The sequence below is a fragment of the Oncorhynchus clarkii genome, chromosome 15, assembly GCF_045791955.1.
Source record: "Oncorhynchus clarkii lewisi isolate Uvic-CL-2024 chromosome 15, UVic_Ocla_1.0, whole genome shotgun sequence".
Taxonomy (NCBI): Eukaryota; Metazoa; Chordata; class Actinopteri; order Salmoniformes; family Salmonidae; genus Oncorhynchus; species Oncorhynchus clarkii.
The window spans coordinates 26,821,835-26,893,923 of record NC_092161.1 but is presented as its reverse complement, the minus strand read 5'-3'; positions in this window follow the sequence as shown (position 1 = coordinate 26,893,923).

Genomic DNA, 72,089 nt, shown 5'->3' with positions numbered 1-72,089 from the left:
CTGTAAAGTTTGGTGGAGGAGGAATAAAGGTCTGGGGCTGTTTTTCATGGTTTGGGCTAGGCCCCTTAGTTCTAGTGAAGGGAAATCTTAACGCTACAGCATACAATTACATCTTAAATGATTCTGTGCTTCCAACTTTGTGGAAACAGTTTGGGGAAGGCCCTTTCCTGATTCAGCATGACAATTCCCTCATGCACAAAGCGAGATCCATAGAGAAATGGTTTGTTGAGATCGGTGTGGAATAACTTGACTGGCCTGCACATAGCCCTGACCTCAACCCCATCAAACACCTTTGGGATGAATTGGAACGCCAACTGCGAGCCAGGCCTAATCGTCCAACGTCAGCGCCCGTCCTCACTAATGTTCTTGTGGCTGAATGGAAGCAAGTCCCAGCAGCAATGTTCGAACGTCTAGTGGAAAGCCTTCCCAGAAGAGTGGAGGCTGTTATAGCAGCAAAGGGGGGGACCAACACCATATTAATGCCCATGATTTTGGAATGAGATCTTCGATGAGCAGGTGTCCACACACTTTTGGTTATGCAGTGTGTGTTGTAGTCCAGAGGGAAACACCAGCCAAATTCACCTAGTCAGCAACCGGAGCAATATCATGCAAAATTTAACAGACTCACACAGTTCTCATTTCACATTCGCCTGACAATGTGTTTATTACGATGCATTTTGCATTGGACCAGCATAGGGAATACAGTACACACACCCATTTGGAGGTCTGAGCTAATCCAACAGTGGCTGTGGCTCAGAAAACAACACTAGGTAAACAAACCCAGATAATAAGCTGAGAATCCTACTGGTCGATTCATGGATGTATTTATGGAGAAAGAAAATCACAAGACCAAAAATAAAATAAAATTATGCAAACTCCATAGATATACAAAATGAGGGCTTTGATCAAGGTTTGATGAATAATTCATGTGTACGCTTCCTCAATTTTTTTTCGTTATGTTAGAATGAGAATGAGTCCTTAGTATGTCAATGCATAAGAATTTCTAGATTGGGGTTGGATGACTTGGATAGGTGAAACATAGTGTGCTGTGCTCCTCCCCAGGAGACTCCTGGAGTTCCTCTCGTTGTGCATTGAACACTGCGCTGGGCCAACACACGGAGATGTGCAGTGTATGCTGGGACAGCTCAGGGATGGGAGTCCGGGTGTGTTCGAGCAGTAAGCCTAAAGAAGCCGATTGTAAACCAAAGTCAGCGTGTGAAGTCGGGGAGGTGCATCTGCAACAGCCGAAAGTCAAACACTGTAGCAAGGCTCAGATCAACATGGCAGTGTCAACACATCTTCTATTGTTTATAAACGTTTTTCAATATAAATGTTGAAATAAACTATTCTATACCCCCATATCACACACTGAAAATGGAATGTGTACAATAATTGGTTAGAAAGAGGTCTCAAATATAATTTTCATTTGTATCCCCTGTAGCTTTAGAAATGCAGCAACGTTGTTTCCTGTTTCAGTCATGTCTTTGGCCACATTCACGTTGGTAAAAAAAAAAACAACACCCTAATGATTGGTTGACAAATTGTGCCTCCCACGATGCAGGTGATGCCAGCATGGTGCAGTTGGTAAGAAGCATCAAAACTGCATGACCTTTGGTCACGTGATTTGTGTAAAGTTCATGCAGTTGACATGTAGTCGCAAGTGGGACAATAACCCTAATGCAACACACTTTGAAATGCTGACAAAAGTGATCTGCTCAAACATCTCTGCCGTCGTCCTTATGTAACTATGGCAGCCCAATGAAGTGTGAGGTAAGGGAACTGTCTGCTCAGATGACCTCTGTTGCTGTGGCAGAGTGCACGGGTGCCAGCTGTCGTTATGGCACCAGCAGGGAAGCTTCCACAGTCATTTGTGAGCCTAAGGGAAGGAATCGTTCAACAGCATAGCATAAGGGGGAGGGGAATTAAGCTCTGGAACTATGTGTCAAACAGTCTACATAATGCTGCTTGAACAAGACATGACATGTCTTATGGCAGTCTATGACAGTTGAGAGACCAGATTTGGGTTAGAGTTCATGCAAGAGAGACAATTGGTATATGTTGATTTTCTGACTTTGTCATACAAACATATTTGTGTGAGAGATGGTTATGACTAAATCGTCAACTTACTCTAAAAAAACTTTATCAGAAAACGGTAACAGCCTGGACTTATGACAGACAAATGGTATTCTCAATTGTATTCTTGCAGCTTTGATGAAATTGTAACCCATGGTTACGAACAATTGCTCTAACCCTTCAGATTGTGTTTTGCATGTCTGTTTATCAGGTATAGTCAATGTGACAGCCAATGTAATATTGCCCACTGAGCAAGATTGCAAACAGGAGATATTTTCTGAGAAACTAGCTAGTGCACCATGACAACCCAGTGTGAGATATTATACCAGACAGTATTGAGCCATGAAAGCTCTTTAAAACACAAAACACATAGCGACAGTCATTTGAAATCTGAATTGAACCAACATGACCTTTGTATATAATATTTTTTTAGTTCAACACTAGCCCTGTCAATCAAGACAAGTTCTATATCCTTATTATTTTCACTCAGACATAGAGGTCAACGTTAAGTCTATTTCTCCAAACCTGCTCCCTCTGTCAAATGCATTCTCTTGGAATGATTGAAATTGGTGATGACAGACACTCCTTGCTCAAAAGGACAAATACGAATTTCACCAGGCGAGATGCCCATTCCAAATCAAAAGATTGCAATCTACTTTTTCAATGACACGGCAACCCTTGTTAAATATTTTTGTGAAAAATGACACATTTTAAGGTTTAGCTGTCTAGTGCCTTGTGATGCAATATAATATGATGTGCATGACATGTTGCTTCAGAAAATGGTGTGCCACACACCTGGTGATGGTGGCAGGGGGGTACCACTGCTCCCTAACAGATTGACACAATGTGCCCAGAGTATACTGAGTGCTGGAACCAGGAATTCAGGCCAGCCAGCTCATCTTCTCATTTGATTCAGTGCAGCATCTTCTCTATATACTGAAAAATATGAAAGTTCTAAACGGTTATTCCACAGCTCTTAAGCTTCCTTAGAGAATTCTTGTCCGATAAAGGACCTTTGAGTTAAGTGTGGGGTTCTTGACGTGGCATCTACGGTTCTTCAGAATTCTTAAAGGTTCTTGAAATGTATGGAAGTCTGCAGATGTGTCCCTTTCATAGGATCTTATTTGGATCCCCATTAGCTGTTGCAAAAGGAGAAGTTACTCTTGCTGGGGTCAAAATAATACAGAACAATAATAGACAAGAACAGCTCAAGGACAGCTACATACATTTAAAATACGTATCGAAGTACAAAAGTCCCTGTGCTGACAAAACACTTAGGAGAAACATATTACTTTACATAGACATATACAGTTATTTAGGTCAGCTATGGGAGAGGCGATGTGCTGTGAAGTAGTGTTTTGTTTTTTTAAAAGCTGGTTTTACAGTTTGCTTGGGTAATTTGAGATGGAAGAGTGTTCAATGTGACTATGTCTCTATGCAATACAGTGTGTTGCCTTAAATTTGCTTTGGACTTGGGGACTGTGAAGTGTTCCCTGGTGACAAGTCTGGTGGGGTATGTACAGTGCTTTCGGAAAGATTTTGTTACGTTACAGCCTTATTCTAAAATGTATTAAATAGCTTTTTTTTACCTCAAAGATCTAGACACAATAACCCATAATGACAAAGCAAAAACATGTTTTTAGACATTTTTGAAAATGTATTAAATATAAAAAACTGAAATATCACATTTACATAAATATTCATACCCTTTACTCAGTACTTTGTTGAAGCACCTTTGGCATCGATTACAGCCTCAAGTCTTCTTGGGTGTGACGCTACAAACTTGACACACCTGTATTTGGGGTGTTTCTCACATTTTTCTCTGCAGATCCTCTCAAGCTCTTTCAGGTTGGATGGGGAACATTGCGGCACAGCTATTTTCAGGTCTCTCCAAAGATGTCAGATCGGGTTCATGTCTGGGCTCTTGTCTGGGCCACTCAAGGACATTCAGAGACATGTCCCAAAGCCACTCCTGCATTGTCTTGGCTGTGTGCTTAAGGTCTATGTCCTGTTGGAAGGTGAACCTTCTCCCCAGTCTGAGGTCCTGAGCGCTCTGTACCAGGTTTTCATCAAGAACCACTCTGTACTTTGCTCCGTTCATCTTTCCCTCAGTCATCATTCCCACAGCATGATGCTGCCACCACCATACTTCACTGTAGGGATGGTGCCAGGTTTCTTCCAGACATGACACTTGTCATTTAGACCAGAGAATCTTGTTTCTCATTGTCAGAGAGTCCTTTAGGTGCCTTTTGGCCATCTCCAAGTGGGCTGTCATGTGCCTTTTACTGAGGATTGACTTCCGTCTGGCCACTCTACCATAAAGGCCTGATTGGTGGAGTGCTGCAGAGATGGTTTTCCTTCGGGATGGTTCTCCCATCTCCACAGAGGAACTCTGGAGCTCAGTCAGACCCATCTGGGTCTTGGTCACCTCTCCGACCAATGCCCTTCTCCCCCGATTGCTCAGTTTGGCCGGGTGGCCGTTTTGTGGTACCCTTCCCCAGATCTGTCCCTCGACACAATCATGTCTCAAAGCTCTACGGACAATTCCTTCGTCATCATTGCTTGGTTTTTTCTCTGGCATGTACTGTCAACTGTTGGACCTTATAGAGACAGGTCTTTCCAAATAATGTCCAATCAATTGAATTTACCACAGGTGGACTCTAATCACGCTGTAGAAACATCTCAAGGAGGATCAATGGATAAAGGATGCGCCTAGGCTAAATTTGAAGTCTCATAGCAAGTCTTATGTTTTTGTACATTTGCACAAAAAAAACAACCTGTTTTCCATTTGTCATTATGGGGTATTATGTATAGATTGATGAGAATTTGTATTTATTTAATCAATTTTAGAATAAGGCTGTAACGTAACAACATTTTGAAAAGTGAAGGGGTTTGAATACTTTCCAAATGCACTGTGTACTAAATAATATATAGTGCCTTGCGAAAGTATTCGGCCCCCTTGAACTTTGCGACCTTTTGCCACATTTCAGGCTTCAAACATAAAGATATAAAACTGTATTTTTTTGTGAAGAATCAACAACAAGTGGGACACAATCATGAAGTCGAACGACATTTATTGGATATTTCAAACTTTTTTAACAAATCAAAAACTGAAAAATTGGGCGTGCAAAATTATTCAGCCCCCTTAAGTTAATACTTTGTAGCGCCACCTTTTGCTGCGATTACAGCTGTAAGTCGCTTGGGGTATGTCTCTATCAGTTTTGCACATCGAGAGACTGAATTTTTTTCCCATTCCTCCTTGCAAAACAGCTCGAGCTCAGTGAGGTTGGATGGAGAGCATTTGTGAACAGCAGTTTTCAGTTCTTTCCACAGATTCTCGATTGGATTCAGGTCTGGACTTTGACTTGGCCATTCTAACACCTGGATATGTTTATTTTTGAACCATTCCATTGTAGATTTTGCTTTATGTTTTGGATCATTGTCTTGTTGGAAGACAAATCTCCGTCCCAGTCTCAGGTCTTTTGCAGACTCCATCAGGTTTTCTTCCAGAATGGTCCTGTATTTGGCTCCATCCATCTTCCCATCAATTTTAACCATCTTCCCTGTCCCTGCTGAAGAAAAGCAGGCCCAAACCATGATGCTGCCACCACCATGTTTGACAGTGGGGATGGTGTGTTCAGCTGTGTTGCTTTTACGCCAAACATAACGTTTTGCATTGTTGCCAAAAAGTTCTGACCAGAGCACCCAGGTGGGCACCCAGGTGGCTTGTGGCAAACTTTAAACGACACTTTTTATGGATATCTTTAAGAAATGGCTTTCTTCTTGCCACTCTTCCATAAAGGCCAGATTTGTGCAATATACGACTGATTGTTGTCCTATGGACAGAGTCTCCCACCTCAGCTGTAGATCTCTGCAGTTCATCCAGAGTGATCATGGGCCTCTTGGCTGCATCTCTGATCAGTCTTCTCCTTGTATGAGCTGAAAGTTTAGAGGGACGGCCAGGTCTTGTTAGATTTGCAGTGGTCTGATACTCCTTCCATTTCAATATTATCGCTTGCACAGTGCTCCTTGGGATGTTTAAAGCTTGGGAAATCTTTTTGTATCCAAATCCGGCTTTAAACTTCTTCACAACAGTATCTCGGACCTGCCTGGTGTGTTCCTTGTTCTTCATGATGCTCTCTGCGCTTTTAACGGACCTCTGAGACTATCACAGTGCAGGTGCATTTATACGGAGACTTGATTACACACAGGTGGATTGTATTTATCATCATTAGTCATTTAGGTCAACATTGGATCATTCAGAGATCCTCACTGAACTTCTGGAGAGAGTTTGCTGCACTGAAAGTAAAGGGGCTGAATAATTTTGCACGCCCAATTTTTCAGTTTTTGATTTGTTAAAAAAGTTTGAAATATCCAATAAATGTCGTTCCACTTCATGATTGTGTCCCACTTGTTGTTGATTCTTCACAAAAAAATACAGTTTTATATCTTTATGTTTGAAGCCTGAAATGTGGCAAAAGGTCGCAAAGTTCAAGGGGGCCGAATACTTTCGCAAGGCACTGTATGTATGAAATTAGTTTTCATTTAGAATTGACTATTATCATGCAACTGTCTTAGAACAGGGACGCGTGGATTTTTTTTGTAATCTATGCACTTAAATAGCGAATGCAGGATACTTTCCCGTGGGTTAATTTTCATGCAAGCCAGATAGGCTGTACTCCTGTTGTAAAGCAAAGCAATGTGCTTATTAGGAAAGTTGATAAATAAATATACTAGGCCTATAGAAAGCTGATGGAATCCTCATATTTTTAATAGAGGCCATCAAAACTCTGTTTTCTCACGCAATTGCATAGCCTATAAAAATGTTGTACAACATGAGCTCATGGGCTCTCATGAAGTGTTTGATTAGATTTTTGAAAATATTTGCAGTGATGTCAAAATGATTAAAGGGACAGTTGAGTGCTGAGTACCAGGCAGTTAGAAAGTTTGGGAGACTACTAATGACCATCAGCAGTATCAGAGCTTAGATAGGCCTTGAATATTTTGAATTTGACTGCAGTCATGACTTGTGACCACCGGTGTGGCGGTAATATGGTCACCATAACAGCCCTAAGCAGGAAATGTCAGGTTGTTTTAAGTTCTAAACCTAGCTAAGGCTCAGTCCCAAGTGTGGTCACAGTATATTTTATTTTTTACTCATTGTAATCAGAATACAGCAGCATACTGTCCTTTTATAGAACTAAGACCTTCAATGTGTTGTTTATACACTCCTAAAAGTACAGCTGCAAGTTGGAACCAAATAAGGTTCTTGAGACTGATGCCATAGCGGAACCATTTTAGGGTCTCTAAAGAACCTTAAATGGGATGGTTCTTTGAAGAACCATACAAAAATCCAAAACCAGACATGTTTTGGCCCTCCAGGACGGGAATTGAATAGCCCTGCTGTGGGGATTTTACCCTTATTTGCATATTTCTCAGGGTGCCTTAGCGAGTGAATTGTACAGTTATCAATACCACCAATGACTGTTTGCACGTGACATAGAAATGGTTGTTTCACTCATTAATTTTCTTCATCAAGTGAGCTCCTAAGTGAATATGTTGCCATACATTTTTTATTTTGCAAGGCAATATAATACATATTTCATAAAGCCTTCTATTGAGGGTCTAGTTTTACCTGAATACCGTGGCCTGAAACTTATAATTTACAGGCCACATCAGGCCTTTAAGTCACATGTTTGCTGGTTTGCAAAGTGATGCATAATCCCTGTTGGAGTGTGAATATGCAACATATGGAATTTTTATACATCTACAACCTGCATTGAAAAGGACACCAGAGTTAGGCATACAAAAGATATGAGACTACCTTAAACATCTAAACTAGAACAACCATTTAAGTAATGGGTGAAATAAATCCAAGTAACAGATTGGAATAGTTTAGAAACATGTATTTTATTTATATTTGAGTAGCATGAGATTAATGAATCAATCAATGTACATTCAAAAACATTGATATTGATACTTCTGCCGAAGTCGTTGCCTCTCCTTGTTCGGGCGGTGCTCGGCGTTCGACGTCACCGGTCTTCTAGCCTTCATTGATCTATTTTTCATTTTCCATTGTTTTTCTCTTGTCTTCCCACACACCTGTTTTCAATCCCATTCATTAACTGTTGTGTATTTAACCCTCTGCTTCCCCTAATGTCTTTGTCAGAGATTGTTTTATTGTCAGTGTTGTTTATTTGTTGTATTGGTGTGCGACGGGTCCTCGTACCCATGTTTTTTCATGTCTGTACTATTTAGTGTTATGGAGCATGTTCTGTGGACAGTTATTAAAAGACTCCATTTACACTCTATTTCGACTCTCCTGCGCCTGACTTCCTTGCCACCTATACACACGGCGCTGACAACCTGCTAAAGAGCATGCTGGTAAATATGATAAGGATGTGTGTTATTTTGGTTCAACTCTGGTGTTGACCAACACGGTGGTTCTTTTACACCAGAGTGTTAATTTAACTCTTTACAGTGTTAATTTAACTATTGAATCAACACTAAAATGTTGCACTGAAAGATCTACACTAGGGACACATCTGCAGGCTTCCATACATTTCAAGAAATTTTTAGAATTCTGTAGAACCGTAGATGCCATGTCAAGAACCCCACACTTAACTCAAAGATTCTTTATTGGGCAAGAGTTAAGGAACCTTAAGAGTTTAGGTATAACCATTTGAGAAACTTTATTTTTTTGGTGTAGGCAAAGTGCAATAATGTATTATTGGTATTATACAGCCAATCTCTTATGTCCACAGACCTGGTGGTGCAGCAATACATTCAGGTACCTAGCAACCAAGAGGTTGTGAGTTCAATGAGGTTGAGTTTTAAGTAATCCAGGGGACCATGACACAATGTTCTAACATTTTTGTTGGGGACGTCCCTGAAATTAACTTGGAACTAGACAATACCTGCAGGGGCCATGACTCTTTAAATTTGCAACATATTTTTATGTGAATATTCTAAGATCTGCATAAAACTATATGCACATTTTCCCACTAGCAATGTTTTTATCAAACTACCTTTTTGCGCATAAAAGGCTGTGCATGATGACGTAGTGCACATAAAATGTACTTTTGCCGTTTAATTCCCATGTACCGAGTTAAACGGGCCTCCATCGCATTTTCATTAGCACATTTAGGGGCATGGTCTAAAATATGTTGTATTTGTGCCAACTGGCAGTCAAAATGTTGTACCAGATAAAGTGGTTTATAATTATATTGATGAAGGTCTAAGGAACTTTTGCCAAGAGTATTATCAGATGGTAAGATGGTGGACAGGACGAAAGTGGAAGATATTATGTGAAAATATGGAGTGCGGGATTGCACAAGCCTTCTGGAATATCTGATGGCAGACAACAACAAACAAGGTGGAATATATTTTGAGTGAATATGGAATGAAGGACAACACAGAACTTTCGGAAGAGCTACAGAAGGAAGTTGAACGTAAAGAGTGTGAGGGTGAATTAACTGCGGTGGCAGGTGCAGTGATGACTACTGAGAAGGAGCTGAGTGTAGGGGGAAGTGGTGTGGTAGGGAAGGTTGGCGTCAAGTGCAAAAAGAGGGATACATGCTCCAGTAGCTCAGAGCTGGTTAAAAGGAAGTTCATGTTAAATTTTCAATAACTTGCTATCAACTACCGTAATTTCCGAACTATAAGCCGCTACTTTTTTCCCACGCGTTGAACCTTGCGGTTTATACAATGACACGGCTAATTTATGGATTTTTCCCGCTTTCACAAGATTCATGCCGCCAAAAAACTGAGCACCGTCACATAATATGACGTAAATCGAGCGCGCTCAAACTTCCCATCATTCTGATTACGGTAGTCATTTTGTCACCCTCATCATGGCAAAGACACAGAGAAATGCATATGATGCAGCTTTCAAGTTGAAGGCAATCGATCTGGCTGTTGGAAAATGAAATAGAGCTGCTGACAGTGTGGAGCATTGTCAAAAAATCCACTATCATCAACAGGTTTCGAAAGGCTGGACTGCTGCGTGTTGAAGAGGGCAGCGATCCAACATCGGATGAAGCAATTCTGAGGCTATTCAACTCCGACACCGAAGGAGATGACTTCAGTGGTTTCAGTGCACAGGAGGAGGAAGATAGTGATGAATGATTTTCTTGGTAGGCTACTGTTTAATTTTTGTTACAAGCCGTGTTTCGTTAAAGCCTATTTATTTTTGTTACAAGCCGTGTTTCGTTTCAAGGCTGTGTAAAGTTCATTTGTTTCAATGTACCGGTAGGCACCTGCGGCTTATAGACATGTGCGGCTTATTTATGTACAAAATACATATTTTTTTATAATTCAGTGGGTGCGGTTTATATTCAGGTGCGCTTAATAGTCCAGCAATTACGGTAGTTGCAAGTGGATTTTTGTCAAATTTCACAGTAACTTACTGCAGCCAGTGATGTTACGTTTGATACTGGAGCTCTGAGGCATGTGTCAAAATCACTAAGCAGCTAACTTTAAAAAAATGTATCACTTTATCAGAAGTAAGTCATCAATGAAGTCCGAAGCTTAGTTTGATTATGTGCTTTTTCAAACCGTTTTTTTTTGTTGTTGCAAAATGCGAGATCTCACTGATTTTGCTGTGTTTCGGGTGCTTTTGGATGCCAAACTGCTTTCAAACGCTGACCTCTACTGGACACTGTACTTACAAATATAGTTAGGATTTATACTCGTAAATTCACCTGACAGCTAGCTTAGCAGATGGAGTAGGGAGCTATGAAACATTCATGGGCGTGAGGTCAAATTCTGTTGAAGGCAAACTATTTAGAAAATAGTTTGATGTGAAACTACATTTTCTGCACTGTATTTCAAATACCGAAGCTGAAGACCGAAGCTTATAATATACTAAATATACTAAATACTAAATACAACAAATTATCGTAACAACATTGCAAAAATGTGGTTTTACGTAAAACTATTTTCAAGACTGCGTGCCTTCAACCTCATGTCTCTGAATGTTCCAAAGTTCCCTTCTCTACCTTCTAAGCTAGTTTTCAGGTGTAATCACATGTACAAAATCCTAACTAGATGTATAAGTACGATATCCAGTAGAGGTCAGTTTCTGAAAGCAGCTTAACTTATTTGGGACTGGGGGGCAGTATTGAGTAGCTTGGATGAATAAGGTGCCCAGAATAAACTACCTGCTAACAAATTTGGTGATACACAAAGCAACTCAAACACTAAAATTGCATCAGTGATATGCATTTCTATTTTTTTTTATACATCACCCGTTTGGCATATCTCTTTTGATACAGTGCACAGCAGCAGTGACAGATGTGTAGACTTGACAACTGTGTCTGGATTTTAAACAACCCTCCCCCTTTTGTTCCATGCTGGCTGAAGACCTAGCACGCCAGTAACCAGACACAGATGAAATGGGAAACATACTGTATAATAATCTTTGACATATATGGATTGGCTTAACCTTTTATTATATTTGCTGACACCAATTTTGGCATCAGTAGAGTAGTTAAATAAACCACGCCCCTCTGAAAACACGCCTTCTTGGATGTTGGTTACAAGGCGGTACTTATTTAAATGAGGTAAGAGAATATCATGTTACAATTGGTGTATTAAAATGAGAGTTGTCACCTTGTCCCCTTAAAACTTATTATTGTTATGGCTGGAGGCAGTATTGAGTAGCTTGGATGAATATGGGATTTCTGTTGTTTTGAATTTGGCGCCCTGCAATTTCACTGGCTGTTGGTGAGGTGGGACGCTACAATCCCACATATCCCAGAGAGGTTAATTGAAGAAAGCGCTGGAACCACAGCAAAATCAGTGGGATCTCGCATTTTGCAACACACGGTTTGAAAAAGCATGTGACCAAACAAAGCTTTGGACGTCATTGATGGCGTACTTCTGATAAAGTGATACACGCATCGGCACACTGCTTCGAAGTTAGCTGTTCCTTGATTTCAATTTATGCCTCAGAGATCCAGTATCAACTGTCAAGTACTTTCTAGTAAGAAATTACAAATTCACAGCAACAAGTTGTAATTAAGTTTCTGGAAAATGTATAATAACCTCCTTAAAGTGTAACTCATTACTAGCACATTCTATTGCAGAAGTTGCAGAACACTGTCAAGGGAGTTGCACCAATTGCATAGGCATAACCATTAAATGCTTAAACTGCTCCAACACATCCACTGACGGTTGGCACAAATACACATTTCTTACCTCACACCCAAATATGCTAATGAGCTTCAACCACTACATTGCCCCACCTATATTTTAAAGTGCAGTGATGATCATACCTTATTTTCAAAATACTGGGTAGAAGAATCTCCCATACCTACAAGGTACCGAGGTGTACCAAGTGAGTTTATATGTACAGCTGTGAAGTGTACATTTGATCTTATTGTACCCCAGGGAACAACACTGCACCCTAACCATACCCTTGTGTTAACTTATCTAGGGTATGGGGCAGCATTTTGAATTTTGGATAAAAAGCTTGCCCAAATTAAACTGCCTTCTACTTAGGCCCAGAATATAGGATATGCATATAATTAGTAAGAAAACACTCTAAAGTTTCCAAAACTGTTAAAATAATGTCTGTGAGTATAACTTGTTATGGTTGCTATCCCGTCATCAACAACCACTGAATAGCATAGCGCTACATACAATAAATATTACTATAAATATTTATATTCATGAAATCACAAGTGCAATATAGGAAAACACAGTTTAGCCTTTTGTTAATCCAACTGTCGTGTCAGATTTTTAAATTATGCTTTACAGTGAAAGCAATCCAAGCATTTGTGTAAGTTTATCGATCGCACAATAAAACATTAAGTACACTTAGCATCAGGTAGCTCGGTCACGAAAATCAGAAAAGCAATCAAATTAATAATTTACCTTTGATGATCTTCGGATGTTTTCACTCACGAGACTCCCAGTTACACAACAAATGTTCCTTTTGTTCCATAAAGATTATTTTTTACATCCAAAATACCTCTTGTTTGTCGCGTTATGTTCAGAAATCCACAGGAAAGAGCGGTCACGACAACGCAGACGAAAATTCCAAATAGTTTCCATAATGTCCACAGAAACATGTCTAACGTTTTTTATAATCAATCCTCAGGTGGTTTTTAAAATATATAATCGATAATATATCAACCGCAAACGTCTTTCACAGTAGGAGAGGGAAAAGCAATACCTATCCAAACTTGGTTGCGCGAGCAAAACTCATGTGACCACTTGACGCATTGTTATCGTTCTGGCTAATTTTTCAAAATGAAAGCCTGAAACCATGTCTGAAGACGGTTGACACCTTGAGGAAGCGATAGGAAAAGGAATCTGGTTCATATCCCTTTAAATGGAGCAAAGGGAGGCTATGGAACCTGTAGTTTTCAAAATAGAAGCCACTTCCTGTTTGGATTTTCCTCAGGGTTTTGCCTGCAATATCAGTTCTGTTATACTCACAGACAATATTTTGACAGTTTTGGAAACTTTAGAGTGTTTTCTATCCAATACTAATAATAATATGCATATACAAGCAACTGAGACTGAGGAGCTGGCCGTTTACAATGGGCACCTTTTCATCCAAGCTACTCAATACTGCCCCTGCAGCCATAAAAAGATAACAGAACTGATTTGGCAGGCGAAAACCTGAGAAAAATCCAGTAGGAAGTAGGATTTTTGTTGTTGTTGTAGTTTTTTTTTTCAATGCCATTACAGTATCCATTGACTTAGGACTCAATTTGCAGTTCCCATGCCTTCCACTAGATGTCATCAGTCTTTAGAAAATGTTTCAGGCTTGTTTCAGGCGCGACCAGAGAGAGGGGCTTTCTTGTTTACCTTTTATATTGACAACGTTATTGTCCGGTTTAAATATTATTGATTATTTAGGCTAAAAACAACCTGAGGATTGACATGTTTAACATGTTTCTATGAACTTTACGGATACAATTTGGATTTGAGCCTGTGGATTACTGAAGAAAACGTGCGAACAAAACTGAGGTTTTCGGATATAAAGAGAGACTTTATCGAACAAAAGGAACATTTATTGAATAAGTGCAAACATATGAAGATCATCAAAGGTAAGTGATTCATTTTATCTCTATTTCTGACTTGTAACTCTTCTACTTGGCTGGTTACTCTTTGTAATGATTTGTCTGCTGGGCTATGTTCTCAAATAATTGTGAGGTATGCTTTCGCCGTAAAGCATTTTTGAAATCTGACACCGATGTTGGATTCACAAGAAGTTAATCTGTAAACCTATATAAAATAGTTGTATCTTTTCTGAATTTTTATAATGAGTATTTCTGTATTAGAATTTGGCGCTCTGCAATCTCACTGGATGTTGGCCTAGCGTCCCACATACCCTAGAGAGGTTAAAGAAAAAAATAAGTAAACACGTTTGGTGTTTGCCAAAAGGCATGTGGGAGACTCCCCAAACATATGGAAGAAGGTACTCTGGTCAGATGAGACTAAAATGTCGTTTTTTGGCCATCAAGGAAAACGCTATGTGCGGTGTTGGGTTTGTGCCAGACATCACCCAAAGAATACCATCCCCACAGTGAAGCATGGTGGTGGCAGCATCATGCTGTGGGATGTTTTTCATCGGCAGGAACTGGGAAACTCGTCAGAATTGAAGGAATGATGGATGGCGCTAAATACAGGGAAATTCTTGCGGGAAACCTGTTTCAGTCTTCCAGAGATTTGAGATTGGGACGGAGGTTCACCTTCCAGCAGGACAATGACCCTAAGCATACTGCGAAAGCAACACAAGTGGTTTAAGAGGAAACATTTAAATGTCTTGGAATGGCCTAGTCAAAGCCCAGACCTCAATCCAATTGAGAATCTGTGGTATGACTTAAAGATTACTGTACACCAGTGGAACCCATCCAACTTGAAGGAGCTGGAGCAGTTTTGCCTTGAAGATTGGGCAAAAATCCCAGTGGCTAGATGTGCCAAGCTTATAGAGACATACCCCAAGAGACTTGCAGCTGTAATTGTGCAAAAGTTGGCTCTACAAAGTATTGACTTTGGGGGGGGTGAATAGTTCAATCTCAATAGTGCATGCTCAAGTTTTCTGTTTTTTTTGTCTTATTTCTTGCTTGTTTCACAATAAAAAATATGTTGCATCTTCAAAGTGGTAGGCATGTTGTGTAAATCAAATGATACAAACCCACAAAAAAAATCGGCAAATGCCAAAGGGGGTGAATACTATGCAAGCCACTGTAATCTAGCAAATTAACGATGACTACCTTATACACACAATGTAAGGGGATGTAATAAGAATGTGTACATATAAATATATGGATGCGCCATGGCTGTGCGGCATAGGAAAGATGCAATAGATGTTATAAAATACAGTATATAGAGATGAGTAATGTAGGATATGTAAACATTATTAAAGTGGCATTATTTAAAGTGACTATTGATACCTTTTATTAAATCCATTTATTAAAGTGGCCAGTGATTTAAGTCTGTATGCTGGCAGCAGCCTCGCTATGTTAGTGATGGCTGTTTAACAGTCTGACGGCTTTGAGATAGAAGCTGTTTTTCATTCCTTCGGTCCCAGCTTTGATGCACCTGTACTGACCTCACCTTCTGGATGATAACAGGGTGAACAGGCAGTGGCTCTTGTGGTTGTTGTCCTTGATGATCTTTTTGGCCTTCCTGTGACATCGGGTGCTTCGCCACCCACTTAGTTACCAGTGATCTATTCTGCCATTCCAGGGAAAGGAGGGAGCAGAACCACCCCTCCTTGAATCCATAGTCATTGACAGTTTTTTTTTCTTCTGTTTGATACTCTGATCTTCAATGTGTATTGATTCCTACTAATCAGTTTTGTAAGAGCTAGGTTTGTACTAGCTTTGCTGATGATCATTAATGTTTTTTTTCTCTGCATCAGGTCTCACTGAGACTAGATTCCTCAAGAGACATGCTAATCAGCTGCCCATGATTGCCTGATCTTACACTCTTAAAAACAAAAGTGGGTTCTACTACCTAAAAGGGTTAATCGGCTGTCCCCATAGGAGCATAAGAGAAGCCTTTGAAAAACCTTTTTTGGGTCCGGGTAGAACTATTTTGGGTTTCATGTAGAACCCTTTCCAGAGAGGGTTCTACATGGAACCAAAAATGGTTCTACCTGCAACCAAAAAGGGTTCTCCTATGGGGACATCCGAAGAACCCTTTGGAACCCTTTTTTCTAAGAGTGTAGTGTAAGTAGATCCAATTGAAATAGCACAGCTTCTAATAATATAAGTTTGTAAAGCAAATAAAATCCTATTTTAACTCACCTTTTTGACTATTCCTGCCTGTCCTGACCCTGAGCCTTCCTACCACCCTGTACCTTTACCCAACCTATCTGGATTACTGACCTCTGCCTGCCCTTGAACTGTCCTTTTGACTGCCCCTGTTCGAATAATAAACGTTTGTAATTTCGACACTGTCTTTACCTGGGTCTTACCTTAAACGTAATAGAACTGACCATGACTGACCCCGCAGATTCGGACCAGCTTCGCAACGCCATCTCTTCCCAAGGAGCCACCATTGGTAGGCATGAGGAGTTGCTTCGTGGCATTGTGGAAGGGGTCCAGACCTTGGCCGAACACCATGATCAAGCGTTGAACTCATTCCTGGAGCAATTCCGCAGGTTGTCTAGGAGGCAGCCTACCACGACGGTAATCTCACAGCCCTTCAGTAGCCCAGCTGCCTCACCGGTCATCCCAGTTTCAAGAGAACCCCGCTTACCTCCCCCGGAACGCTTCGATAGAGAACCGGGCATTTGTTGTGCGTTTCTCGCTCAGTGTACTCTCATCATTGAGCTTAAGCCCTTCTCCTTCCCCTCAGACTGCTCTAAGATAGCGTACCTAATCACGCTGATTTCCTGGAGGTCTCTCTCCTGGGCAACGGTAGTATGGGAACAACAGCCGGCCATATGCTTCAGTCTGGAGGAGTTCGTGGTGGAGGTCAAGAAGGGTTTCGATGCCCCATTGTCCGAGAGAGAGGCTGCCTGGAAGCTTGTCGTGTTGCAGATTATGCGGTGGATTTCTGCACGTTGGCAGTAGAGAGTGCCTGGAACACGGAAGCGCTGTTTGCATGTTCCGGCCCGTAGTTTCGGAGGAAGTAAAGGACGAGCTTGCAGCCCGGAATCTACCGACGGATTTCGATTCCCTCATCGTCTTGACCATCAGGATCGATGGGCGACTACGGAAACGAAGGAGGGAGAGGAGATTCAATTGCACTCACCTGTCCAAGGATTCCACCTCGCCTCCTAGGGATCCTGGAAGTCCCCGACAGCCCTATTGCCTAGAGAACCAGAGGCTACTCGAGTTCCACCGAGAGTCGCCGAAGACTGCTGATCCACCTCTTCCCGCGCCTATGCAACTAGGCAGAGCTGGGTTGTCTCCAGCTGAAAGGCTATATAGGCTCCAAACCAAGAGTTGCCTATATTGCGGGATTCGTGGTCATTTTGTGTCCACCTGTCCACCAAAACCAGGCTCACCGGCAGGAGCGAGTACTGTGGTTGTTGTCCTTGATGAGTACTCTCATATGGGGAACATTTCTTCTTCCCTTACTCGCACCCCTTTTCATGCCATTTTCCTGTGGGGGAACCAGTCGATATCGCTCCATGTCCTCTGGGGCCGATGAGAGCTTTTGGACTCTACCCTGGCTTCCGAGCTGGGCATCCCCACTCAGCCCCTCTCCATTCCCATGGATGTTAGAGTGCTGGACGGGCGCTCTATAGGCTGGGTCAACCACAACACCACTCCCATCAACTTACGTGTGTCAGGGAACCACAGCGAGACTATCCAGTTCCTGCTCATTAAGTCTCCTCAGATTCCCGTGGTATTGGGATTCTCCTAGCTCCAGTGACACAGTCCCCTCATTAACTAGTCTACCTGTGCCATCATGGGCTGGAGCCTGTTCTGTCACGCTCATTGCCTGAAGTCAGCACAACCTGCACTGGGATGTCTTCCTGGGGGCTCAGAAGTTGCCCTGGACCTCTCCACCATTTCCACAGAGTACCAGGACTTCCGGGAGGTGTTCACCAAGGTCCGGACAACTTCGCTTCTCCCACCCAACCTTATGACTGCGGGATTGACCTTCTCCCTAGCATGACACTGCCACGGGGACGACTGTACTCTCTGTCAGTACCAGAGACCAAGGGGATAGAGACCTACATTGGGGACTCCCTAGCTTCAGGATATATCCCACCTTCTTCTTCTCCCGCCGGCGCAGGTTCTTCTTTGTGGAGAAGAAGAACAAGACCCTGCACCTGTGCATCGACTACCAGGGTCTCAATGACATAACGGTGAAGAACCGCTACCCGCTACCCCTCATCTCCTCGGCCTTCGAGCCGTTCCAGGGGGCCACCGTCTTTTCCAAGCTGGATCTACGGAATGCCTACCACCTGGTGCGAATGCGGGAAGGGGATGAGTGGAAGACCGCCTTCAACACGGCCAGTGGTCACGACTAGTATCTGGTCGTGCCATTTGGCATTACCAACGCCCCTGCTGTGTTCCAGGCTCTGGTCAATGATGTTCTCTGCGACATGTTGAACCGGTTCGTCTTTGTCTACCTCAATGACATCCTCATCTTCTCCCGCTCCAACCAAGAACATGTGCTCCACACCCGACAGGTTCTCCAAAGCCTCCTAGAGAACCAACTGTTTGTAAAAGCAGAGAAGTGCGAATTCCATCGCACCACCATCCCTTTTCTGGGTTACATCATCGCTGCAGGGAGTGTAAAAATGGATCCCGGAAAGGTGAGAGTGGTGGTGGATTGGCCCCAGCCTACAGGGTGCAGCTGCAACATTTTCTGGGGTTTGCCAACGTCTATCGCTGCTATATCTGGGGTTACAGCACCCTGGCTTCCCCCGTGTCAGCACTCACCTCGCCCAAGGTTCCGTTCACGTGGTCTTCAGCTGCTGACTGGACATTCCGGGACCTCAAACATCGCTTCAGCACAGCTCTCATCTTGGTTAATCCTGACCCATCCCATCAGTTCGTGGTGGAGGCCGATACTTGGGATGTCGGATTGGGGACTGTCTTGTCCCAGAGTTCTGCCCTGGACTTCAAGCTCCATCCCTACGCCTTCTTCTCCCATTGCCTCAATGCCACGGAGAATAATTATGATGTCGGGAATCGTGAGCTTCTCACGGTAAAGATGGCATTGGAGGAATGGAGGCACTAGCTGGAACACGCGTTCATTGTGTGGACCGACCAGAAGAACCTGGTGTATGTCTGCACTGCCAAGCGCCTCAACTCCAGGAAAGCCAGATGGGCCCTGCTGTTCACACGGTTCAACTTCTCCATCTCGTACCTCCCGGGATCCAAGAATGTCAAGACAGATGCACTGTCCCGTCGCTATAGTACCACGACTATGACCCAGGAACCTGAGACCATCCTTCCCACTTCGTGCCTGGTGACAGCACTCAGCTGGGGCATAGGGCAGCAGGTGCATGAGGCACAGCGTTCCGAGCCACACCCCGGGGGGGGGGGCCCTGATAACCGGCTGTTCGTTCCGGACTTTGTCTGCTCCTCGGTCCTGGAGTGGGCCCACTCATTAGGGCTTGCCTGCCACCCGGGCTCCAATCGAACCCTGGCCTTTGTGCTACAATGCTTTTGGTGGCCTACCATGGTCCCCGATAATGTCCGCATTCTATCTCTTTTTGAGTGTTCCCTGGTGTATCAGCACCTGCTCTTCCCTGAGAAGGAAGAAGAGGTCGGCATACCTTCTGCCCGGATGTTTGTCCACCATTGTCATCGTACCTGAAGGAGAACCCGGTCGGCCCTCCTCAAGACCACCTCCAAGTATCGATGACAAGCGGATCGCCATTGGACCCCGGCTCCCCGGTATCATCTCAGGCAGAAGGTATTGCTGTCCATCTGGGATCTGCCACTCCGGGTGGAATCCCGTTTCTCATCTCCAAAATCGTTAGCCCCTCTGCTGTACGTCTTTTGTTGCCCCGTACCCTTCGTATACATCCTAACTTTCATGTGTCTAGAGTTAAACTTATGTCTCACAGCCCTTTGTCCCCTGTTTCCCTGTTTCTTCTCTTTTTATGCTTACAGTAGGATGAAAGATCTGGAAAACATTGGAGGTTGATGTGTTGTGGGCCCTCTGGAAAGTCCTGAAGAGTATTTCTGTCTGCAATAAAGCCCTTTTGTGATGAAAAATTCATTCTGATTGGCAGGGCGTGGCTCCCAGGCCCACCCATGGCTGCGCCCCCGCCCAGTCATGTGAAATCCATAAATTAGGTTCTAATACATTTTTGCATGTTGCATTTATATTTTTGTTCAGTACATATATGAGCAAGTTGCTCTTTTTTGAAGACATCTAAATAACTGCCACGAAATTCTTCAACTTGTGCCATGGAAATACTTTTTGCCAGCTGAGTCCAAAGTTTATTCAAGAATGTCCTTTTTTTTGCTGATTGTCTTCACTGCAGATCTCACCCATCACACCACTCTTCAAGAGGTCGCCTTCTGCACTCAGATGTCCTTGATGAGGATCTAGCCCATCACACCACTGTTATTAATCATTAATCACATAAAACAATGGGCCTTTATATACTCTGTGTCCCAGACTTTCTATGCATGTAATGTCTGTGGCTAAATTATTAAGAAACTGACTGTAAGAACTGTTAAGAATCCATGAACTGATGAGGAATTGAAAAACTGTATGGTTGAAAGAGATCAGGCAAAAGGAGTGGCTAAGAAATCTGACTGCACATTGGACTGGCTGATTTACTGCAAATTGAGAAATTATGTGACTAAACTCAACAACAAAAAAGTAATGAACTGTATTATGAAGCCAAGATCAATGATATAAAGAATGAATGAAAAAGACTTGAGTACTTTTTTTATGAGCAGAAAGAACAATTCAACTTCATCTTTCATCGAATCAGATGGCTTATTCATCACAAAACCATTTGATGTTATCATTTAGGCAAACTTAGGCAAGAAATGCCGACAACAAACAGTAAGCCATCATATTCATGCATACAAAAGAAAATAATGAAAGAAAAGCATTGTAAATTCAAATTTAGTGTGGGAGAGGTGGAAAAAATAGGACAAACCTCCTGGCATTGACAACTTAGATGGAAAGCTACTGATGATGGTATCTGACTCTACAGCCACTCCTATCTGTCATATCTTTAATCTGAGCCTAGAGGAAAGTATTTGTCAACGCTAGATTGGAGCCAAAGTCATTTCGCTAGAGTGGTAAAGTGGCCTTTACGGATTCTAACAGCAGACCTATCAGCTTGCTGCCAGCTCTTAGGAAACTGTTGGAAAAAATGGTGTTTGACCAAATACAATGCTATTTCTCAGTAAACAAATTAACAACAAACTTTCAGCATGCTTATAGAGAAGGGCACTCAATATGTACTGCACTGACACAAATGTCTGATGATTGGTTGAAAGAAATTGACAATAAGAAGATTGTGGGAGATGTACTGTTAGTACAGTGCAGCCTTTGATATTATTAACCATGATCTGTTGTTGAGAAAATGTACAGTACCAGTCAAAAGTTTAGACACTCCTACTCATTCCAGGGTTTTTCTTTATTTTTACTATTTTCTACATTGTAGAATAATAGTGAGGACATAACTATGAAAAAACACATATGGAATCATGTAGTAACCAAAAAAACGTATTAAACAAATCAAAATGTGTGTTATATTTGAGATTCTTCAAAGTAGCCACCCTTTGCCTTGATAACAGCTTTACACACTCTTGGCATTCCCTCAACCCGCTTCATAAGGCAGTCAGTCACCTGGAATGCATTTCAATTAACACGTGTGCCTTGTTAAAACCTTTTACGACTAGGGGGCGATATTTAAATTTTTGGATGAAAAACGTTCCCGTTTTAAACAAGATATTTTGTCACAAAAAGATGCTTGACTATGCATATAATTGACAGCTTTGGATAGAAAACACTCTGACGTTTCCAAAACTGCAAAGATATTGTCTGTGAGTGCAACAGAACTGATGTTACAGGCGAAACCCAGATAAAAATCCAATCAGGAAGTGCCACATTTTTTTAAACCGCCTCATGCCAATTACTCCTTATATGGCTGTGAATGAGCTACGAATGAGCTTACAATTTCTACGTATTCCCCAAGGTGTCTACAGCATTGTGACGTCTTTTTACGCATTTCTTTTTATGCATTTCTGTTGAAGAATAGCCGTAAGGGACCACATTTAGCAAGTGGTCACCTGATGTCTCCCACAGAAAATCTTGCTTCAAATACTGAGGTAGCCATTTTTCCAATCGCTTCTTATGAGAAACCAATTGCCTCGACGGATATATTATCGAATATATATGTTAAAAACACCTTGAGGATTGATTCTAAACAACGTTTGCCATGTTTCTGTCGATATTATGGAGCTAATTTGGAAAAAAGTTTGGCGTTGTAGTGATAGCATTTTCTGGTCGATTTCTCAGCCAAGCATGATGAACAAACGGGAGCTATTTCGCCTACAAAAATAATATTTTTGGAAAAAAGGAACATTTGCTATCTAACTGGGAGTCTCCTGAGTGTAAACATCCGAAGTTCTTCAAAGGTAAAGGATTTAATTTGATTGCTTTTCTTATTTTCGTGAAAATGTTGCCTGCTGCCAGCAGAGCCTAGCATAGCATTATGCCATGATAAACTTACACAAATGCTTGTCTAGCGTTGGCTGTAACGCATATTTTGGAAATCTGAGATGACAGTGTGATTAACAAAGGCTAAGCTGTGTCTCAATATATTTCATTTGTGAATTTCATGAATAGGAACATTTTCTAGGGGTATTTATGTCCGCTGCGTTATGCTAATTCGTTTGAGGCTATGATTACGCTCCCGGATCCGGGATTGCTAGTCACAAGAAGTTAAAAGTTCATTTGTGGAATTTCTTTCCTTCTTAATGCATTTGAGCCAATCAGTTGTGTTGTGACAAGGTAGGGGTGGTATACAGAATATGGACCTATTTGGTAAAAGACCAAGTCCATATTATGGCAAGAACAGCTCAAATAAGAAAAGAGAAGTGACAGTCCATCATTACTTTAAGACAATACGGAAAATGTCAAGAACATTTAAAGTTTCTTAAAGTGCAATCGCAAACACCATCAAGCGCTATGATGAAACTGGCTCTCATGAGGACGGCCACAGGCAAGGAAGACCCAGAGTTACCTCTGCTGCAGAGGATGAGTTCATTAGAGTTAACTACACCTCAGATTGCAGTCCAAATAAATGCCTCACAGAGTTGAAGTAACAGACACATCTCAACATAAACTGTTCAGAGGAGACTGTGTGAATCAGGCCTTCATGGTCGAATTGCTGCAAAGAAACCACTACTAAAAGACACCAATAAGAAGGAAAGACTTTCTTGGGTCAAGAAACACGAGCAATGGACATTAGACCGGTGGAAATCTGTCCTTTGGTCTGATGAGTCCAAATCTGATTTTTGGTTCCAACTGCTGTGTCTTTTGAGACGCAGAGTAGGTGAACCGATGATCTCCGCATGTGAGGTTCCCACTGTGAAGCATGGAGGTGTGATGGTATGGGGGTGCTTTTCTGGTGATTTATTTAAATTCAAGGCACACTGAACCAGCATGGCTACCACAGCATTCTGCAGTGATACTCCATCCCATCTGGTTAGTGCTTAGTGGGACAAAAAATAGTTTTTCAACCGGACAATGACCCAAAACACACCTCCAGGCTGTGTAAGGGCTATTTGACCGAGGAGACTGATGGACTACTGCGTCAGATCACCTGGCCTCCACAATCACCCGACCTCAACCCAATTGAGATGGTTTGGGATGAGTTGGACTGCAGATTGAAGGAAAAGCAGCCAACAAGTGCTCGGCATATGTGGGAACTCCTTCAAGACTGTTGGAAAAGCTTTCCTCATGAAGCTGTTTGAGAGAATGCCAAGATTGTGCAAAGCTGTCATCAAGGCAAAGGGTGGAGAATCTAAAATGTCTCATATTTTTTAGACATGTTTAACCCTTTTTTTCTTACTTCACGGTTCCATTTGTGTTATTTCATTGTTTTGGAAATGTAGAAAATTGTAAAAATAAAGAAAAATCCTTCAATGATTAGGGTTGTCCAAACCTTTGACTGGTACTGCATCTGTTATGGCTTTTCAACCTCTCCCATATGGTGAATTAAGAGCTCTCTATCTAATAGAGCTCAGCGTGTCTTCTTTGATGGAAACTTCTCTAATGTCGAACATGAAACGTGTGGTGTACCGCAGGGCAGCTCTCTAAGCCCTGTACTCTTTCAAATGACCTGCCAGTGGCATTAAACAAAGAAGTAGTGTCCATGTATGCTGATGATTCAACCATATACGTGTCAGCAACCACAGCTAATGAAGTCACTAAAACCTTAAGTTGCAGTCAAATTTGGAATTGGTGGCCAGTAATAAACTGGTCCTGAACATCTCTAAAACTGAGAGCATTCTATTTGGTACAAATCATTCCCTAAGTTGTATACCTAAGCTGAATCTGGTAATAAATAGAGTGGCTTTGAAGAAGTTAGGGATTCTAAATTATTGCCGCCAGCAGATAGGGCAGCTCTGATTCTAGCTACTAACTTTGCAATATTTTGTTTTTTTAGTGTGTTATTTATTACATTATTAGGCCAGGATATTTTTTTGGTGTTATTACATATAGCTAGGAAACAACGCCTCCACTTCACCGATCCTCAACACAAGGGCTCCACAAGGATGGGTGCTCAGCCCCCACCTAAACAGTGTGGTGAAGAAGGCACAACAGCGCCTCTTCAACCTCAGGAGGCTGAAGAAATGTTGCTTGGTACTTAAAACCCTCACAAACTTTTACAGATGCACAATTGAGAGCATCCTTTCATGCTGTATCACCGCCTGGTACGGCTACTGCACCTCCCGCAACCATAGGGCTCTCCAGAAGGTGGTGCAGTCTGCCCAATGCATCACCGGGGGCAAACTACCCGGCCTCCAGGACACCTACAGCACCCGATGTCACAGGAAGGCCAAAAAGATAATCAAGGACAACAACCACACAAGCCACTGCCTGTTCACCCTACTATCATCCAAAAGGTGAGGTCAGTACAGGTGCATCAAAGCTGGGACAGAGAGACTGAAAAAACAGCTTCTATCTCAAGGCCATCAGACTTTTAAATAGCCATTACTAGGCGATTCCACCCGGTTACATAACCCTGCACCAATAGAGGCTGCTGCCCTGTACACATACTGTGGACTTGAAATCACTGCCCACTAATAATGGAAAACTAGTCACTTTAATATTATTTACATATTTTAGCTTTACTCATCTTATATGTTTTTACTGTATTCTATTCTACTGTATTTTAGTCTATGCCACTCCGACATTGCACATTCTAATATTTATATATTCCTTAATTATTATTTTACTTGTTGGTTGTGTGTATTGTGCGTATTGTTGTGAATTGTTAGATATTTTTGCACTGTTGGAGCTAGAAACACAAGCATTTTGCCACACCGCAATAATATCTGCTAAACATGTGTATGTGACAAATACAATTTGATTTGGTTGTAAACATATAGATTCAATGGATGTAAAGCTGGGGAGAGGTCTGTCCGCCGTAATAAAGAGGTGCTCTGCTTTTTTTGACACCAGACTCCACAAAGCAAGACCTGCAGGCTATAGTTTTACCTTATCTTGATTATTGTCCAGTCATATGGTCAAGTGCTGCAAAGAGAGATGCAACTGGCCCAGAAAAGAGTGGCACGTCCTGCTCTTCATTGTAATAGATGTGCTAATGTTATTACTATGCATGCCAGTCTCTCTTGGCTAAGAGTTGACGAAACACTGACTGCATCACTTCTTGTTTTTATGTGTTGGAAATACCACAGACATTTTACAGCGGAGATATGTCATAACCTTGGTAATGAACGACTCGGGACGAGACAGACAGGCTGGCAGGTTTTCTCAGCCAGTCGAAATCATGAATCGGCATTTCTTATGGATATATACAAAGAAATGTCAATAGAAAAACGAAATGCAGCTAGTTTGCTGTCATTCCAGCCTCAGTTTGAAGTGATTGTGTTAGCTGTGTAGTTGGCTATCCTTTCTGAACAGTGGCCTGGCAAGAGAGCAAATGTTCTATGCCAGGCGAAATCGCTCATCATTAGCTCATTGTTCTGGATGTATCCCCAAAAAATGACTAGAAAACAGCTTGAACATATGCAAATACAGCTACTTTACTGTTATTCTGACTGCATTGTTTGATGTGACAGTGTTAGCCAAAGTTGGCTAGCTAGCAAGCAAGGGATAAGAAAGTTGCCAGCCATCATGGCAATGGAACATTTAGAACAAACAACTGGACAACAGGGTCGCGTCTTTGGCAACAGAACCAATAGAACAAACAACCAGCCGGCTTGGGTAGCAACCCTAGATTTGTGTCGGGACTATATCTCGTGGAAGGATGAAATAGTATGGATAAATTTCTCAAAATAAAAATGAAAATATGTCAATCACTATTTTAATATTTTGGTAAACTGTTGTATGTGATAGTTCCCTCAAAGACGGTGTTTGGAGGATATATTGGTGCTGATTGCCGGATCCTCGACATCATCTCGGGCCTAAAAACACCCGTACCAATGTATCCCCCAAACTCCGGCTTCTCAGCATTCTCAAATAAATAACATGAAGGGTGTTGTCAATAAGATGAAGAGCCTAGTCAGACAATATCTTGGCTTTCCTGTTCTAAACCCAGCTCTTCGTTAAAATATTAATCAATATCCAGCATTGTTAATCAGTGTTAATTACCCTGGATTCAATGCATGCGATGGTTCCTTAGCAACTTTGCCATACGTTATTCATTTCCTCACTCTCTGTCTTCACAGATTAAGTGGCTGGGTTTATACACACCCACCCCTACCAGGTGTTGAGTGCCTGATATGAAAGGAGAATAATTTGCAGCTGTGACAAATAAATTATTTGTGGGCTCTTTGGTTTGCTTTTGAGGATACAGATGCTGGGAGGTTTTGTTAGATTACTCTTTGGGCTGTTAAAAAAATCCTCCACATTATAGCTGTTTACGATTTTTTCAGTGAGTACATGATTTTCTATGGATTGAAGACCCTTAACCCTAACTAAGATTTATTTTGTTTTCTGTTAAAAACGCTGCTGTCTCCAGATAATGATAAAACTCCAATCAAGATAAAGACACAAGGACCCCATCATCCTTCATCACAGTTTACTTGGTAACTGCTAAGGGAATTAAACATTTTAACAGCAGAGCTAACAGTTTATTTCTACCATCAAGCTCCTCATCCCCAGAAGTAAGTAGAAAAATGTATGGATTTAGGCAGCATGTTATACCTGTGTAGCTGATTTCGTCAATGATAACATATTCAACAGTATCTCCTATGATTTACTTTGTTTACATTTAGTATGAATGTATTCCAATCAACAGGACCCAGAGTGTATTCACCTTCTCTAATAATTCAAAGTCTTAGAGCGTGGAAATCAGCGTGGTGTGTGTATTCATCAAGCCAACAGATAGAAAGGAGAGAAACCTGGGGATTGAATACTCACTTCATGTTTTATGACAGTGCAAGCTTGAAAACATAGTGGTTTTCATCACATAAGAATACCTGTAATAGCTTGACCTTTTCTAGTGGCAAAACAATTCAACATTTATTACCCAATGCATCAGTAATATGTAGCAATCAGTTTTACTGCTTGTATAAGCATTTTAAAATATATGTGACTCGTTTCAGGAAACTAGCCTTATGTCGCATGTCACCACTTCACATTCGAACGTAAACATGTATTTTTTTATCAACATGTGAACTTTCATATGCCTTAATAACAAACTTGTATTGCATTAATAAATTAGAGTAAAATGGTTAAATTACGAGCCTAGTTGGTTTAGCCATTACCGATAGCCATGATTGGCTGAGATAATGGCTGGGCTGGACATACCAGGAGATAAATTTGGATTGGTCTGCTATGTAGCATGCTTCTCTCTATAACGTGAGCTGTTCAGTATGTGTTGACATTTCTTTCTACCTCGCCATTTTTGATATATATAACATTAGCCATCGAGAACAACAAAAGTTTTGCTACTTTTCTCAAAACATTGAAGCCATGAATGTAGCAGGCGCTATCAACAGATCAGCTGGAAAAAGTGATGGGCTTCTTTCTGCACACGCCACAGTCAGGGTGAACCAGAGTGACGTGACACAACACTGGCCAAACAAGATGTAACTACAAACAAAACAGAGTTAAATAGTTCCAATCTGCCGTGAAGCGTTCATCCATGTTTACGGGTAAGAGTGTAGATACACTTGCAGATATAAGTTTCAAATTTAGTCAGAAAGTAAATTTTGTTGCAAGTTAACCTGTCTAGGAACCCCTCGCCAACAGCCAATGAAATTGCAGGGCGCCAAATACAAATCAACAAAAATCTCACCAATCAAATTTCTCAAACATACAACTATTAGGCACCATTTTAAAGATACAATTCTCGTTAATCCAGGCACAATATCTGATTTCAAAAATGATTTACAGCAAAAGCTCCACAAATGATTATGTTAGGTCACCACCAACTCACAGAAATACGCAGCCATTTTTCCAGCCAAAGACAGGAGTCACAAAAAGCACAAATAGAGATAAAATGAATCACTAACCTTTGATGATCTTCATCAGAAGACACTCATAGGACTTCATGTTACACAATACATGTATGTTTTGTTCGGTAAAGTTCATATTTATATCCAAAAATCTTATTTTACATTGCCGTGTTATGTTCAGTAGTTCCAAAACATGCAGTGATATTGCAGAGCCACATGAATTCACAGAAATACTCATTATAAATGTTGATGAAAATTCAAGTGTTATGCATGGAACTTCAGATACACCTCTCCTTAATACAACCTCTGTGTCAGATTTCAAAAACACTTTACGGAAAAAGCAAAATCTGAGAACTGCGCTCAGAGTCCAAACCAGCCAAAAGAAATATCCACCATGTTGTGCAGTCAACATTAGTCATAAATAGCATTATAAATATTCACTTACATATGATGATCTTCATCAGAATGCAATCCCAGGAATCGCAGTTCAACAATAAATCCTTGTTTTGTTCGATAATGTCCATCATTTATGTCCATTTATGTCCAAATAGCTTATTTTGTTAGGGCGTTTGGTAAACAAATCCAAAATCGCGTTCAGGTCCAGACGGACGGAAATTTCAAAAAGTTATATTACAGGTCGAAGAAACTTGTCAACCTAAGTAAAGAATTAATCTTTAGGCTGTTTTTATCATAAATGTTCAATAATGTTCCAACCGGAGAATTCCATTGTCTGTAGAAAAGCAATGGAACGAGAGATACCTCTCATGTGAAATGCGCGTGACTGAGAATGAGACTGCTGGCAGACCCCTCAGTCAAACAGCTCCCATCCGGCCCCCTTCACACGAGAAGCCTGAAACAATGTTCTAAAGATGGTTGCCATCTAGTGGAAGCCTTAGGAAGTGCAAAATAACCCATATCCCATTGTGAATTTGATAGGGGCTTAGTTCAAAAACTACAAATCTCAGATTTCCCACTTCCTGTTTGGATTTTTTCTCAAGTTTTTACCTGCCATTTGAGTTCTGTTATACTCACAGACATCATTCAAACAGTTTTAGATACTTCAGAGTTTTTCTATCCAATACTAATAATAATATGCATATATTAGCATCTGGGACTGAGTAGGAGGCAGTTCACTCTGGGCACGCTATTCATCCAAAAGCGAAAATGCTGCCCCCTATCCCAAAGAAGTTTTAAAGCGTATTGTTAGTTAGCTAGCAAACGTTATGTGTATGATCTGTGTAGTAATATTATTTGAATCAGAAATCCATTTGCATTGCCAGTTATAGCCTAATGTTAGCTAGCTAACATTGCACCTAGTTTGTTAGCTTTAGCTACCTGCAGATTCATATTACAGATATTAAAATGTTTGTATTGGTGGTAGTATGAGTTCGGATTATCCCGGTTCATTGTTTAGCTATCTAGAAAGCTAGCTAGCTAGCTACATGTCTAAACAAAAGACTCCACTTCGGCTGGATTATATCAATGACCCATCACATTAGCCAGGTATGTCTGGGGGTGATTACAGCCATCTATTGTATTTCAAGAACATGTGTACATGTCTAGACAATGGTGACCATTCCGCTTAGCTAGATGTGGCTGCGGTGTGGTTATAGCATTTCCTTCACATTACCCATCAATTTAGAAAAGTGTGTCGGGTAAGTGTAATCAAAATAATGATCAAATTTTTATCAAATATTTTTATCTGGACGTTTTCTGTTTTTGATATTGCTACTATGCAAGTAAACTCTTCACTGTAGCGTTTACACCTTCTGTATCCTGTGCATGTGACAGATCAACTTAGATTTAATTTGATTTAGTGTGTTTTTACCACATGGCCTCACATGTGAATCCTTAAAGAGATGGGTGGGGCTAAGGCTTAAGAGGGTGTGAACGATGCTGAATGGGTGTAGACAAAGAAGAGCTCTCCAGGAGGTGTACCAAAACATTAAAGGTCCATTGTTTCAAAAGTTTATCAACTTTCAAAGAAGAATAACTTTCCCATTGTTCCTCAACTGCAGTTTACCATACAATCTTGTAGCTTTGAGTCTCTACTTTTATCCAATGTAAAAAACACAATTTTCAATTTAGAGACCGAATTGACGGGGTCTTACAACTTCAAGACATCCAAGATTTTTTACTTTTCAATGCCCTTTACCCTAGTTCACATTGGCAGTTTGAGGTGACTGAAATCCTATGTTTTTGCATATCCGATTCGAATCGGTTATTTTTTCATGCGGTCTGAACAGTCAAAAATCACATGGAATCAGATGTTTCAAACCTCATTTTAAACCACCTGAACAGTTAAATCTGATTTATTTGCCCTCAATGGTTTTAGACTGTTATTTGGCATATCTTGTTGCTTGCTAACTACTCTGTTGACAGTTTGACAAGAACATGTGGTAGCTAACTTGCTTGTGAATGTGCTAGAACCCTAATCAGCTACCTAGCTAGCTAATTGACTGCTGTCGCTAGACAAAAATTATTTGTTTGAAAGTTGGATCATCTTATCCTTTGAGGCTTTAAATGTGTTTTTACATTATGATTTTGAACATTCAAAGCAACTGGTGAACGCCCATGTCATATTATGTCATAACAGGCAGTTAGATTTGGGTATGTTATTTTAGGCGAAAATTGAAAAAAAGGGGTGGATCCTTAATGAAGCTGCCAGTTGAGGACTTGTGAGACGTCTGTTTCTCAAACTAGACACTCTAATGTACTTGTCCTCTTGCTCAGTTGTGCACTGGGGCCTCCCAGTCCTCTTTATATTCTGGTTAGGGCCAGTTTGCGCTGTTCTAAACGATATCATAACCACCATCGATAAAAGACAGTACTGTGCAGCCGTTTTCATCGACCTGGCCAAGGCTTTCGACTCTGTCAATCACTGCATTCTTATCGGCAGACTCAATAGCCTTGGTTTCTCAAATGACTGCCTCGACTGGTACACCAACTACTTCTCAGATAGAGTTCAGTGTGTCAAATCGGAGGGCCTGTTATCCGTACTTCTGGCAGTCTCTGGGGGTGCCACAGGGTTCAATTTTTTGACTATTTGCTCTGTATACATCAAATATCGCTCTTGCTGCTGGTGACTCCCTCTACGCAGACGACACCATTCTGTATACATCTGGCTCTTCTTATAAAAAACCTCCAAACAAGCTTCAATGCCATACAACACTCCTTCTGTGGCCTCCAACTGTCTTTAAACGCTAGTAAAACTAAATGCATCCTCTTCAACCGATTACTGTCCGCACCCGTCCACCCGACTAGCATCACTACTCTGGACGGTTCTGACTTACATTAAGCGTCTCCAATACAAAATTAAATCTAGAATTGGCTTCCTATTTCGCAACAAGCCTCCTTCACTCATGCTGCCAAACATAACCTCGTAAAACTGCTATTCTACCGATCCTTGACTTCGGCGATGTAATTTACATAATAGCCTCCAAGATTCTACTCAGCAAATTGGATGTAGTGTATCACAGTGCCATCAATTTTGTCACCAAAGCCCCATATACTACCCATCACTGCGACCTGTATGCTCTTGTTGGCTGGCCCTCGCTACATATTCGTCGCCAAACCCACTGGCTCCAGGTCATCTATAAGTCTTTGCTAGGTAAAGCCCCGCCTCATCCCAACTCACTGGTCACCACTCCAGCAGGTATATTTCACTCGTCACCCCCAAAGCCAACACCCCTTTTGGCCGCCTTTCCTTCCAGTTCTCTGCTGCCAATGACTGGAAAGAATTGTGTGTTGTTGTTTTTGTCGCACTTGGCCAGTTCGCAGTTGTAAATGAGAACTTGTTCTCAACTGGCCTACCTGGTTAAATAAAGGTGAAATAAAAACAAAAACAAAATATGTCTCAACAGGTGTAAATATATTGGTCATGACAGTGTTATGACCATATTTTGACAGGTTATGACCAGTTATATCAGCTGTTATGACATATTAAAACATGGTTATAACAAACTGATTTGAGTATTAAGGCAGTGTGAAAAAGGCTTTAGAGTCATCTGAGTTGATCTATAACTTTGCTGGTACGGTGAACTAACTCAAAACCCTGACATTTGAAAAGTAAAAGTAAACTGACTCTGATTATGCCATCTCAAAACTGCCAAGACTGATTCAAAGTTCTCTCATTTAATAGGTCAACAGCAGTTATTAATATGAGCATTAGGGAAGAGCATCAGGAGAGCTTCATTTAGACCTGTCAGCAGCATATGACTGGCTGTCATGTTCTGTGTTTTCACCTGTCTCTTCTCATTGGGAAGAGTGGTTCCTGCAGAATGACATGTCCTCCTATTTGCTGCAGCTTCCAGCAGAGCCAGTCAGCAGGAGATTAAAGGACACTAATGCAGACGTTCCAGATGTTCTATTCAGAACCACGACTATCTATAAAAAGAGCCTACTCTATAAGGTTAGGGATGAGAGCTATGTAGCCAATTACCACATACGAATGAATGTATGCTGAAAGTCGATTGAAAAGGCTTCAGTATATATTTCTAAATGACCATTAAACTGTGTTGAGCATGTACGCTATCATAGGTTTTAGATTTCCCCATTCTCATAATATTAGATAGAACATATTGCTGACAAGACAATGAATTGTCACTTTCAGAGGTACAGAAGTGAAAGGGTTAATAAACCCTCAGACTTTATGACAGGCTCCTTGTCTCCACATACAACGTCTCCCAAAAATGTTTGTCTCTCAAATTCTGGTCTCCCCACCCACCTATCCATCCCCAAGGCTCAATTTCCAAACTCCTCTTTCCCTTCAGTGCAGTTCACATGATGGAGCACCGGGGCATCCGTGAGGTCAGACAACCTGCTCAGTGAGGGGACAGACTCAGCCTGGTGATAACGGGAGAAGTCCACTACTAAAGGAAACATATTCATCCTACTGAAACTAGAGTAAATAGTACGCACCAGAAAAATACCCAGTTCTCATTACTTTCTCACAGTCAGAGGGGCAGAGGAGAGACTGTGAGTAGTGCTCAAGTAATTACTGGGGTTGAAATAGATGAGTACATTGGAACGTATTAAAGACCAATATCTCGCTAGAGGTTACTGTGGACTTCCTCTCCATAGCAATAAACACACTCAATTACTGTCATTTCCTGTACATCTTAGTTTTCCCAGGCCCTGCACCTACTGTAATGCAACATCTCACAACATCATTATTGTTCACTTTGGATGAGATAGTATAAGGCTGTTGTGTTAGAACATACTATAGATTGGTTGCATGTGTCGTGTCTGGACTATCATTAAATGTGAAGACTTATTTTATCAAATCAATTCTCTATGTGTGATTATTATGATGTAATTAAACTAATCCTGTAAACTTTAATTAACTAGGAAGATGGGGCACCACAGGAAAATATTTGAGTCTCTATTTCCCAAATTGATAAGATATTTTCATATCTTATCAAAACAGCCGTTTATTAATGAGTTATTATTATGTCATCAGTTCTCATTACTGAACGTCGCAAACCCTTGGATATCTGCACAAACCCTAGCCTAAATCATGAATCAGCAATATACAAATTGGCTAAATTATATAACTAAATAATAACAATCAATCAATAACTAAATAAACAATCAGTAGATATTTGGGTTACTACATGATACAAAGAAAAGGTCTGTAGCGGATGAGGCCGATATGACGGCTCGGTAGACAAAGGAAAGGGGTGGGGACTGAGAAAGAACGGGAAAGACCAAATGGATTCACCACACACAGTTGATAATTATATTCAGTGAAATGATAATCCTTTGCACATGAACGGCCGCTCATGCGAGAATAATTGCAATGCATATATTTACGCCGTATGTCATTGTTGTCTTCTCTGTTAGAATCGCCGGTCCGTTTGCTGGAGAGTCAGTTCATCAGAGAGTCTCTGGTTAACTTCCCCAGAAGTCACAATGTCCTTCGTGGTTGTAGCTTTCTCCGCGGCTCTGGATAATGTCTGTTGTAATGGATACGTCAGGCCTACAGATGGTCGTTGCATAGAATAGATGCTTCCGCGGTTGTTGGTATTCTTGTAGTAGACTTACGTAATTTCCAGCTGTAGACTAGTAATTATACGTCTAGGATTTGCTCTTATTCTGTTGTGATCGATAGTCTCAGAGTTGAACCATTTCCAGCTGTGTAGCCAAAACTACACCTGTATGGTTTCTGTGGCCTATAGAGTTGTAGTTCTTAACCATTTCAACATGTAGCGTCAGCTCCATATTTTCTGGTCTAATGTAATTTTCATCAGGAGTGGGTTTTATACACTTCTGAGGAAAGGGCGGTCCATGACGCCAACGTAATGTCTATGCTCACGTGGGCATGGCCATTGATTTGGTTAACTTTATATGAAAACCCATATTTTCTCATTTAGAAGGTTAACATCACATTACATCTTTTTACAAATAATTTCATGTTTAATCACATACATTTCCTGACAGCTGGAAATTGTACACTTTAAGAGATACAGCTATGTGTGTTTCATGTCCTTCATAATATCACCAAATGAAACACACTTGTCATGACTGTCCCTTAAGTGTCCACAGACCACTCCCACATTGAAAAAGATAGAAACATTGTTTAACTATTTAAACTTTTGATGTTCAAGTGTCTCTCTGTGTTCCACAGTTTACATTCCAATCTTGAACACTACAGAGCATAGGGGCAGCGTATTTTATGAACCATAAAACAGCCGGCTTCCCGCTCTCCCCCTCTACCAGAGAAAGCACGCTCTAGAGCGGACCCACTGTAACCTGATCCTTCAGATTGTCACAGGAGAGTTATGACCCATGATTGCAGTTTTCAACATTCTAGTGAAGTCAGGAGAATATAGGAAAAGGTCATAAAGTCTGTCTGTTTGTATCGTTTACATAACAGATGATGTAAGACAGTTACGAAAATGCAGAAATTGTGAGCGATGTGCTTTGAGAAATCTTCACAGCTAAGCCTTTTCTTTCTCTAAACTTGAGAAGAAGCCTTGACGCAGGTAAAAACACCCTTACAAATATGTGAATGATAATTGCCTTTTAAATTAAATCAAACTTTATTTGTCACATGCGCCGAATACAACAAGTGTAGAGCTTACCATGAAATGCCTACTTACAAGCCCTTAACCAACAGTGCAGTTCAAGAAGAGTTAAGAAAATATTTACCAAATAAAGTAGAGTAAAGAATAATAAAACATAACACAATAAAATAACAATAACAAAGCTATATTTACAGGGGGTACCGGTACCGAGTCAATGTGTGGGGGTACAGGTTAGTCAAGGTAATTTGTACATTTAGGTAGAGGTGAAGTGACTATTCATAGATAATAAACAGCAAGTATCAGCAGTGTACAAAACAAATGGCGGGTGGAAGTGTCAATGTAAATTGTCCGGTGGCCATTTGATTAATTGTTCAGCAGTCTTATGGCATGACATGTATGTAACTCCACGGTAATGGAATAGCAGCCATTTGTATGGCAATGTATGGCAAACAGAAACCAGTGATTTCAAAGGTTAACAATCCATACAACTCTATGCACAATGACTACTTTTAACAATTTACACAGAAAATTGTGCAGAGGCAAAGTCTGTTAAAATACTTTCCAAGAACTCTGTTAAATATCTGCTCTGAATTAAGATTAAAATATGTCTGCAGAAAGACTGCGGTGTCAGCTATGACATGACACCTTGACTGAATAAAAATCTATTTTGATTATTGTACTACAGCAAGTAAAGTGTATTTAAACCCTGTACTACACAGAAATGAATGATTATGGATAGGAATGTCATTCTCTTCATGGTGATGTATTCTAAATAGGTTCACAAAGGTAGAAATATGCAATATCCTCCTTGGGTATTATTCTACACACTGACTATTATTTTCAGAAATTCCACCCCCAAACAAGACCAATTTTGGGCGGACTGGACCAAATCTAAATGTATGAGGCAGTTCTATTAAGGCCCGGGGCATGCCCCTGGGTGAGGAAAGTTAGAGTTGATTGCATTAGTTTTAGAACCGGGCTGTTTTGGAATTGTTAGTTAGATTACTTGTTATTACTGCATTGTCGGAACTAGAAGCACAAGCATTTCGCTACACTCGCATTAACATCTGCTAACCATGTGTATGTGACAAATAAAATTTGATTTGATTTGATTACACGTGTACAGATAGAGGTCTACCTGTGCCTGAGCAACGGCCCCTTTGCCCTTCCACTTTCCAAGTGTGGTGTTAAAATATATATTTTTGTAAACAGATTTTGTTGTTCTGAACTCACTGCCCGCTAGTCGTCGTTAAGTTCGTCAGGTTGCGCCTGTTGGTCTGCCCTGGAGCTTGCACATGATCAGTTGAGCCTGTTTCCCGTATTCTGCCTATGGAGATTGCGCGAGCCCTGTATCCAAACATACATGCCCTGAGATGCATGAGTGTGTGTGGCAAGCTACCTACTCTGAACAAAAATATAAATGCAACATGTAAAGTGTTGGTCCCATGTTTCATGAGCTGAAATAAAAAAATGACAGAAATGTTCCATATGCACAAAAAGCTTATACCTAAAATTTTGTGAACAAATTTGTTTATATCCCTGTTAGTGAGCATTTCTCCTTTGCCAAGATAATCCAGCCACCAAACAGGTGTGGCATATCAAGAAGCTGATTAAACAGTGTGATCATTACACAGGTGCACCTTGTGCTGGAGACTGAGTATGTGAGAAGAGCTGAGTGTTTGTAAATCTCGCTCATCACTCATGGAGAGGTGCTTGCGCACCCCTCCAAAAACCACCCAGTGCTCACAGGAAAAATAAATGCAGCTCAAAATTCACTCCATTCATTAAAATCACAATTTAAACAACCCCCATCTATTTTTGTGACTACCTGGACATACCATTTGACTTTGAATTATTGAAACCAAACCATATAATTCAAATGAAAAGTTTTAACATGAAAAAGTGAATGTAAGAAACACATATAATTGCAGATAGGCTACATGTCATGTTAAAACCTGTTGCGACGAGCAATCCCGTACCCGGGAGCGTAATTATAGCCTCAAGCTCATTACCATAATGCAACGTTAACTATTCATGACAATCGCAAATGAAATGAAATAAATATATTGGCTCACAAGCTTAGCCTTTTGTTAACAACACTGTCATCTCAGACAAGCATTTGTGTAAGAGTATTGATAGCTAGCATAGCATTAAGCCTAGCATTCAGCAGGCAACATTTTCACAAAAACAAGAAAAGCATTCAAATAAAATAATTTACCTTTGAAGAACTTCGGATGTTTTCAATGAGGAGACTCTCAGTTAGATAGCAAATGTTCAGTTTTTCCAAAAATATTATTTGTGTAGGAGAAATCGCTCCGTTTTGTTCATCACGTTTGGCTAAGAAAAAAAACAGAAAATGCAGTCATTACAACGGCAAACTTTTTTCCAAATTAACTCCATAATATCGACAGAAACATGGCAAACGTTGTTTAGAATCAATCCTCAAGGTGTTTTTCACATATCTATTCGATGATAAGTCATTCCTGGCAGTTTGGTTTCTCCTCTGAACCAAATTGAAAAATGCACGCACCTGGAGATTACGCAATAGTTTCGACGGAGGACACCGAGCGGACACCTGGTAAATGTAGTCTCTTATGGTCAATTTTCCAATGATATGCCTACAAATACGTCACAATGCTGCAAACACCTTGGGGAAACGACAGAAAGTGTAGGCTCATTCCTTGCGCATTCACAGCCATATAAGGAGACATTGGAAAACAGCGCCTTCAAAATCTGGGGCATTTCCGGTTTGAAATTTCATCTTGGTTTCGCCTGTAGCATCAGTTCTGTGGCACTCACAGATAATATCTTCGCAGATTTGGAAACGTCAGAGTGTTTTCTTTCCAAAGCTGTCAATTATATGCATAGTCAAGCATCTTTTCGTGACAAAATATCGCGCTTAAAACGGGAACGTTTATTTATCCAAAAATTAAAAGAGCGCCCCCTATATCAAAGAAGTCAAACAGCATATAAATACTCTAAATAGGTCAGGAGCTAGACCTGGAGCCTAAGAAGGAACGAAAATAAATTATTTAGGCTATATTATTTATATTATTTCAGGCCTAAAGAAAGCTTCTTGAACATGGTAATATGCCAGGCCTATTGTCCCAAAATAAGTGATGGCCTATTGTATAGATAATATAACAAAAATTAAGGAAATGTTTAAGAGATCATATTTTTTGTTTATAAATACTTTGCTACAATGACACACTTAGTTATCTACCCATCTCCTTCCTTTCTTTTAGCATGTGCATGCAGTAAGTACACAATCATGCTTCCGGGATAAGTATCTTTTCAGATTCCACAATGATTGAATAAATTAGCATTTCACGGTAAGATCTACGCTTGTTGTACTCGGTGCATGTGACAAATAAAGTTTGATTTGATCAGAATGTTTTTATTTGATTATGGACACTACATCACGGCACTCCCTCTCTTGCTATTGGTCCATCTTTGTAAGTCACCTTGATTTTGCACCTGTGTGTTTTATCAGTTTCTTTATGAAAATATTTAGCGAACTCCATGACAGTAGCTAGAGCAAGGAGCTATAGCAACACACAAGTAGACTACAAATGCATGCTGGACCGGGCACGCCGTGAGCTCATGAAATGAGCACTGGAGAGTTACTGAAGCCAAAATTGGAGCAGGCGAGAATGCCAACACTCCAGCCTTTGGGAACCTCACGCGCTCCGCTCACATACTCTGGCGTGGGACAATGAAAGGCCATTCTAAAATGTGCAGTTTTGTCACACAACGCCACAGATGTCTCAAGTTTTGGCATGCTGACTGCAGGAAAGTAATCTGACGATGGGTAGTTTGTCGGTTCTGCCATGTTTTTTTTCATCAACCAAAGATAATAAAAGGAGACAACATGAGTTTGGTCTGTTTATAGTATGCATGTTGAAGGGGTGTGTGTCATCTAGGATCATTCACTTCCCTTCATTCACATCTGGAAGTTTACCCAAAAGATGAGTGAATCATTCCTTCACCTCATCTTTGGTCTGACAGATGTTTACGTGACACCCAGAATGCATATCTTTTCATGTGACAACACTGAAGAAATGACACTTTGCTACAATGTAAAGTAGTGAGTGTACAGCTTGTATAACAGTGTACATTTGCTGTCCCCCCTAAATAACTCAACACACAGCCTTTAATGTCTAAACCGCTGGCAACAAAAGTGAGTACACCCCTAAGTGAAAATGTCCAAATTGGGCCCAATTAGCCATTTTCCCTCCCTGGTGTCATGTGACTCGTTAGTGTTACAAGGTCTCAGGTGTGAATGAAGAGCAGGTGTGTTAAATTTGGTGTCATCTCCCTCATACTGACTGGTCACTGGAAGTTCAACATGGCACCTCATTGCAAAGAACTCTCTGAGGATCTGAACAAAATAATTGTTGCTCTACATAATGATGGCCTGGGCTATAAGAAGATTGCCAAGACCCTGAAACTGAGCTGCAGCACAGTGGCCAAGACCATACAGCGGTTTAACTGGACAGGTTCCACTCAGAACAGGCCTCGCCATGGTCGACCAAAGAAGTTGAGTGCACGTGCTCAGCGTCATATCCAGAGGTTGTCTTTGGGAAATAGACGTATGAGTGCTGCCAGCATTGCTGCAGAGGTTGAAGGGGTGGGGGGTCAGCCTGTCAGTGCTCAGATCATACGCCGTACACTGCATCAAATTGGTATGCATGGCTGTCGTCCCAGAAGGAAGCTTCTTCTAAAGATGATACACAAGAAAGCCCGCAAACAGTTTGCTGAAGACAAGCAGACTAAGGACATGGATTACTGGAACAATGTCCTGTGGTCTGATGAGACCAAGATAAAGTTATTTGGTTCAGATGGTGTCAAGCGTGTGTGGCGGCAACCAGGTGAGGAGTACAAAGACAAGTGTGTCTTGCCTACAGTCAAGCATGGTGGTGGGAGTGTCATGGTCTGGGGCTGCATGAGTGCTGCCGGCACTGGGGAGCTACAGTTCATTGAGGGAACCATGAATGCCAACATGTACTGTGAAATACTGAAGCAGAGCATGATCCCCTCCCTTCGGAGACTGGGCCGCAGGGCAGTATTCCAACATGATGACGACCCCAAACACACCTCCAAGACGACCACTGCCTTGCTAAAGAAGCTGAGGGTAAAGGTGATGGACTGGCCAAGCATGTCTCCAGACCTAAACCCTATTGAGCATCTGTGGCGCATCCTCAAATGGAAGGTGGAGGAATGCAAGGTCTCTAACATCCACCAGCTCCGTGAAGTCGTCCTGGAGGAGTGGAAGAGGACTCCAGTGGCAACCTGGTGAACTCCACGCCCAAGTGGGTTAAGGCAGTGCTGGAAAATGATGGTGGCCACACAAAATATTGACACTTTGGGCCCAATTTGGACATTTTCACTTAGGGGTGTACTCACTTTTGTTGCCTTCGGTTTAGACATTAATGGCTGTGTGTTGAGTTTTGAGGGGACAGCAAATGTACACTGTTATACAAGCTGTACACTCACTACTTTACATTGTAGCAAAGTGTTATTTCTTCAGTGTTGTCGTATGAAAATATATACTCAAATATTTACATAAATGTGAGGGGTGTACTCACTTTTGTGATATACTGTACATACATATGTGCCTACAGTAGAAACGACAACACGATAAACAGTACAGAAAATAAGGAACTTAGTTTGATAGGAATGCACACATGTCCAAAGTAAGGAAAACAACAAGGTAAAGTGAGCGCCAGCCAGAAAATTAACCAATTTGTGCAAGACTGTGCAAATACTTGATCTGCACATTGTGCGTGGGCTCTCTTCGAAGAGAGAAGTTTGTCCCGCTCAGTAAAGCCTCAAACATAAACTGGAATGGGCTACTTCTATGTGAATTAATGAGGAGGCGGAACATACCACAATTCAAACTGTTGTTAGAAAATACACCTTTTTAGAAAATATTTTGAAATTGACAAGTTGAGCCTATTGATAATTAGCAGGCAGCGCGTGTCAACTGTCCTGTTGCGTAATAATCACATTTTGAAACAGTGAGTGCATTCTGGCATAAAACAACTCATGCTGGGGTTACAGTTAGAGATATTTGGAACTCACGTATGAAAAGGTTAACATAATTTACTGATTTATTACTGGAATAATTAATTATGCTATCCAAATGTATCTAAGAGGGGCAACATTAATTTAAGGCTTGGTGTCCCGCTGGACTTCCGGTGAAACTGGAGGGCACACAATTCAAATAATTAATCATAAAAATTATGGATATTAAACATTTAGATACATACAAGTGTCTTATATAGGTTAAAAGCTTGAATTCTTGTTAATCTAACTAAACTATCCGATTTACAGTAGGCTTTACAGGGAAAGCATGCCATGTGATTGTTTGAGGACGGCGCCCCTCCATCAACATATTTTTCCACCAGCACAGGTTTCATAAAACTTTGTTACAACAAGTCAAGTTTAATCCTCAGATACCCTAAAATGTAACTAAACTATAATATTTGATACGGAAAGAAGTATGTTCAATAGGAAAACGATGATGGCAGGTGCGTGTCCTCTTCGTCCCGCACACATACACAAATTTCCAAGTCTGTGTCCCTGTACTAAAACTCATTATTCTTCATCTTTTTGGAAGAAACAAGCCTGAAACCTTGAACAAAGACTACTGACACCCAGTGGAAGCCATAGGAATTGCAATCTGGGAGCTACTGTCATGCCCTGACCTTAGAGAGACGTTTTATTTCTCTATTTGGTTAGGTCAGGGTGTGATGTGGGGTGGGCATTCTATGTTTTGTTTTATATGTTTCTTTATTTCTAAGTTTTGGCCAGGTATGGTTCTCAATCAGGGACAGCTGTCTATCGTTGTCTCTGATTGGGAATCATACTTAGGTAGCCCTTTCCCCTCCTTTCAATGTGGGTAGTTGACTTTGTTAGTGGCACTATAGCCCTCTTAACCTCTCTAGGGTAGGGGAGACGCTCACGTCCCACCAGGCCAACATCCGGTGAAACTGCAGAGAGCTAACATTTTAAATACACCATTCGTTGTATTAAACATTCTTGTAAATACATGTATCTTACATCATTTAAAAGATGAATGTCTTATTAATCCAGCCGCTGTGTTAGATTTAAAAAAGGTTTACTGCAAAAGCAAACATGCGATTTTCTGAGGACGGCGCCCCACACACACACAAGTATTACTAGAATTTTCCAACCAAGCATTAGCTTGCATTAGCTTTCTGAAAGTCAGAAATAACAATAAAATAAATCGCTTACCATTGAAGATCTTCCTCTGGTGGCAATGCCAAGCGTCCTAACTACACAGTGAATGTTCGTTTTGTTTGATAAAATACATTTTTATAGCCTAACATGAAACATTTGTTAACTGGTTGCGTCGTGATTTCCGTCTCATTCAACTTTGGACGAAGCGTTCGTGGTAATTACACACACTAAACAAACGTTTATCCAGTCATGGTTGGTTTCATTGCAATCCTCTGGTTGTTACTAACACAACCATATATGATGGTTATTTTCCCGGGACGTATTGACCGAAACAAACCGATTTGAAGACCCCAATCAATGACCTCATTGAGCACCAATGGTAGGACCGGTCTATCATTGATTGACTGTATTTTGGCCCAATGACCACTGATCATCTTGAAATCTAGCTTGGAAGATAGCCAATGAGCTGAGGTAAACGGCAATATGTAATGGTTATAGGTTCGAAGACCAGCCTTTGTCGTAAACTCTGGTGTAAAAGAGGTTCATTCACCATTGCAAATCCTACTTGACGGAGCCAAGTGTTACGCATAGCAGTACATATTCAACAGCATTTTCAACAAGTTTATATATTTAAATTATGGCGAATAAATCAGGAAAAGCTAAAACAAAGTCTAGGTATACAGATTTAACCCAAATTATAGAGGAAATTGATCGAGACAGTGAGACAGAGTTTCTTCAGGAAGATGAATATTGACTCTCAGGCGGAAGTAATGTTTCTGCATGGCAAGGATGCCATGCTGGATTGGTAAATTCTAATGCTAATGTCATTGTTTGAAATTAATATGAAATATTATTCATAAAAATATCATCCGCAATACTGTGTGTGTGTTATATATTTTAAAAATTAATTTTACATAAACTTGGAATGGAACAGCACTTTACCATAGTGATTACATTCCCTGTACTCTATATGTATATCTGTTTATTTTTCGTGTTGATACAGGGCTCATACGTGAAAGTATTGTTACTGATTAGTTAAATCTTTCACAGTGGCAGTGATTCTGATTATGAGCCGCCAATGTCTAGGTGTCCATCTCCCTCTGAAGCTGGTTCATCCAGCCGGACCCCCGCTGTCTCCGGCTCCACACCTACCCGGCCATCTAGAGTTGTGAAGTCAGTGACAAAGAAGAGGAGGTGAAGAAGAGAGAAACCTGCAGACAGAGGGCCAGAGGGTTGTTGGCACTCTGTGTTAGAAGATGATGTAGAACCAAATCCACCAGTTTTTAGACCCAAAAGGCAGCCAGGATCTCAACATGACTGCAAAGTACAGCCCCCTTCAACCTTTTCAACTGTTTTTCACCTCGTCAGTTGTTGATTCCCTGGTGGCGAACACCAATAAGTATGGGGCTAAGAAGCAGGCAGGAAAGAAAGAGGCATGAAAGACCTTTTCTGCTACTTTTCAATGGTCATTTACATGGGGCTGGTGAAGTTGAAAACTCTAAGGGACTACTGGAAAACGTCAGCTCTCTATCAACTGCCCTTCCCCATGACTGTCATGTCTTGTAAAAGGTTTCTGACTATCTCACGGGCGCTTCACATCAATGACCCAGAAATTGATGGGGAGAATGACAAGAAGAGAGGCACACCAAGGTTTGATAGGCTCTGCAAAATAAAACCTCCCTACCCCAGCATCTTTGATGCCTGCAAGACTTATTTTCAGCCCGCCCAGAACCTGTCCATCGATGAGAGGATGGTAGCCTCAAAGGCCAGAATCAGCCTCAATCAATACATGCGTAACAAACCAACCAAACGGGGTTACAAGCTGTTTGTTTTGGCTGATTCTGTGTGTGCCTACACTTGCCATTTTTTGTTTATGATGGGAAAAACAGTTTTGCTACCGGTAATGGACTGAGTTATGATTCCGTTATGGAATTATTGTATTTTCAACTGCTGTGGAAGGGCTACAAACTGTTTGTGGACAACTTCTACACAAGCCCTACCCTGTTTACAGAGCTGTGGAAGCAGGAGGTTTCGGCTTGTGGCACCATTCGTACCAACAGGGTGGGATTTCCAAAGACCAAGGTGAACGACATGCCTAAGCGGGCTGAGCGGGGTACCATGCGATGGATCTGTGAAGATGGCCTGCTGTTTGTGAAGTGGATGGAGAGAGGTGGTCATGTGCTCCAGTATCCACCAGTCCTTCAGTGGAGATCACGTTGTCAGGCGTGTGAAGGATGGTGCCGGGATATGGACCACAAAAAAATTCCCCATTCCAGCTGCTGTGAAGGACTACAACAAGAGCATGGGAGGTGTGGACCTGTCAGATGTGCTGATAGGATACTACAATGTTCTTCACAAGACCATGAAATGGTACACAACATTTTTCTATAATTTCATTGACGTTGCTGTGGGGAATTCCTTCATCCTCCAGAAGGAAATGGCCAAGAGCTGTGGACAGCCCCCCATCTCACAGCTAGCCTTCAGGGAGCTGCTCATCCAGGAGCTTGCTAGCTACAGCAAGTCCACTGCAGAACCTTCTGCTCCAACCAGTGGTGTTCATCTGCCCAGATTAATCTCTGCAGGCATGTATGTGCCACAGGGCAAAAAGGGCACAGTAGGGAGACGTCGTTGTGCCCTTTGTCACAGGAAATGTCTCATCACCTGCACCACCTGTTCAGTAAGCCTCTGCTTTACAGCAGAAAGAGACTGCTATGGGCCATGGCACCAGCAGCACAATATTGTGTAGAGGACTGAGGGTCTTCACAATATTGTAAGTAGAACATGTGTACATAGTTACCCTTGTTATTTGTTTGTTTATTATTATTATTTATTTATTTAATTATTTTTTTTCATATATATATATATATACTTTTTGTGTGTGTTAGAATAGCATTTATGTATTTTGTATATAGTTATTTCCTTCAAAATGTATCACTGTACCAATTTGGCCACTTAGGTACATTTGGGTACATTTGTGTGGGACACCTGGGTGACTTCATGCTCAATGTCATGTAGCTCGCTCATTTTTGAAGTTATCTGTCTAAAACTTTGCTCAGCTATTGTTGCCATCTTATGTTCTTCATTCAAATGATCCCCAGCATCATATCGGTATGTTTGGCTGTTCTTGGTCATTTGAAAGATAATGCAGCAACAATAAAAAACAGAAAACGTATGTTTATTTTCTTGGATTTTCTTCTACCAGATCTATTGTGTTATATTCTCTTACATTAAATTCACATTTCCACACAATTCAGAGTGTTTCCTTTCAAATGATACCAAGAATATGCATATCCTTGCCTCTGGACCTGAGCTACAGGCATAGATTAGGGTATGTCTTTAGGAAGAAATTGAGAAGAAGGAGGTACCCCAAAGAGGTTAAGCTTCACGGTCGGTTTGTATTGTTTATTGTTTTGTTGGTGACATTAGAAATAAAGTAATATATGCTCACAACGCTGCACTTTGGTCCACTTCTTTCGACGGCCGTGACAGCTAGATGTAATTGTTTCCCTATACGTTCCATTGGAAGAGCATGGAACGTGCTCAAAAAAATATATATTCTGGTTGGTTTTTCGTTGGATTTTCACCTACCATATCTATTGTGTTATAGTCTCCTACATTACTTTAACAGTTCTACAAACGTCAAAGTGTTTTCTTTCTAATGGTACCGATTATATGCATATCCTGGCTTCAGGGACTGAGCAACAGGAAGTTTACTTTGGGCACATCAGTCTTGTTGAAATTGAGAAAAATAGACCCTAGCCTGAAGATGTTTTTAAGGGTTTGATTATGGAGACCCTTGAATTAACTCTATCAGTAGGTAAGTGATACAGTTGAAGTCGGAAGTTTACATACTGTACACCTTAGCCAAATTTTATGACTTTTCCTAGAGTGACCCCAACATTAGAAAAAGTGAAACAAATCCTTTGTTCATATTTCCATGAAAGTGGTACCCCCCAGGGTACAAACATTGTCTTAGGGTTATTTTTGACCCGGCAGTTATAAAATCATTTACACATCACAAAAAAAACACCGAAAGACACACACACAAAATGAGAAATTGTGATGATGTGTACTACTGATTGAACTCAGCCAACTGCTCCTGAAGAGAAAGATCACCATAGTTGGCACAGTTAGGAAGAACAAGCCTGAACTCCCCCCTGCACTCCTCACAACAAGGGGGAGAGAGGTCTTCTCATCAAAGTTTGCCTTCACCCCCACCACCACTCTAGTTTCTTACCTCCCAAAGAGGAACAAGAATGTGGTCCTCCTGAGCACACTGCACAAAACGGCTGCGACCAGTGATTGTGAGGACAGGAAACCAGTCATCATCCGGAACTAAAACCACAACAAAGGAGGTGTGGACAACCTGGACAAGGTGATTGGATTTTACAGCTGGAGGAGGATGACTGCCCGCTGGCCCCTGGTCATCTTCCATAATATCATTGATGTGTCCTCATACAATGCCTTCATGATATGGAACAAGATCAGCCCTACCTGGATGCCTGAGAAGCGGAACAAGAGGAGGGTGTTCCTGGAGCAGCTGGGAAAGGCACTTGTAACCCCACACATTCAAAGAAGGAAGCATCTCCCCCGCACAGCAGCCTCTGCAGCGCTTGTGAAAGCTGTTCAGGGGGCTGAATCTTGTCCTGATCCACCAGAGGCTGCAGCTGGGGCAGGAAATACTATGTGCTGCACATGTGATAAATACATCTACAAAGACCATGCACACACACCTGCATATAATCCTACATGTGCTAATTACAGTTGATTGATTTATGTTCTTCACGTTTTTGTTTTGTATCTATTATCTTATTCAAATCTTATTTATTGTTGTTGTTTATACACCTTGTGGGACGGGCAATGGTTTAAAATGGGGGAAGACTAGTATTTTGCAGTTGAATTTGCCATTGTACAGTATATAAGAATATATCACTGTGTTGCCAAAAAAGTTCAAGACTTATTGTTTCCTTTCAATAAAATGGATTCAAAAATAAAATGCTGTCACGGTCTTCCTCCTCTTCATCTGAAGAGGAGAGGCGAGAAGGATCAGAGGACCAAAATGCGGCGTGGTATGTGTTCATGTTGAATGTTTCATTAAAGAAAGAACTGAACACGGAATACAAAAACAATAAACAAATAAAGACCGTGAAGCTATCCTAAGGACTGTGCTGACACAAGCAACTAACATAGACAATCACCCACAAACAAACAGTGCAACCCAGGCTACCTAAGTATGATTCTCAATCAGAGACAACTAATGACACCTGCCTCTGATTGAGAACCATACTAGGCCGAAACATACTAACTAAATACAAAAACAAAAGAAAATAAAGGTCAGAACGTGACAGTCCCCCCCCCCCCAAAGGTGCGGACTCCGGCCGCAAAACCTTGACCTATAGGGGAGGGTCTGGGTGGGCGTCTGTCCGCGGTGGCGGCTCTGGCGCGGGACGCGGACCCCACTTCACCATTGTCTTAGTCCGCCTTATTGTCCGCCTCCGTGGCTTTCTCACCATGGTCACCCCTCTCAATGACCCCACTGGACAGAGGGACAGCTGCTCGGGACAGAGGGGCAGCTGCTCGGGACAGAGGGGCAGCTGCTTGGGACAGAGGTGCAGCTGCTCGGGACAGCTGCTCGGGACAGAGGGACAGCTGCACGGGACAGAGGGGCAGCAGCTCTGGGCAGAGGGGCAGCTCTGGGCAGAGGGGCTCCGGCAGCGGCGCCGGACAGGCGGGAGGCTCCGGCAGCGGCGCCCGACAGGCGGTAGGCTCCGGCAGCGGCGCCGGACAGACAGGCCCACCTGCAGGGAGGAGACAGAGAGACAGCCTGGTGCGTGGGGCTGCCACAGGAACCACCAGGCTGGGGAGACCTTCAGGAGGCTTGGTGTTAGGAGGCACCTGAAGGACCGGGCTGTGGGGGAGCACTGGAGCTCTGGTGCGCAACCTTGGCACCACTTCCCCAGGCTGGACAACCACTCTAGCCCGGACCCTCCAGAGTGCAGGCACAGGTTGAACCGGGCTGTGGGTAAGCACGGGAGATCTAGTGCTTACTAAAAGCACCTCTCCCTTAGGCTCCATTCCCACATTCGCCCGGCACGAGCGGAGCGCAGGCAGAGGACGCACTGCACCCTCCCAGCGCCCCGGAGACACAGCGCAGAGCCGGCGCAGGATACCCTGGACCAAAACTGCGTACCGGCGACCAGACCCGCTGAGCAGGCACCATACGCCCTGGCTCGATGCCCGCGCTCGCATGACACTCTCGGGGGTCTGTCCTATAGCGCACCGGGCTATAGACACGTACTGGCGACACCGTGCGCTTAACCGCATAACACGTTGCCTGACCAGTAACGCGCTGCTTATAATAAGCACGAGGAGTGAGCGCAGGTCTGCTACCTGGCTTAGCTCCACTCCTCGTGTGCCCCCCCCAACATTTTTTGGGGGGGCTGTTTCTCGTACCTGTCGCACTGCCGTGCTGCCTCCTCATATCGCCGCCGCTCAGCTTTCGCTGCCTCCAGCTATGCTTTGGGGCGGCGATATTCCCCAGCCTGTGCCCAGGGTCCCTCTCCGTTCTGTATCTCCTCCCATGTCCAGGAGTCCTGTGATACCGGCCGCTGTTGTTGCTGCTGCTGCTGCTGCTGTCGTCGCTGTTTTTTACCACGCCGCTTGGTCCTTGGTTGATGGGTGATTCTGTCACGGTCTTCCTCCTCTTCATCTGAAGAGGAGAGGCGAGAAGGATCAGAGGACCAAAATGTGGCGTGGTATGTGTTCATGTTGAATATTTAATTAAAGAAAGAACTGAACACGGAATACAAAAACAATAAACAAATAAAGACCGTGAAGCTATCCTAAGGACTGTGCTGACACAAGCAACTAACATAGACAATCACCCACAAACAAACAATGCAACCCAGGCTACCTAAGTATGATTCTCAATCAGAGACAACTAATGACACCTGCCTCTGATTGAGAACCATACTAGGCCGAAACATAGAAATCCCCAAATCATAGAAAATCAAACATAGACTGCCCACCCAACTCACGCCCTGACCATACTAACTAAATACAAAAACAAAGGAAATAAAGGTCAGAATGTGACAAATGCAAATTTCTGCTTCTTAGGCTTTACAAGTACTATTTCTTGCTAAAAAATTTATGTTTACACTTATGCAGTACCTTTAGCAATACTACGACTACTAATAATAATAATAAACCACAACTTTAGTAAAGAAAACCGTTATGACAGGTGTGTTGTAATAAAAACGTGTTGGGTCCATTGGTTAAATGCAGTCTTTCTGCATTGTGAAGAGGGAAAATCCAGATATTCACAAAGTTTGTGATGAATGGCAGGTTGTTTTTCTTTATGCAAAATATGTTTGGGGTTTAAAATTAAATTAAGCTGCTTTATTTTTGGGGTTTAGTGAAGTCGAGTCATTTTTTACCCTTAGGACAAGGGGAGTATATAGAATGTTAACACTACACAAGGGTTAAGTGCAGTAGAGTAGTAGAAAACAATACATTATAATATACTCAACTCTAGTGTGCTTTACTGTACAGTACAGGACTGTACTTTACTGTACTGAACTATACTGAACTTGTTTTACTTTACTGCACTGTACTCTACTGTGTTCTACTGTAGTGTACTGTGCTCTCTAAACTTGTGAAACAGACTATTTTGATTGGTTCAGATCTGGTCTGAACAAATCAAATCAAATCAAATGTATTTATATAGCCCTTCGTACATCAGCTGATGTCTCAAAGTGCTGTACAGAAACCCAGCCTAAAACCCTAAACAGCAAGCAATGCAGGCATTGAAGCATGTTGGCTAGGAAAAACTCCCTAGAAGGGCCAAAACCTAGGAAGAAACCTAGAGAGGAACCAGGCTATTAGGGGTGGCCAGTCCTTTTCTGGCTGTGCCGGGTGGAGATTATAACAGAACATGGCCAAGATGTTCAAATGTTCATAAATTACCAGCATGGTCAAATAATAGGTCTGGGACAGGTAGCATGTCCGGTGAACAGGTCAGGATTCCATAGCCGCAGGCAAAACAGTTGAAACTGGAGCAGCAGCATGGCCAGGTGGACTGGAGACAACAAGGAGTCATCATGCCAGGTAGTCCTGAGGCATGGTCCTAGGGCTCAGGTCCTCAGAGAGAGAGAAATAAAGAGAGAAAGAGAGAATTAGAGAGAGCATACTTCAATTCACACAGGACCCTAACCCCCCTAGCCTTTTGTTAATCCACCTGTCATCTCAGATTTAGAAATGATGCTCTATAGCGAAAGCAATCCAAGCATTTGTGTAAGTTTATCGATAGCATAACATAACATTATGTACACTAAGCATTAAGTAGCTAGGTCATGAAAATCAGAAAAGCAATCAAAAAAATGGTTTACCTTTGATGATCTTCGGATGTTTTCACTCACGAGACTCCCAGTTACACAACAAATTTTCCTTGTGTTCCATAAAGATTATTTTTATACCCAAAATACCGACGTTTGTTTGTAGCGTTATGTTAATATCCATAATGTCCGCAGAAACATGTCAAACGATTTTTATCATCATTCCTCATGTTGTTTTTCAAATATATATTTGATAATATATCACCCGAGTGTGGAGGTTTTTCAATAACAGCGGGAGGAACAATGGCGGCTTTACTCAGTTGCGCAAAACCAACTCTGAGAGCCCCCAACTATCCACTCACGCAATGTGATCTTTCACGCTAATTTTTCAAAATAAAAGCCTGAAACTATGTCTAATGACTGGTGACATCTTAGGGAAGCCATAGAAAAATGAATCTGGTTGATATCCCTTTAAATGGAGGATAGGCATGCATAGGAACAGAGAGGTTTCAAAATAAGAGGCACTTCCTGATTGGATTTTCCTCAGGCTTTCGCCTGCAATATCAGTTCTGTTATACTCACAGACAATATTTTTACAGTTTTGGAAACTTTAGAGTGTTTTCTATCCTAATCTGACAATTATATGCATATTCTAGTTTCTGGGGCTGAGAAATAGGCAGTTTCAAATGGGTACGTTTTTTAGCCAAAAACGAAAATACTGCCCCCTACACGCAAACGGTTAAAAGGTCATTTACCACATTCACAAGTGCAGGCTAAGTGCTATGATGGGGTCTAAAACCAGACTGAAGCATTTCGTATACATTGTTTGTGTTCAGGAAGGCAGTGAGTTGCTGCGCAACAACCTTTTCAAAACATTTTGAGAGGAATGGAAGATTCGATATAGGCCGATAGTTTTTATATTTTCTGGGTCATGGTTTGGCTTTTTCAAGAGAGGCTTTATTACTGCCACTTTTAGTGAGTTTGGTACACATCCGGTGGATAGAGAGCCATTTACTATGTTCAACATAGGAGGGCCAAGCACAGGAAGCAGCTTTTTCAGTAGTTTAGTTGGAATAGGGTCCAGTATGCAGCTTGAAGGTTTAGTGGCCATGATTATTTTCATCATTGCATCAAGAAATATAGTACTAAAACACTTGAGTGTCTCTCTTGATCCCAGGTCCTGGCAGAGTTGTGCAGACTCAGGACACCTGAGCTTTGAAGGAATACGCAGATGTAAAGAGGAGTCCGTAATTTGCTTTCTAACAATCATGATCTTTTCCTCAAAGAAGTTCATGCATTTATTACTGCAGTGAAAGCCATCCTCACTTGGGGAATGCTGCTTTTTAGTTAGCTTTGCGACAGTATCAAAAATACATTTCGGATTGTTCTTATTTTCCTCAATTAAGTTGGAAAAATAGGATGATTGAGCAGCAGTAAGGGCTCTTCGGAACTGCACGGTACTGTCTTTCCAAGTCTTCCAGTTTAGTGTGGCGCCATTTCCGTTCCAATTTTCTGGAAGCTTGCTTCAGAGCTCGGGTATTTTCTGTATACCAGGGAGCTAGTTTCTTATGAGAAATGTTTTTAGTTTTTAGGGGTGCAACTGCATCTAGGGTATTGCGCATGGTAAATTGAGTTCCTCAGTTAGGTGGCTAACTGATTTTTGTCCTCTGACGTCCTTGGGTAGGCAGAAGGAGTCTGGAAGGGCACCAAGGAATCTTTGTGTTGTCTGTGAATTCATAGCACGACTTTTGATGCTCCTTGGTTGGGGTCTGAGCGGATTATTTGTTGCAATTGCAAACGTAATAAAATGGTGGTCCGATAGTTCAGGATTACGAGGAATAACATTAAGATCCACAACATTTATTCCATTGGACAAAACTAGGTCCAGAGTATGACTGTGACAGTGAGTAGGTCCAGAGACAGAAAACCCACGGAGTCGATGATGGCTCCGAAAGCCTTTTGGAGTGGGTCTGTGGACTTTTCCATGTGAATATTAAAGTCACCAAAAATTTGAATATTATCTGCTATGACTACAAGGTCCGATAGGAATTCAGGGAACTCAATGAGGAACACTCTATATGGCCCAGGAGGCCTGTAAACAGTAGCTATAAAAAGTGATTGAGTAGGCTGCATAGATTTCATGACTAGAAGCTCAAAAGACGAAAACGTCATTTTTTTCTTTGTAAATGTAAATTTCCTATCGTAAATGTTAGCAACACCTCAGCCTTTGCGGGATGCACGGGGGATATGGTCACTAGGAGCTCATTACCCCCCCTAACTAGGAGGGGGCCAGAGACAATGACTCGATGCCGACACATCTTTCTAGCTGATTTACACACTGAAGCTATGTTGCACTTGGTGACCTCTTGACTGTTTCATCCTAACATCGTTGGTGCAAACGTGGATAACAATATCTCTATACTCTCTACACTCGCCAGTTTCAGCTTTAGCCAGCACCATCTTCAGATTAGCCTTAACGTCGGTAGCCCTGCCCCCTGGTAAACAGTGTATAATCGCTGGATGATTTGTTTTAAGTCTAATACTGTGGGTAATGGAGTCGCCAATGACTAGGGTTTTCAGTTTGTCAGAGCTAATGGTTGGAAGCTTCGGCCTCTCAAACAACGTAACGGGAGGAGTAGAGACAAGAGAAGGCTCAGCCTCAGACTCCGACTCGCTGCTTAATGGGGAAAACCAGTTGAAAGTTTCGGCTGAATGAGCGACACCGGTTGAGCATTCCTACAGCATTTCCCTCCAGAAACCATGAGAAAGTTGTCCGGCTGCGGGGACCGTGCGAGGGGATTTATACTAACGTTACTATCTGTACTTACTGGTGGCACAGACGCTGTTTCATCCTTTCCTACACTGAAATTACCCTTGCCTAACGATTGCGTCTGAAGCTGAGCTTGCAACACAGCTATCTTCGCCGTAAGGCGATCGTTCTCCTGTATATTATGAGTACAGCGACTGCAATTAGAAGGCATCATGTTAATGTTACTACTTAGCATCGGCTGTTGGAGGTCCTGACGAACCACGTCCAGATAAAGCGTCCGGAGTGAAAGTTGAGTGAGGGAAAAAGCTAAAATATAAACGGTAATTAAAAAGTAAAAAACTTAAAGTTGTCAGGTAGCAAAGTAAGGTTGGCAGCAAAACGCACAAAACGCACAGCAACACGTAAACAAGTTGTGACCGGAAAGCAGGTGGGACCAGACTAGGCAAACCAGTTAAGAACACAATCTAGTCATGGATGTCTGTGTTTCGGCCAAATCAAGGCCGGTCATCTGTGAACACTGGACCAAGAAACGACATCTGTAGAAACTGAAATCAAGACAAGGGTGGACTGACCTACTGACCTGATCTGACCTACTTTTCATCCATGGACGTCTGGTGTAGGTCGGTGCTCAGTGAGTAAGCATGCTGGTTACAGTAAGTGGTAAGTGAGGAGGCTCATGGGTAGGTGTCAGGAAGAGCCGGGAGAACGAGAGAGAGGAAGAACGAGAGATGGAGAATGAGAGAGAAGGGGATGGATTGTCCATACTGTTTTCACACTTGCTTTGACCACCAGACGACGGAAAGAGTAAACTAGTGGAAGGGAGGACTTTAGCTGGTGACTACTATGATTTCCCATTGTAGCCAACTAAATTGCAGTAATTCCTTTACTGATGTCTGAAATTCTGTTACCAATTTGGTAACATCATTTTTTGTTTTAATCACTTAGTACTTCATAAACCAAATAGATATCAGTAAAACACTATTACTAATTAGTACACATACATTTATCCAGTGTTAAATCAACACTCAGAGTGTTACATTTAACACTGGTCCATTGTCTATGCAGGTCCACACTTTTCAGTGTTAAATTTACACACTACTTAGTGTAAAACCTTATTTGCCTTGTTGAGTTACCACCCATGACCGTATTTGTTAGTGACAGAGACATGGTTTTTGCATTCATCCATTTCAGCTTCACCAAGTGAGATCCTGAGAAAATATGTTGTCATTAAATGGTTTAATACAAAACACATTTTATAAGGCCTTATTTTGAGGGCCTAGTTTAAACCTAATACAGTGGCCACAACAGGCCATCAAGTCACATTAAGATGGCTTGTAAAGTGATGTAAAATTCCTATTGGATTCCAGCCAGAGTGTGGATATCCAACACTCATCATTTTTATTCACCCGTAACCTACATTCAGAATGACTGTCAGGTTGGGAAGACAAAGATTGGAGACTACCTAAACCATCCAAACTGGAACAGCCATTTCAGTAATAGGTGCAATAAGTACAAGTAACAGATTGGATTCACTTAGAAAAATGTAAGCTATTTATATTTGAGTAGCATAAGATTAATCAATTAATGTAGATGCAAAAACATAGATATTGATTTTTGTATATATCAACCTTGATGTTTGCTTGTGTTTGCTTTGTATGTACACAGCTGTGATAATAACACACGTGAATTCCCTCGGCATATAGTGAGGTTGGCATTTTAGCATCAGAAACTCCACGTCCGGTGAATAGGAGCTTGAGGTGCTTTCATCTACGGTAGACTAGGAAATGTTGATGAGAAAGCATACACCTTCCCCCTACTCTTACCAGAAGCAACCGTATGATCCACATGGAAAATTGAGCTGTCTGGTTGAATAGCAGAGTCAAGTGAATTGTCCGTAAACCATGTCTCTGTAAAAACAAAGTCACAGCATTCCCTGATGTCCCTCTGCAATTGTAACCTTGCTCTCAGTTCACAAAGTTTATTTTGCAGTGATTGGACATTAGCCATCAGGATACTAGGAAGAGGAGGCAGTGTAGCCAGTCTAGCTTGGAGTCCCCCTCTCCTTCCTCTTCTTTGTCACTGGCATTGCAACAGGTCAGCCTGCTATTCGGGAAATAAAGGAGTGAATGTGTTATTTCAGATCTGGGAGGCTGAGAGAAGTGTGTAGCCTCCGATTCATGATCCAGAAGTGTTTGACGGTCATAGGACATTATTGCAAAAACATTCTGAGCAAACAAATGTAATAATTCATGCAAAAATAGCAATACAAAAGTCGACCAGGAACTGACGCGTGCCCTCCTCAGCGTCACCATCGTAACTATCTTAACAGATTTCTCTTAAAGGTCAAATTGGAAGTAGGGTGACCCAATTATGAAAAATGACTTTAGCTGGTACATTGATTAAACTTGATCATAAAGTTACTTGTTCCTTTCCCTCGTTATCAAACACCTGGATTTAGGAGGCAGGCATTACCAAGGATTAACTTCCGGCTTTATGCAACCTCACATAAAGTTGGAAATGTAATACACCAAGGTTAGCGTCTTATCTTTTCTAATTTAAATATGTACTGCCTTAAAACCGTCATCACAGGTGCGCCCACGCATTGCATTGTCTTGGTTTACAAACCGTGAGCTAGCTACTAGTATGGCGTACAACCAAAGATGCGACCAAAGACACCAGTAACCTTCCATCTGTGTTGTGATTGTTAGCTAGCAAGCTACTTACCAGCATGCCGGCAAAAGTATACTGTGTTGTGAATGGATGCCATAGAGTAAATTTAACATTACACTATTTTCATTTCGGGTGGACAGGCTTCACCAAAACAAATGATCATGTCACACGTGGGCAGGCATCTACTCTGTTTGCATAGCTTCCCAGGCAAACACCGGAGCAGGAATTTTCCCAATTTCCCAAGGCAAATAAGGGGGAATATGCTGGAACGCCTGTGAAGACAGACCCGACATATTGTAAGTCATAGTTATTCATTTCAAATCTGCATCAATTGAGCATTTCAGGCACACAACCAAATATTGCATATTTCAAATTGAGTACTTCAAAAGCACCAGAAAACACATGGTAGAATGAGTAGATCATCACATTAACAAATTGATAGCATCATAACTCAGAACAGTAAATAAAATGAAATCACAATTACTACCCATTTAACAAACATTTCCCTTTAAAAAAAAATACATGTAGACAAGCTCCTGGATCTCCTGTTCAATGAGGTCACCATTGATCCAGTGCCATATGTGGGGAAGCTGTGCGAGCTGTCCATCCCAGGACTCCTGTGTGCCAATTGTGAGAGACCTGACAAGGGAGGCCATAGCTGGATTTGTCTCCTGCTTCAATCTTGGGGGTGACTGAAGCCAAGTGGGTGATTGAAGGCTGCTTGATTGAAGCGGGGTACATGGGTCCCCCTCCTCTCCCACTTCCCTACACATAAATCTCTGTAGTTGGTTGCAAGTAATTCACTTTTACGTGATATAATATCAGATTTTATTACTTTGTGTTGAATTTTTTAAGCCTTCGGACGGGAGATGAGTGTTACAAATTGTACCAATTAATGGGTCCAGCACACTGTAGGGCAACCGGGTTCCTATATTATACTATTAGGCGGTAATTATGTTTTTATGTCAAATTATGTCTCACCATTATTTCTCACCTTTATTTCTCTTGAGTGTTCATGTTGATCAATATTTCGTCTATGCTGGCCTATTGTAAATGATGAAATAAATTACAATTCTGTGTGCTGTACATTTCCTATTGTCTAAATTTCTAAGGTGACTCAGGCTTTACTAATTATGGTGGAGAAGTGTATGAGTGAACTGTATGTATTCTGCAATTATTTACAAAACATTAGAAGTGCAATTGTTTATTGCTGCGGTTTGTCTGACGTATAACAGTCCATGTTCAGCTCTGTTGACCATGATAGCATTTTGCAGAGAAAATTGGTTGAGGCATAATATTTAGGCTCGGAATGAAGTGGCCCATTGTTTACCTTGTTACCTGGCAACAACCGCAAGGGCGTTTCAAAGAGCTGTCAGTCAAGGCGAGCCACCCAGCCTGTTCCTTCAGGCTTCCTGATAGTTAAGCACAAAAATATTATTGGTCATGTTTTGGTCATTTACATGCTATGTTGACTTGGGAAATAGGACGACGGGACCTTAATTATTGTGACCTTTTTTGGTTAGATGTTTTTTAAGACCATTTTTCTATCTGTTTAACCAGAAATCAAAGCCTTTGCCGATTCTTAATAGGATAGAAAATGGTTAAAAATGCATATATGCCTTAATAATTTTTTTAAACCAGACTCTTAGCTTTCATTTGACACCAGATTCACATGCTGCTATGAACTTCACGTGTTAGTGATCATGGATCCTTTTACATGGACATGCCCATGTGCTTTACAGTGAATGTACAAAAGTGGCTTCCTGTGACCTTTCAATTTAAGCAATAAACAAACACACACACAGTACACTCTTCACATAACTTTCCTACAATCCATAAAAGGCCTGTATTAATAGATATACTGCACATAAAAAGCATGTAGTAGCTGCAGTGGAAATAGTGATACTACTCGCAAATAAACATGACTTGTAATCTCTTTTATTCTCACCGTCCCTGAAGCAGGTCAAATACCTTCTTACAATATATGTCTTGTTCATATAAGCAGATGTAAGTCAGACTAATCTTTGGCACTGCAGTGTGTTTATCTCTCTGTGTGATAGGACCGGCTTGCTGAGTAAGACCTTTCACACACACAATGCCTGCATGCCAAATGTCACCCTATTCCCTTCATAATACACTAATAGTACCCAGAGAGCTCCAGTCAAAAATAGTGCACTATATAGGGAATAGGGTGCCATTTGGGATCCAGCCATTCACTCAGCTCGGGTCAGAAGCATGAAAGATTAATTCCGCCAAATTATTCTCCTCAATATGCCGTCAACTCACTCAATTAACAACGTGCTTCCTTGCGCCGTCGGTTTGACAAAGTGCAGAGGAATAACTACCGAATCAGCCGACCATACACAACCCTGAACAGCGAGAGAAAAGAAAAAGAGAGAAACTGGTGTGGGTCCATTTCCCTGTCTGCTCAGATAATAGATTTTCTGAACTCCCAAGCTGCTGATTGGATAATCGCGCCACCTCTCCCCTTTGTCTTATTCATATCTCACTCCTGTGTCATCCTATCTCTGCAGGGTTTTACACGATCTAAAGTTCAGCCTATCCATACCTGGCAATGTAACCCAGCTCAGAAAATGTATGGTACAAAAATACTTACATGTTCTCAATGTAAATATAGCAATGGTTTCAAATTTCCAACATAAAAGGTGTTAGAAAATTGCATGAACCACACACTTTTCAGAAATAAAACATTGGAGAACTTTGTCAGTAAAATAATAGTGTACTGATAGGCAGGGATGGGGAGTAACGGATTACATGTAATTGCAAAAAACGGCAACTGTAATCTGTTACGGCACCAGCAAAAATATTGTAATCTCATTACAGATACTTTTAAAAACTAGATGATTACTTGAGGATTACTTTTAAGTTCAGAAAGGATTTTTGCAACAAAAAAAGTATTTGACACTTCTCTGTTTTCTCAATGACATTAAAATCAGCATTGAAAAAAAGGTTTAAGTTTGTTCTACCTGAGCAGGTCTGACCACAAGTCAGAGACCACTATGATGACACACCAAATGTGTTTGATCGATAGCAGGAAAAGAGCAGGAATATGCTTTTGTAGGCTACAGTCCAAGCTATGTCTTCCAATGGTGCGACTGCTGTCGGCCAAAGATTATCCAACTTGAATAAAGGCTTGGAGGTGAGGATGACAGCAGTGGTGTAGTCTACGGCGATACGGATATCACTTATTATTGATATCTACGTAGTGCATTGTTCTGAATCAAACTGCTGCTCTCTCATTTGGCTATTTGCGCTTTGCGGATTGTGGTTGTTGTGGATGGCTGTTCACAAATCTAAATGTGTATTTGAACCCAAAAATGGTTGAATTCAAGAAGTTAAAACTGCCTATATAGGAAATCATTGTTTTTGAAACCAGCTCACAGCCAGTGAAAAATGCGCTCTTGCAACCGCTGCATAGTGCGGATCATAGCCTATGGAATAAAAGTGGTGCTAATTCATTACGATAAAAAAAAATAATCCATAGGACTAATGGACACATGTTTAAACTCTCCTCATTTGATAGACTTAAAGGGGTAATCTGTAGTTGCTACATCTATTTTTGGACTTATAAATGATATATCTTAACGTAAAGATATCATTTAATCATATTGTTATATGTAGTAGAAAGCGATGGGTTAGATGAAGCCTACATAACCAACACATAAAGTAAAATTTAACATCCATATATGACCAGCTACAGTATGTAAACCTTAACATTGATTTATCCTGCAATAGATGTCGTTGAATTGGTAAAATAAAGTTTTGTCTTTTAATGCGTCTTAAGGGGAAAGTAATCTAAAAGTAACCTACCCAACCCTGTTGATAGGGAAATCATAGTGGTTCAACATAAACAACAAAGGATTGCTTCAAACGTCAACAAATTAATAGTCCTGTCAGAGCCAACAAACCAAAGGGCAAATCTGCAATGTAAATGAAAACCTTACCCTGCTGTAAAAAAAAACAGCATACATTTCAAGCTGGTCTATGCTACTCCATGATGGTCTATGCTGGTCGGATGCTGGTCAAGCTGGTCTGACCAGCAGGGTTTAGCTCAGGGATCATGAACTAGATTCAGCCGTCGGCTGATTTTTTTCTTGAGCGGATGGTCAGGGGGCTGGAACATAATTACAAACCATTTGTAGACTGGAAATTGATCACAAGAAGACAAAACAAATATTTGACTAAAACACAATAATTTCCAACCTTGCTTACATTTTTATACAATCACATTTATATCTCTATTATGCATGGAAATCATTTTGAACAGATTTCCAAAATTAAACTCACTTCAACCTGATTTTCTGGTGTTTTTACAGTCTTTTATGTCCAACAATAAAATAAAGAACTTGGTGGGCAAAATGAAATCACCTGCGGGCCAAATTCGGGCCGCCAGTTGGGGAACCCTGATCTAGTTGGTCAAGCTGATCTGACCAGTATGGTCTAACTCGGGGATGGGCAACTGACAGCCCTACAGGGACAAATCAAAGGGTTCTACGTGGCGCCCAAAATAGTTCACCTATAGGGACAAATGACAGAATGTCTATTGGTTCTAATCTTTTAACAATCATAATGATACCTACAGATTCAGTGGTGTAGCAGGAAATTCAGGATTCTGGCAACATAGAGGTTGTGAGATCAAATCCCAAGTGAGGTGACTGCAAAGTAATCAGAATTTTGCTGGTCTGCAAAACCATGCTCATCATTATCATTCTCATCCCAGCATACTCTATTGCAGTTTGATTTTTAGAATAGCTTGTTTCAATATTTGTTTTTGCATGTATAGTGCCTTTAGAAATGGACTTATTCCACAATTTGTTGTTACAGCCAGAATTCAAAATGGAGTACAGCTTAGCTTTCAACACCATAGTGCTCAAAAAGCTTATCACTAAGCTAAGGACACTGGGACTAAACACCTCCCTCTGCAACTGGATCCTGGACTTCCTGATGGGCCACCCCCAGGTGGTAAGGGTAGGCAACAACACATCTGCCACAGTGATCCTCAACACTGGGGCCCCTCGGGGGTGTGTACGTAGTCCCCACCTGTACTCCCTGTTCATCCACGACTGCGTGGCCAAACACGACATTGGTTTTGTACACTGCTGCTACTTGCTGTTGTGTTACTTTTTATTATTTTTTACTTTAGTTTATTTGGTAAATATTTTCTAAACTCTTCTTGAACTGCACTGTTGGTTAAGGGCTTGTAAGTAAACATTTCACGGTAAGGTCTACACTTGTTGTATTCGACGCATGTGATGTTGACTAGCTACCTCAAGTTAGCTAGATCACATTAGCAAACTATCTCATTTATAGCTTACAGATGTAACTCAAAGGTGTAGCCTACTTAAGCAATATAGTCGATACTTCTAGAATTAAGAGGATTGTCATTTATCTAGCAGCCGAGGCAAAATTTTAGACATCACCATCTTTGAAGCATTTTGGCTTTAAAATTAGCTCTCAACAATCACAGGCATCTAAGCTAGCAACTATTTATTTTTATTTTGTATTTTTTTTATTTCACATTAATTTAACCAGGTAGGCAAGTTGAGAACATGTTCTCATTTACAACTGCGACCTGGCCAAGATAAAGCAAAGCAGTTCGGCACATAACAACACAGAGTTACACATGGAGTAAAACAAACATACAGTCAATAATACAGTAGGAAAATAAGTCTATATACAATGTGAGCAAATGAGGTGAGATAAGGGAGGTAAAGGCAATAGATAGGCCATGGTGGCGAAGTAAATACAATATAGCAATTAAAACACATCTACAGTCAAATAAGGAGGAGCATGGTGGAATAATGGTGCCATAATTGAATTCAATTGGATTGCATTTCATAATTTTAATCAGCTCTATTGTTGTCATTTACAGACATTAATCATGAAATAGGTCAACTGATACAGGAATCCTAAATCCAGGAAAAATCTTTTGTTAATCTCTACGGGTTTGTCATCTGATTTCTTGGAGCCTGGCGGAGATTACTTACTACAAGGCAGGACATTTCTCTGCATCCAGGTTGAGGCTTCCTTCCAAGCAGAAACATGGATCACTCTGTGTCAGTAAGTCATGATATTATTGTTTTCCTTGACATTGCATGATACTATTTCAAAAGTATCAAGAGTACTTACATACCACTCATATAGGGAGTGAAGAGGCCCTATACACCATATATTAGGGGTGTGCCGCCATGGCCACATTCATATTCGTAATCGTATCCGTAAATTGATAGTCGGGTCGGATGATACTTGTGATCAGAAAACACTGAAGTGTTTTAATATGCCTAAGTACATGTTGCCAAAATACCTCCTTGCAAGTTCTCACTGCAAAAAAAAGCTGCAGATTAGAAGCAGTGCACGGCGAGGTGTGTGTGTGTCTGTGTCCTCAAGTTGCAGCGGGCAGCCAAGTTTGCTATCTCTCAGTCAAAATGCGCATCAATGTTTCATATTTTTTTCCCTACACTTGAGCAGCTTGTTTGATATTATGCACATTGATAGCTTGAAATCAAACATCCTCACCATGTGATGTATCATAGTAGCAGGCAGAAGCCATTTAAAGGATCAGACTGAAAATATGAGAGGAAAAATTATCTGGTGAAATTATGGAGCAAATTAATCAAGAAATACAGCTTCACTCGATACAGTCAGAGCAGTGTTGAAAGCTGAGCTGTACTCCATTTTGAATTCTGGCTGTAACACAACAAATTGTGGAATAAGTCAATTTCTAAAGGCACTGTACATGCAAAAACAAATATTGAAACAAGCTATTCTAAAAATCAAACTGCAATAGAGTATGCTGGGATGAGAATGATAATGATGAGCATGGTTTTGCAGACCAGCAAAATTCTGATTACTTGGGAGTCACCTCACTTGGGATAGACCTTACCGTGAAATGCTTACTTACAACAATAACCAACAATGCAGTTTTAAGAAAATAGAGTTAAGAAAATATTTACTAACTGAACTAAAGTAAAACATTTGATTCAAGAAGTAACACAAAATAACAATAATGAGACTATGTGCAGGGGGTACCGGTACAGAGTCAATGTGCGGTGGTACAGGTTAGTCAAGGTAATTTGTAGGTATGGGTAAAGTGACTATGCATAGATAATAGACATCGCGGAGCAGCAATTAAAAAACAAATGGAGGGGAGGGGTGTCAATGTAAATAGTCAGAGTGGCCATTTTATTAATTGCTCAGCAGTCTTATGGCTTGGGGGTAGAAGATGTAAGGAGCCTTTTGGTCCTAGACCTGGCGCTCTGGTGCCGCTTGCTGTGCGGTAGCAGAGAGAACATTCTATGACTTGGGTGACTGGAGTCTTTGACAATTTTTTGGGCCTTCCTCTGACACCTCCTAGTATATAGGTCCTGGATGGCAGGAAGCTTGGCCCTAGTGATGCCTTAAGGTCAGATGCTGAGCAGTTTCCATACTAGGCAACAACGCAAACGATGGTGCAGCTGTATAACTTTTTGAGGATCTGGGGACCCATGCCAAATCTTTTCAGTCTCCTGAGAGGGAAAAGGTGTTGTCCTGCCCTTTTCACGACTGTCTTGGTGTGTTTGGACCATGATAGTTTCTTGGTGATGTCGACACCAAGGAACTTGAAACTCTCGAACCGCTCCACTACAGCCCCGTCGATGTTAAGGTAGCCTGTTCGGCCCGCCTTTTCCTGTAGTCCACAATCAGCTCCTTTGTCTTGCTCACATTGAGGGAGTGGTTGTTGTCCTGGCACTACACTGCCAGGTCTCTGACCTCCCTATAGGATGTCTCATCGTTGACAGTGATCAGGCCTACCACTGTTGTGTCGTCAGTAGACTTAATGATGGTGTTGGAGTCATGTTTGGCCATGCAGTCATGAGTGAACAGGGAATACAGTAGGGGACTGAGCACGCACCCCTGAGGGGCCCCAGTGTTGAGGATCAGCATGGCAGATGTGTTGTTACCTGTTATGCGAATTGGAGTGGGTCTAGGGTTTCCAGCATGATCGTGTTCATGTGAGCCATGACCAGCCTTTCAAAGTACTTCATGGCTACCGAAGTGAGTGCTACGGGGCAGTAATCATTTAAGCAGGTTACCTTCGCTTCCTTGGGCACAGGGGCTATTGTGGTCTGCTTGAAACATTAAGGTATTACAGACTGTGAGGGAGAGGTTGAAAATGCGCATGCGCATGCCTTTTGTACATGTTCTGGTAATCCATCTGGCCCCGTTGCCTTGTGAATGTTGACCTGCTTAAAGGTCTTGCTCACATCCGCTACAGAGAGCTTGATCACACAGTTGTCCGGTCCAGCTGGTGCTCTCATGCATGCTTCAGTGTTGCTTGCCTCAGTGTTGCTTGCCTCAAAGTGAGCATAAAAGGCATTTAGCTTATCTGGTAGGCTCGCGCCACCGGGCAGCTCGCAGCTGGGTTTCCCTTTGTAGTCTGTAATAGTTTTCAAGTCCTGCCACATCTTCTGAGCTCCAGAGCCAGTGTAGTAGGATTACATTTGAATTCTGTATTGACAATTTGCCTGTTTTATTGTTCGTTTTAGGGCGTCGCTGTATTTCTTTTAAGTGTCCGGATTAGTGTCCCGCTCCATGAAAGCGGCAGCTCTAGCCTTTAGCTCGATGCGGATGTTGCCTGTAATCCATGGTTTCTGGTTGGGATGTGTACGTACGGTCACTGTTGGGACAATGTCATCAATGCACTTATTGATGAAGCCTGTGACTGAGGTGGTGTACTCCTCAATGCCATTGGATGAATCCCTGAACATGTTCCAGTCTCTGCTAGCAAAACGGTCCAATACCGTAGCATCCGCGTCATCTGACCACTGCTGTATTGAGCGAGTCACTGGTACTCCCTGCTTTAGTTTTTGCTTGTAAGCTGGAATCAGGAGGATAGAATTATTATTATTTAAAAAATACGTTTGCCTGCATTAAAGTCCCCGGCCACTAGGAGCGCCTCTTCTGGATGAGCATTTTCCTGTTTGCTTACGGCCTTATACAGCTCGTTGAGCGCGGTCTTAGCGCCAGCATCCGCTTGTGGTGATATATAGACAGCTACAAATAATATAGATAACAACTCTCTTGGTATATATTGTGGTCTACAGCATATAATGAGTTACTCTACCCCAGGCGGGCAATACCTTGAGACTTCTTTAATATTAGACATTTGTGCACCAGTTATTGACAAATAGACACACAACCCCGCCCTTCGTCTTACCAGACGTAGCTTCTCTGTCCTGCCGATGCACAGTAAACCCAGCCAACTCTATATTATCTGTGTCGTTGTTCAGCAATGACTCGGGGAAACATAATATATTACAGTTTTTAAAATCCCATTGGTAGGATAATCTTAATAGTTGATCATCCATTTTATTTTCCAATGATTGCACTTTGGCCAATTAAACGGATTGCAGTGGCGGTTTACTCACTCGCCTACAAATTCTTAGAAGGCTTCACGCAAATGACCGGGATTTGGGCTTGTTCTAGAGATAGCAGTATATCCTTCGCGTCGGACTTGTTAAAGAAAAAGCTTTGTCCAGTTTGAGGTGAGTCATAGCTGTTCTGATGTCCAGAAGCTCTTTTCAGTCATAAGAGACGATAGCAGCAAAATTATGTACAAAATAAGTTAAAAATAAAAAAAACTAACAACATAGCACAGTTGGTTAGGAGCCCGTAAAACGGCAGCCATCCCCTCCAGCGCCATTCTTCCCCTATCCATCTCTGTCCAAGTGCTACAGAGACAGAATGGTCCAATGACTCCCAGAGCCTTCTGACCATCTACCTGTAATCTCTCCAGAGCACAGAAAAGTAAGCTCCACTCATAATAGTATACAGTACTTGATGCACTATGCACTGTAAACCTCCTTCGCTAAGTCCCTTGCTTCCGGTAGCACTGAAAGCCCTAGTATTCAGTCAGGAAGCTTGAAAAATATGTGTGTCACCATCCAGGACCATGCAGTGGCCTGATAGAGAGATGACATTAAATACATTATGTTCCTTTCATCACTAAAGCTGTGTTCGAATTTACTGCACATGTTGCTGAAAATCCAACCCTTTTTTTAGTGTCATTGCCTGGGTTTCCATCCAATTGGCGAGCAGATTTTCATGTACATGTTCTAAATTCTGCGTATAAATGCCCCTCGAGATTTCACTGCTGTGTTGTTTTGATATAATTTGGCCGATTAGGCTTGTGTACATTTACCTGAGTGTTTCATTAGTTAGCTAACTTACTGAGTGACTAGCATAATTCATATTTATGTTTTTATTGTTGTTGCATTTCAGGTGGCGAGGGAGTTGGATCACAGAAAGTAACATGCTGCTGACCAGTCCTGGACAAAAGCTGTTGCCCAATACCTTGCACAGCAGTCGTTTCACCACAGGACCCTAGGTATTAGTCAATTCTTATGAAATGAATATGAATGGTGATATATCTCTAACCAGGTTTTCATCTAACCTTTTTATGCAAGTAAAGTACATGTCGGTGATGATGGAAAGTGCAAATTTGTCAGTAAACTTTCCAGTTGTTTATCAGACTCTCGGTCCCAGCTTTGAGGCACCTGTACTGTCTCCTCCTTCTAGATTAGTGGTCACCAACCTTTTCTGAGGCAAGATCACTTTCTGAGTCAAATTGCAAGCCAAGATCTACCACTAAGATTTTTTCCAAATATGACTTTGGCTATGCAACATTACTTTGGGATAGGGTCCAGCATTTTCACTTTTGGATGAATAGCGGGAGCGAATGAGAGCTGTTTGACTAAGGGGTCTGGCAGCAGCCTCGTTCTCAGTCACGCGCGTTCACATGAGAGGTATCTCTCGTTCCTTTGCTTTTCTACAGACAATGGAATTCTCCGGTTGGGACATTATTGAACATTTATGATAAAAACATCCTAAAGATTGATTCTATAAATCAAATAAAATCAAATGTATTTATATAGCCCTTCGTACATCAGCTGATATCTCAAAGTGCTGTACAGAAACCCAGCCTAAAACCCCAAACAGAAGCACTATACTTAGTTTGACAAGTTTCTTCGACCTGTAATAGAACTTTTTTAACTTTTCGTCCAATGTTCGGCTGGACCTGAACATGAGTTTGGATTTGTTTACCAAACGCCCTAACAAAATAAACTATTTGGACATAAATGATGGACATTATTGAAAAAAAAACATTTATTGTGGAACTGCGATTCCTGGGAGTGCATTCTGATGAAGATCATCAAAGGTAAGTGAATATGTATAATGCTATTTATGACTAATGTTGACTGCGCAACATGGCGGATATTTATTTTGGCTGGTTTGGGCTCTGAGTGTCGTACTCAGTATGTTTTTTTAAAAATCTGACACAGCGGTTGCATTAAGGAGAAGTGTATCTAAAGTTCCATGCATAACACTTGAATTTTCATACATTTTTCAACATTTATAATGAATATTTCTGTGAATTCATGTGGCTCTCTGCAAAATCACAGCATTTTTTTAACAACTGAACATAACACACCAATGTAAAATTAGATTTTTGGATATAAATATGCACACTATCGAACAAAACATACATGTATTGTGTACCATGAAGTCCTATGAAGATCATCAAAGGTTAGTGATGAATTTTATCTCTATTTGCGCTTTTTGTGACTCCTCTCTTTGGCTGGAAAAATGTCTGGGTTTTTCTGTGGCTTGGTGGTGACCTAACATAATCGCTTGTGGAGCTTTCACTGTAAAGGTTTCTTTTTAAATCAGACACTGTGGCTGGATTAACGAGAATTGTATCTTTAAAATGGTGCCTAATACTTGTATTTTTTAGAAATTTGATATGAGATTTCTGTTGAAAGCGGAACCTATCTAGGACTGGGGTTAACTTCCTAAAAACCATTCTGTAGCAATGATGTTTGTGCAGTAGGCTATAGGCCCAATCCTTTAGTACTGCTTGAATTGGTCTGCCAATGTTGGTCTTCTCAGACCATTTAGAAATGATATTTGAAGATGTAAGGTAAATGATCACACTGGTAATAAGTAATTTATCCATAATATGCTTTTTAAAAATGTACTGAACTGATGGCCTGCATCTGATGGTCAGCCTGAGGGAGGGAGGGAGCAGCGGGGGGGTAGCTTCGATGCAACCAAGAGTTTTTACAGAGTTTTTACATTGTGCTGTGTAAAAACTCTTTGGTTGCATCAAAGCTAGCGGTGAGTCTGCCTCTCACCCGACTCACCGTCCATCCGCCCTCCTTCCCTCCGCTGAGAAAAGGGAAAACAGTCTTCCAGCTGATGGCAAAACTCAAGTTGCACTGCATTACTTCTGCCTCATATACCAACTCATGTTGTTACTCCTATGACCAGATAAAGTGAAATATTACTAGATATTAAAAAAGACACAAACCGCTATTCATAACAATGCAAGTGTAACAGTATAACTTTAGTCCATCCCCTCGCCCATACCCGGGCTCGAACCAGGGACCCTCTGCACACATCAACAACTGACACCCACGAAGCATCGTTACCCATCGCTCCACAAAAGCTGGGGCCCTTGCAGAGCAAGGGGAACCACTACTTCAAGGTCTCTAGCCATTTCACATCGGTTACACAAAATTATGGATACAATAATTTAAACTAATTATTTACTCATAATGCAGCGGCAGTGCTAGTTGTAGCATGAGTTGAAGTAGGGAGAACGCATGTTTTATGGCTTATAAAAGTGTTGAACAAAGTGTTGACAGAATAACAACTTAAACATGAGCGTACTCATAAAAATAGCAGGTCTTTGTATTCGTTGAGTCTCTCTAGTCATGATATTAAAAGTTTTTAAATCTCACAGTATCAACTTTGCTGTGCACTCTAGGTTTCTTTTTACAGTCTACCGCGCAAGGAAATTGTGCAGACACGGTGATCTGAGTTATCTGATTGGCCAGCGGTAGGCCTATAGCTGCACTTGATTTGCTCTCTGTGCCTGCCAGATAGGCGGAGTTCTACTTTCAGACACATGAAGGGGATTCAAATTGGCACATTTTGCATTCCTGGTGCTAGGACTGCTGAATCAAGTGCACCTACTGCAAAAAGCCCAAAACAAATTTAAAAAAGGAGCGCAAGGCTTTATTTTATTGTTGGAGAGTTGGTCTGTGTGATTCCGTTCACTCGGCTCTCAGCTGGGTGACATACGTCATCGATTTGTTGACCAGGAGTGTCCATAGGCTCTCCCGCCTTCAGCCTGATTCCCCTTTTTCAAAATGTAATGTGTGGGTTGGATACACATTCAACCACACCCACACCTGAAGCCTTAAAGGTCTACCGCCCAAAAGGCCATTATTATCACAATACAGTATGTTGACATAGTCTTGGCCAAGTACATATATTAACACATTATTTTTTATAGATTCTTAATTTCTTCTTTTTGAGGCAACGTTATTATTGCTTTCGTAGTAATGCATATTACAAGGGAATAGTCTGGAACTTGTGGAAGGAAGTTGAATCCAACCAACACAGGTTGGCCTACCGTAAAACCTTCATTAAACACTCAACATTTGTTGCTTGGTCTGTGAAATTGGAGCAGGACTTCACAGGAGTGACTTACTACTAGAGAGGGGCCATGCTTTCTTCAGTGATCTCCAAAAACATGCATGCCTATTCTAGTCTGACATTCTAGCCTGACTACCCTAGCATCATATTCATATTTCATAGATAAACCCATTTGGCCAGGCAGGCATGGCTGGACACACTGTTTCCATCTTGATGCACATCTCTCCTGTGTGTTCAGCTGCAGTGAAGATCCAACATGACGTGTGTTTAATATAGATTAGTGAGCTCCACAGATGGCTCAGAGGATAGAGTGTTCATGTTAAAGGGGGTACGGTATTCCCGCGACACCGCATCCATGTCAGTTGGTTCTCTCTATCTGACTCCTACCCAAACCTGTCTCTCCGTTTGCCTACGTCTGTCTCTGGCATGGTCCTGTGTGGATAAACAGAAGCTTAGCCAACTCCTGCTTTGAGTGTGTGCAGTATCCAGGGACACGCCTGGGGTTATTCACACAATGCCATGTTGTTTGTGAGAGCAGTGCACAATAGCTTTAACAGTTTGACATAGGTGGGCAGGATGGCACAGATGCTGTTTGAGTTTTTGTGATAAATTATTTAATATTCGGGTACCTTACTAAAAAAATTACACAAATGTGAGTGAAGAGAGAAGTGAGTGAAGTGAAGAGGGGAATGCATTTCCCTTTCTCCTAACAAACACTACATGAATTTCCAGTAATGGGTCATAAATCATAATGTCCTGCAGACCATATGCTTCTAAATTAGTGAAATGTCCATATTATTATTTTTTTTACACATTTCTGATGTGTCCACCATACAATGGTCATTTAGAGAATGGAAATCACTTGCTGTAACACTGGCCGAAAATGAATTCAGTCCATATTGTTTATTAATCAACACACCATGAGTGTGGGTTTTCTTGGCAAAGCTGGCCACCGCTCAGGGGATATAAGTTGTTTGCCTCAAAATGTATTGATGACAGTTGGTGTGTGCCAGCATGGGAAGGATATGTTGTTCAGGCCCATGGACAGCATATGCAAATGTTCTATACTGTAGCATTGGCAAAAGTACGCATTCTATTCTATGTGACTATGAGGATTTATAGGCTATAATAAAGAAGACCCAGGTCCAAAAACGTGGCCCAATAAAACTATTGGTAGAACCACATTTGTTTATGCTTACAAATGTGAGTAGGATAATAGGGAATGTATTAAAATTGGTTGATACTAGGAAGTTCTTCAAGGTGGCACTATAGCTCTGAAGACAATTTAATTTTATCTCAAAACAAAACCATGTACCTGGTGTCTCTGTGTAGAATGGTGTTCCCGAGCACTTTGTTTATAGAAGAAGTCTACCTATCGGACACGTCTCCTGCTGGGCGTTATGATAGGCTGCATTACTTCCTGTGGTGTCGTGTCTGCCCTCTAGGCAGATCCCCTATTATCTGGGCCCAGCCAGCCTCACACAGGAGAGCTATAAATGAACACAGAAATATGATAGCTCATGTGTGAAGATACCTTGGCTCTCATGACATGAATAAAACATCAGCAGCTGGTAGACTCTGTTCACACTTAGAATGCATGTGTTGGCCTTTCTAAGAGTCAGTGCCTCTGTGCAATTGTGCGTGTGTGTATGTGACTGTGAGCGTATGTGTTTGAACGCACTGTCTTGTTTATTATATACGTTACAGTGCATTCGGAAACTATTCAGACGCCTTCCCTTCAACATTTTGTTACGTTGCAGCATTATACTAAAATGGATTCATTATAAAAATGTCCTCATATTTCTACACACATTATACCCCATAATGACAAAGCGAAAACAAGTTTTTTGAAATTTTAACAAATGTATAAAAAATACAAAACTGAAATATCACATTTACATGATTATTCAGACCCTTTACTCTGTACTTTTTTGAAGGATCT